The 72,089-nt window shown below is 36.7% G+C and overlaps 2 protein-coding genes, 3 long non-coding RNA genes and 1 pseudogene across 5 annotated transcripts in view; 1 reads left to right on the top strand and 5 right to left on the bottom strand.

The window, feature by feature from the left end:
* Nucleotides 1-37,110: 37,110 nt before the first annotated feature.
* On the bottom strand, nucleotides 37,111-39,602 carry LOC146905544 (uncharacterized; annotated as a pseudogene).
* A 78-nt stretch (nucleotides 39,603-39,680) lies between these two features.
* LOC146905543 (uncharacterized) lies at nucleotides 39,681-41,965 on the bottom strand. The gene is made up of 3 exons (XM_085728569.1): nucleotides 40,873-41,965; nucleotides 40,296-40,821; nucleotides 39,681-40,203 (listed from the first exon to the last, which is right to left on the bottom strand). Exons 1-3 carry the CDS (start codon nucleotides 41,963-41,965, stop codon nucleotides 39,681-39,683), a joined length of 2,142 nt encoding a protein of 713 aa, XP_085584695.1.
* A 4,295-nt stretch (nucleotides 41,966-46,260) lies between these two features.
* LOC146905542 (YTH domain-containing protein ECT1-like) lies at nucleotides 46,261-49,387 on the bottom strand. The gene is made up of 5 exons (XM_085729556.1): nucleotides 48,341-49,387; nucleotides 47,443-47,967; nucleotides 46,983-47,195; nucleotides 46,689-46,877; nucleotides 46,261-46,613 (listed from the first exon to the last, which is right to left on the bottom strand). The coding sequence occupies exons 2-5, from the start codon at nucleotides 47,743-47,745 to the stop codon at nucleotides 46,488-46,490; spliced, it is 831 nt and encodes a 276-aa protein (XP_085585682.1). The 5' UTR covers nucleotides 47,746-47,967; nucleotides 48,341-49,387; the 3' UTR covers nucleotides 46,261-46,487.
* Nucleotides 49,388-61,987: 12,600 nt separating this feature from the next.
* LOC146905541 (uncharacterized) lies at nucleotides 61,988-62,776 on the bottom strand. The gene is made up of 2 exons (XR_015020280.1): nucleotides 62,511-62,776; nucleotides 61,988-62,352 (listed from the first exon to the last, which is right to left on the bottom strand). It is a non-coding gene; the product is annotated as an uncharacterized LOC146905541 (long non-coding RNA).
* A 40-nt stretch (nucleotides 62,777-62,816) lies between these two features.
* LOC146905540 (uncharacterized) lies at nucleotides 62,817-66,788 on the top strand. Its single transcript, XR_015020281.1, has 2 exons — nucleotides 62,817-62,955; nucleotides 65,300-66,788. It is a non-coding gene; the product is annotated as an uncharacterized LOC146905540 (long non-coding RNA).
* A 4,538-nt stretch (nucleotides 66,789-71,326) lies between these two features.
* Nucleotides 71,327-72,089, bottom strand: part of LOC146905539 (uncharacterized) — an 810-nt gene continuing 47 nt past the window's right edge. Inside the window, exons 1-2 of the long non-coding RNA XR_015020279.1 lie at nucleotides 71,951-72,089; nucleotides 71,327-71,790 (exon numbers count right to left, since the gene is read on the bottom strand). The exon at nucleotides 71,951-72,089 is cut by the window's right edge and continues 47 nt beyond it. This is a non-coding gene — a long non-coding RNA (uncharacterized LOC146905539). The remainder of the gene's footprint in view (nucleotides 71,791-71,950) is intronic.

Raw genomic sequence — 72,089 nt, 5'->3', positions numbered from 1 at the left:
TCAAACCATATTCTTAGTTTGTTTAAGGCCATATACCTTTTTTTTTTTTATCGAGTAGCTCAATGATCAGAATTTCACCTTAAAAGGTGAATAAATGGAGAATCACGCATGGGTTCAAACCCCTGAGCTATGCATATCGCAATAACCCTATCAACTGAGGCATGCTCACGAAAAAGAAACTATATGCATTTAATACATCTATTAGAGTTTAATGTTTAGCTTCAAATCTACTAATTTATTGAGGACATGGTAATAATGAGATTGCACATCTCATTCTAGTTATCTCATGGTAACGTGGTTTCTTTAGATGGACACAAACAATAAAGAAAATGTTACGGTGAAAGAATTCATATTCTCCAATATATTTAGATTTATAATCCTGGTTTTACTCTAAAAAACATGTTTCAAAATAAGTTATTGAAAAGGCTAATTTTAAAACCATTTTTAACACAATTCACTAATTATCGATTTTGAAAAATTTGGTTTAAATAAACACTGGTTTTAGAACCGGTTCAAGCAAAACCCAATTTTAGAACTGATTCAATAAATAAATAAGTTTATATTGTAAACTGATTCTAAACTGGATTGAAATGATTTGACAAAATAAATGATTTTTACTGAAACATCTTAACTGAACCATAAAGTTGGTTCAGTTTGGTATAGTGATCCATGCACACCCATCAAAGACTATCATGGACTTATTCCTTGTTAATATTTTAAGGGTCTTCTTAACGAGTATTCTCAGACATTTTTTAGAGATTCTAAAAGAAGAAATTATTATATAAAAAAGTTAAATATTTCAATTTCCGATGCATTGGCTGCATAAATTTTCAAAATTTCCCATATTTTAATACTCACTTTAGTGATAACAAATACTATCCGATGCATTGGCTACATAAATTTTCAAAATTTCCCATATTTTAATACTCATTTAGTGATAACAAATACTACTCCCTCCGTTTCAAAATGAGTGTCGCTTTAGCCAAAAAAATTTGTTTCAAAATGAGTGTCGCTTTCAGTTTCCAATGCAATAATAATTTTTTCTTTTCAATTGTACCCTCCAATTAATACTCTGCACACTACTTCCAAAGTATTACTTTTAAAACTAACCAATAGTTAATAAGGATAATTTGGTAAAATAACCATTCTCTTTCTCTTAATCATTGCATTTCTTAATATGTGTGTAAACACCTAAAACGACACTCATTTTGAAACGGAGGGAGTATATAAGTTCTTTGATAGCAGATAAAATAGTACGTGAAACTTAAAATGTTTAATAAGATGACATGAAAATAAATTTAGTTAATTTAAAACTTTTCAACAAAAAATAAATAAATAAACTTTTCGAATTTAAAATAACGAGGATAAAAATGAAAAAGAACATATATGGTATAATGATGTAAGCTCAAACAACACTATTAATAGTATATAAAAAAATATGTATAGTTATAGAAGAAAAGGCTATTATAAATTTGTCAAATTCTATGAGTTTATAGATTACAAGTTATATATCCGCTAGAAATTAACGGTTTAAGCATTGCAAACAAAACTATTGTTATGAAGTTATTAACCGCATTTTGTCCCTTATATTTATTTTAGGTTTTAAGTTGGTCCCTTATATTTTAAAAATTTTAAGTTGGTCTTTTATGTTTTAAAAGTTTCAAGTTGGTTCAAAATGTTACTTATATTAAAATTAAGTTAGTCTCTTCCGTCACTTAACGTTTAAAAATCCGGGTTGACAATATGAGTGATGAAATTTAACTTATTTAGAAAATCAGTTTTAAAACATTTTTTAATTTTGTTTTGTTTTATTAAACTCAATATCATGTCGCCGACGAGACTAACTTATTTCAACGTGAATAACGTTTTGAATCAACTTAAAACTTTTAAAACGTAAGGGACTAATTTAAAACATAAGAGACCAACATAAAAACTAAAATAAACATAATGAATTAACATGCAATTAAGCATTTAATTTAATATTACACTTTTGCATAGAAAACATAGATGATCTTCACAGTCAGGAGCAACAAATTCAAACTTTAACTTCGATCGAATATAAAGTGCCACACCACATTATGTGCATTGAAAATGGTACCAAGCCATCTTCAGTCACAAACGCTAATTTTTTTAGAAAATTGTTCTTTAAGCACCTTCAATTGCTCGCTCATATGTACCTCAATGCCCCAAATGCCTCCATCAGGAGTTGCGAACCGTTCACTGTGATAAAAAGTTATGAACTGATCTCAAGATCGTGAGTTAAGAACCGATCCTAGGATCAGGAATTAGGATGAAGTAGCAGATTGATAAATCATAATTTGTCGTGTTTTTAGCATTCAAATTCAATCAAGTATTGTTAGATTTAATCTTAGTTTAGAGCTATTTTACTACAAATACTTGAATTTTATTTTCAGGACAAGTAACAAAGAAATGAGAGCATTTGGCTTAGGTAGGAGCAAAGAAGTTGAAGAAAAGCAAGAAAAATGAATAACTGAAAACACACGGTCCGTGCTGTCTGTGTTGACCCATGTGTAGTATTTTGATCATAGCTTAAGTTGTAGATGTCAGAATGGAGTCTGTTGGAACAAAATGTGTTTAACAATGAACCTTAGAAAGTTTTGATGATAACAAGGTATTAAAAATTGTAAATTGGACTAGCTAATATTTGTTCAAGTGTACAGGACCACAGTTAAAAAAAAATTACATCATTGATTGGTTCTGAATGAGCAAATAAAGAGCAAAAGAAAATGAAGCTTAGATGATTCTGAAGGCAAAGCGCTCCTGAAGTCAAGCTGCTCCTGAAGAAATAACGCTCCTGAAGTAAAGCCGCTCCTGAAGAATAGTGCTTCTGAAGACAAGAGGTCCAGAAGCCACATCATCAGAAGCTGAAGAAGCTGCACCATCAGAAGCTGCAGAAGTTGCTTCATCAGAAGCTGCATCATCAGAAGCTGCCTCATCAGAAGCTATTTCACCAGAAGCTGAATATCAACTGGATTTGCAAAGATTCAAGAATTGAAGAATTATCACTGCAAAAGCTGTCTATTGGATTCGAAAATGCTACAAAGGATTAGTGGAATTTTGCAACGGTCATTTCAAAGGTGTTTGAAGGCATGTGCTTGCAATTTGGACGAAAGCGTTGACATTTGTACGAATTGTACAACCACGTTCTCCACTACTCTGTTTTGTGTCCACGCTACAAGACAAGAAAACAGCTCCAGAATACGGCTTCGCCTGCATAGATGTTCCTTTGGATAAGGAATGGATTTCAAATTAGTTCTTCATAGGACAACAACCAAATCAGGCAAAAGATCAAAGGTGAAAGATCAAGCTTCAACAACGACTCTTTGGGTGCTGGCAATTTCACAACGTCTCTTTCACACCTCTATATAAAGGAGTGAAGACCTAGAGATTTGGTAATGCAAGAACGCTGAACGAAAGACTCATAACATTTTTACAAGTGCCAAACCTCTGCTGAAATTGTTCTGCATTCACTTAGAATTTCTGTGTCTCAAAGTCATATCTTAGAAATTCTTAAGTCCATTGAGTCTGTATCTGATTTGTATTGTGAGCACCTCTGATTGTATATCAAGTGTTCAACCTTAAACAATTTTCTGTGTAATTTTGTTTAGTTAGGAAGTCTCTTGCAGTTGTGCTTGAGCAGGAAGTCTCTTGATTGTGTTCTTGAGCAAAGGAAGTCTCTAGCTTGTGTGCTTGAGCAAAGGAAGTCTCTTGCTTGTGTGCTTGAGCAATTGTAATCAGATATTACTCTTAGTGAAATCTCCTTGGAAGTGCAAGGGGGACTGGACTACTTCCGGTTTGTGGAAGGAACCAGTATAATTGCTTTGTGTCGTTCTTCTTCTCTCTCTCTGTTTTATTCCGCTGCATTTAGATTCTGATTATCACTTCAGAAGCTGTCTCACTTAGCTTCTGATCAGTGTGTTCAGTTTTTAGGAGAAACGAAGAATTTTTCAAAACACAATTCAACCCCCCCTTCTTGTGTTTTTCTCACCTTCAATTGGTATCTAGAGCCTTGGTCTGTTGTGTAACACTTAACCGTGCAACAGTCAAAGATCTGAGAAAAACATGTCTACTCCTCCTCCTACTGGTTCTGGTGATACTAGCTATAAACATGTCTCACATGATTATAGTGATAGTAAGAAATCCATTGTTGGAAAGATTCCAAAATTCAATGGAGATGCAGAAGAGTTCTCTTGGTGGAAGACCAACTTTTACAGTTACATCATGAGCCTAGATGAAGAATTATGGGATATTCTGGAAGATGGTGTTGGTGATTTAGTCCTTGATGAAGAAGGAGCTGCTGTGGATAGAAAGAAACATACTCCAGAACTGAGGAAACTCTACAAGAAGCATCATATTATCAGAGGAGCCCTTGTCACTGCCATACCCAAAGCAGAATACATGAAGATGAGTGACAAATCCACTGCTAAAGCTATGTTTGCTTCTCTCTGTTCAAACTATGAAGGGAGCAAGAAGGTCAAAGAAGCACAGGCTCTCCTGCTTGTACATCAGTACGAGTTATTCAAGATGAAGGATGATGAAACTATTGAGGAGATGTACTCAAGGTTTCAAACCTTAGTTTCTGGGCTACAGATTCTTAAGAAGAGCTATGTTGCTTCTGATCATGTAAGCAAGATACTCAGAAGCTTACCTGCCAGATGGAGACCGAAGGTGACTGCCATTGAGGAAGCTAAAGATTTAAACACTTTAAGTGTCGAAGATCTTGTTAGTTCTCTCAAAGTTCATGAGTTAAGTCTTAATGAACATGAGTCTACTAAGAAGAGTAAATCAATAGCTCTTCCATCCAAAGGCAAGTCATCAAAAGCTCTCAAAGTGGTTGAATCTGAAGAGGAAGAACAGTCAAGTTCAGATTCTGAACCAGATGCTGCTGAAATGGCCATGCTCTCAAACAGACTTCAATATCTGGCCAAGAAGAATAGAAAGTTTCTCTCCAGAAGGGGTAACTCCAGAAGCTCAAAGAAAGAAGATCAGAAGGGATGCTTCAACTGTAAGAAGCCGGGACACTTCATTGCTGAATGCCCTGATCTTCAAAGAGAAAAGTCAAAGGACAAGTCAAAGAGGTCTACATTCAAACCAAGCAAATTCAAGAAGCAGATTAAGCAGAGTTTAATGGCAACCTGGGATGATTTGGGTAGTGAATCTGGATCTGATAAAGAGGAAGCTGATGAAGATGCAAAGGTAGCTGTTGGGTTGGTAGCAACAGTAACTTCAGAAGCTGGATCAGATTCAGACTCAGAAGATGAAAACGAGGTATATTCCAAAATTCCCAGAGATGAACTTGTTGAGTCACTTAAAGAACTTCTTACACATTTTGAAGTAAGAACCAATGAGTTGAAGGATTTAAAAGAAAAATATGCTGAGTTGGTACAACAGCAAAAATCAACTCTATTGGATCTGAAAGCTTCTGAACAAGGACTTAGGGGCTTTGACTTCATGTGTAAAACATATGAAGATCAGCACAGGTTCTTATGTCAGAAGCTACAAGAAAAGTGTAATGAAAAATCTTTAAGTAACCATGAAATTGCTCTTGAAGATTTTATTATATCTGGCATTGACAGAAGCAGAGTAGCTTCTATGATTTATAGCATTTACAAGAACAATGGCAGAGGAATTGGTTTTCCAGAAGTGAAACTTGAGAAAACCAATCTAAAATCTTGTTGTGAATGCATCAAGGAAGGACTGAAAACCTTCTTTGTACCAGAAGGGGCTGAGTTGGAAACTGTTGTTCAATCAGAACCTGAAGCTTCTAGTTCTAAGGCTAAGATTACTTCAAAGCCAAAGAACTCTAAGTCAAAGGCTATGATCAAATCTGATTCCAAGACTTCAAAGGTTAGGATCCTGAAAAGATCAGAACCTATTCCTCAGAGTCTGGTGAAACCAAAATCTGGGGTTCTGAAGTCTAAGTTTCAGAAGAAGACAGTTACTGCTTCTGAAGTACCAAAACCTAAGGTGATGGTTAATCAGAAGCAACCCAACTCACAGCACAAGGTACAAGAAGTGAAGAGTAAAGCCTTAAGTACTAACCTTCCAGGACCCATAGAACAATGGGTACCTAAATCTAAAAATGTCAATGATGCAGGTATGTCTAAGAGCAGTGCCAAAGCAAAGATCATGGTACCTAGACAGCGGTTGCTCAAGACACATGACAGGAGACAAGTCCATGTTCCTCAGCCTAACAATGAAAGAGGGAGGAAATGTGAAATTTGGAGGCAACCAGTCAGGCAAGATCATAGGTACAGGAACTATTGGTAATTCCTCTACCTCAATTAATAATGTATGGTTGGTAGATGGTCTTGAACATAACCTTTTGAGCATTAGTCAATTCTGTGATAATGGTTATGATGTGCTTCTTGAAAAACCCAACTGTACAGTAATCAACAAGGAAGACAAATCCATTGTGTTCAAAGGAAAGAGAGTTGACAATGTCTATAAAATCAATTTTTCTGAACTGGCTGATCAGAAGGTGTTTTGCCTACTATCAGTGAATGATAAGAAATGGATGTGGCACAGAAGGTTGGGACATGCTAACTGGAGGTTAATCTCTAAGCTTAGTAAGTTACAACTTGTGAAAGGGCTACCAGACATTGACTATCATTCAGATGCACTCTGTGGTGCATGTCAGAGAGGGAAAATTGTGAAATCATCTTTTAAAACCAAAGACATTGTTTCAACCTCAAGACCTTTAGAATTACTCCATATTGATTTATTTGGACCAGTGAGTACTGCATCCTTATATGGAAGTAAATATGGATTTGTCATTGTTGATGATTACAACAGATGGACTTGGGTGAAATTCATAAAGAGTAAAGATGTTGCGTGTGATGTATTCAGTAGCTTCTGCACTCAAATTCAATCTGAAAAAGAATCAAAAATTTTGAAAGTCAGAAGTGATCATGGTGGAGAATTTGAAAATGAGCCATTTGAAGCTTTTTGTGAAAAACATGGAATTTTCCATGAATTCTCTTCTCCTAGAACACCACAACAAAATGGGGTTGTAGAGAGAAAGAATAGAACTTTACAAGAAATGGCCAGAACCATGATTCATGAAAACAATTTACCAAAACATTTTTGGGCAGAAGCAGTGAATACAGCATGCTATGTTCAAAACAGAATCTATATCAGACCTATTTTGGAGAAAACAGCATATGAACTCTTTAAAGGAAGAAAACCCAATATCTCTTACTTTCATCAATTTGGATGTACATGTTACATTCTGAACAACAAGCTCTACCTAAAGAAATTTGATGCCAAGGCCCAAAGAGGAATCTTTTTAGGTTACTCTGAAAGGTCAAAGGCATACAGAGTGTATAATTCAGAAACACTCTGTGTTGAAGAATCTATGCACGTTAAATTTGATGACAAGGAGCTTGAAGATAAAACTTCAAAGCAAGATGAAAGTTTTGCAGAGATACAGGTTCCTGAAGTTACTCCAGAACCTGATCAGATAGCTGAATCTGAAGATAGTCCAGAAGCTGAACCCACATCAGAAGCGCAGGATGAAGCTGCTTCTGATGAAGCACAAGATGGCTCACATCAAGAAGATCCTCCCAGAAACACATTCAAACACAAGTCTTCACATCCTGAGGAGCTAATCATTGGAAACAAAGATAGTCCAAGAAGAACTAGATCACATTTCAGACAAGTAGAGTCAATGATTGGACTAATCTCAATGATTGAACCTACAACAGTTGATGAAGCACTTTCAGATGATGGATGGATCCTAGCTATGCAAGAAGAGTTGAATCAATTTCAAAGAAATGATGTGTGGGATCTGGTACCCAAACCTCAGCACAAGAACATTATTGGAACAAAATGGGTATTCAGAAACAAGCTGAATGAGCAAGGTGAAGTAACAAGAAACAAAGCCAGGCTTGTTGCACAAGGGTATAGTCAACAAGAAGGCATTGATTACACTGAAACGTTTGCTCCAGTTGCTAGATTGGAAGCAATCAGGTTACTTATTTCCTATGCAGTTAATCATGGCATAATATTATATCAAATGGATGTCAAGAGTGCATTTCTAAATGGTGTCATAGAAGAAGAAGTGTATGTCAAGCAACCTCCTGGATTTGAGGATATTAAATATCCTGACCATGTTTTTAAACTGAAGAAATCACTATATGGCTTGAAACAAGCTCCCAGAGCTTGGTATGATAGACTAAGTAATTTCTTAATCAAGAATGATTTTAAAAGAGGACAGGTTGATACTACACTCTTCAGAAGGACCCTTGGGAAAGATATTCTTGTTGTGCAAATATATGTTGATGATATAATATTTGGTTCTACTAATGCATCTCTTCGCAAGGAATTCTCTGAGTTAATGCAGGATGAATTTGAAATGAGCATGATGGGAGAGCTGAAGTTCTTCCTTGGCATTCAAATCAATCAATGCAAAGATGGAGTCTATGTTCATCAATCAAAGTACACAAAGGAGCTTCTGAAGAAGTTCAAACTTGAAGATTGTAAAGTGATGAACACTCCAATGCACCCTACGTGCACCTTGAGCAAAGAAGATGAAGGAGCTAAAGTAGATCAGAAGCTGTATAGAGGTATGATTGGTTCTTTGTTATACCTTACTGCATCTAGGCCAGATATTTTATTCAGTGTATGCTTGTGTGCAAGATTCCAATCAGATCCTAGAGAATCTCATATGACTGCTGTCAAGAGAATCTTCAGGTATTTGAAAGGAACAACTAATCTTGGACTCCTTTATATGAAATCCTTAGATTATAAGCTAATTGGATTCTGTGATGCTGATTATGCTGGTGATAGGATTGAAAGAAAGTCAACCAGTGGCAATTGTCAATTTCTGGGTGATAATCTTATATCCTGGGCTAGCAAAAGACAAACAACTATTGCTATGTCTACAGCAGAAGCAGAATACATTTCGGCTGCAAGTTGTTGTACACAACTACTTTGGATGAAACATCAGTTGGAAGATTATCAGATAACTGCTAACAGTATTCCCATTTATTGTGATAATACTGTTGCTATTTGTTTGTCTAAAAATCCAATTTTGCATTCAAGAGCTAAGCACATTGAAATCAAACACCATTTTATCAGAGATTATGTTCAAAAAGGAATTTTAGATATACAATTCATTGATACTGAAAATCAATGGGCTGATATATTTACTAAGCCTTTAACTGTTGAAAGATTTGATTTTATAAAGAAAAATTTGAACATGCACTACGTGTCTGATTAGATGTTTGCTTGCTCCTGAATAGGTTTTTAGGTTCTGAAGTTAGTTCAGAAGCAGTAGTCCATCAGAAGCTCTTTATTGAGGTTCTGAGGAAAACTTGCTTCTGATGATGACGTCAGCATCTGAAGTCCAGAAGCTGGATTTGTTGCTTCTGAATAGTTGAATTAGTGGAAACGTTGGGAGTTACCTTTTAAAAAGCAACTTCTGGCCCACTAACTTGGTAGTTACTCTGTGAACTTCTTACGTGGCCTGTATGTATTGGTGTATAACTAAAAAGGGCAATGATGATTTTAGCTTTGAAAGTACTTTTCACGCGCCCCCAATTTTGTCATTAATGATATGTTTGTTTGTCTCTTTTGAATTGCAATCGTTTTACTTTTAACACTTTGTCAATTCACACACTACTCACTCACAACAAACACATTTGCTCTCAAACTTCTTGCGAAGTAAGCGCATTCTCTCAACCTTAGAACCCTAAAATCTTCATCTTCTTCAAATCTTCGTCAATCATCAAATGGCATCATCAAGTTCGCAACGAGAAGATTCAGTATCTACTTTACGAATGGTCCCTGAATATGACTACAGAGGAAGAAGCATGAAATTGGAAGAATGGGATTTACAAGTTCAGATAGAGAATCCAGTGGATTTTGATTCTCTGGGTTTTCATAAGTGTTGGATCAGAAGCTATTTTGAAGAGCAAGGACTCATGCATTACTTCAAAATGTTGAATGGACCAACATACGAAGCTCTGGTAAGACACTTCTGGGTAAGAGCAAAATTTTACAACAGAGCGGCATCCCTTGCTGAGGAAAGTCAGATGGTGTTAATGTATCCTGAATTAGAAGGGAAAACAAGAAAAGAAATGGGTCTTGCGCCGTTTGTTGAGGATGAAATCAGATCAAGTATCTGCGGTATTCCAGTAAGAATTACTCAATGGCAGATAGAAGCTGTTCTTAAGGTTGAAGCGTCTGGATATTACTCTGGAATTGATCTTTCAAGTGCTGCTGAACAACGCATTTGGAAGGAAAGAGCTAACTTGGTTATATACAATTCTGAAAAGGAGAAGAAATATGCTGAATTAAACATGGAAACCAAGATGCTTCTGAAGATTCAGAATGAGGATTTGTTTCCGTGTGGTGATAATGAGAAACCAAATTTGGCTCAGAAGGTCTTTCTCCAGCACCTCATCAAGAAGGAAAAGGTGAATGTGCCCAAATACATGTTCAAGTACTTGGTAGAGTGTCTGAAACAGAGTCAGCTGCAAGATAAACCAAGGCCCTGGGTTCCTTATGGAAGACTCTTATCAGAGATATTCTATCAAGGAGGTGTCTTGGACAGTTTAAGCAGAGCTCAAGGCTACACCGATCAGATGCTGGATACAAAAACTGGAGCATTCATAAATGCTCAAACTCTCAAGAACATGAAGCTGATCAGCAAGGTCACCAAACTTAGAACTGATCTAAGTGAATCTCATGTTGTGTCTGATCTTATGAGGGATTTTCCACCCATCTGCAAGCAGGATCCTATTGAAGTACAAATGAGGTACATCAAGGAACACTATGTGGCAACCAAAGAGGTCATCAGGTTGGATGAGGTACCTGAGGAAATGTATGGTGGTACTGTGCCTCTGGCAAAAAGCAGAAGTGTTAAGAGGAAAGTGACCAAAGAAGAGTATCTGAAGGTTGAAGAATCTGCTAAGAAGGCAAGACCTGCGTCTGTCAAGCTTAAGATTGGTGGTTCTGCAATGCCATCAATTGAAGAGGTAGCTGAAGACAACAACTCTTGTGTAGTCCTAAGTTCTGGTATTGCTCCTGTACAACCAGCTATACCAAAGAGGAAGAGGAAGCCAGCCTTGAGGAGGACCAAGGATTTTCCTCATATCACCATGACGGCTCAAGCTGCTTCTGATTTGGAGTTAAAGGACTTACAAGGGAAGAAGGCAGCAGCTGAAAAAGTCTTGGAAATTGCTGCTGAGCTACAAGAGTCTGTAGTTTCAGAAGCCAAGCAACTGATGCTGATGACCAGTGAGTCTGCTAAAGAGGATTCTGATCCTGAACCAGAGAAGGTAATTAATATATCATCAGATTCCGCATCCTCATCATTATCAGATTCTGATGATTCTGATGATGATATACCCTTAGCTCAACTTTTTCAAAAACCAGTAAAAAGCCAGTCAACATCAACCAAAACCAACAAAAAGCCCTCTCAGTCAACTACTTATGAACCAGTTGGTCACATAATTAATGAGAAGTTGGCTGAAATGGCTGAGCAGAGAGAAAGAGTCATTGATACTATCTTTCGCCTTAACCCTCAACCCCTTAACATTCAACCTCTCAACATGATTCCTCCAGAAAATGTTGAGTCCACCTCAGATAAAGCCTCTGAAAGAACTCCAGAAGCAGCTGCTTCTGAAAATGTTGTTTCAGAAAACCCCCATCAACACACACCTGAACCACATAAACCCTCAACACCCCCACAATCACCAACAGCTACCATTGACCCCCAACTCAACACTCAAACATCAACTTCACCACAACAACCACCAACTGAAACTGAAACCCAACCAGAGCACATTGAACCCCAACCAACTCCCATGGATATTGACAACTCTCAAGTCAATGTCCAAGACCTAACCTCTACCGCACACATTGCTTCTGACCAGCCATCAACCTCAACCCCAACTCAACACATCACCATTCCAATTTCTAGCCCTGTTCAAGACCTTGAACTTAGTGATTCTGATCCTGAAATTCTTGAACAACCACCCACAAACATCCTGGAATCTGGATATTTTGATGCTTAGCTACTCTCTATTCTCTCTCAAATGCATAATCTGGTGGATCAAAGGAGGACAATTGATCTCACCAACGCATATGAAGACTCCTGGACATCACTTCAGAACCGGGCAACTGAGCTCATTGAAAACATAAAGGTTAAGTGCATCAGAGTCAAGCAAGCTTCAGTCAGAAGGCTTATGGAAAATCTGAATCAGAGTCTCAGAGTTAGAAATCCTACACTGCTCCTGGCAAACCAGCCTTTCTTCTTAGAAATGGACTACTTGACCAGAGAAGCAAGGTTGTGTAAGCTTCTGAAGAAACAGATGGCACAGCAGCAGCAAGAGGCTAGAGAAAGGGAACAAGCTCTTCTCCAAAGGCAACAATTTCTTGAAGAACAGTTGCAGAAGAAAATTGAAGAAATGGAGAAGATGAAGAAACAACAACAAACCAACCCTTAGATGCACACCTTAGTGTTATCTTTTGTTTGTTGTTTGTTTTAAATTCTTAGTCCTTGCTTCTGAAACCATCTTTTTTTTTTTCTTTCTGAATGCTTAATGGTTCTGACTGCTTAGCTACTTCTGATTTATGTATAATGCCTGAATATTCTTGTTCATTTACATTGTTCTGATTGACTTAGTTATTTTCCTATTTATACTCTCTTCATGTTTGAAGTTTTTTTTTTCTCAAATCTTTTTGTCTGTTATGCTTATTTTTTTTCTTTTTGATAATGACAAAAGGGGGAGTATATGTGTGACAAGTATTTAAAGGCTCTGAGCCCCATTAAGGGAATTTGAATTTTTTGAAAAACTTCTATCATTTTTTTTTACCTTATTGGTATAAGCTATGAACGAAAGAAGGAGTATCAAAATTCAAGTAAAATTAATTGAACCATTCTTCTTATCTCCTAATTAATTCTTTCAATGATTCATTCTTTAAAGCTCTGATAATTTTATTGTGCGAAAAATGAATTTAATTAACCTGGATAGAACTTAGGGGGAGCTTACAAACCTCACCTTAAAGACTATCAGACTCAGGGGGAGTTTGAGCTTACAAACCTCAGAACCCCAAAGTCAACTTGTTAATTAGATTAACAACAATTGATCAATTTTTAAATACTTTTGTTTGTCATCATCAAAAAGGGGGAGATTGTTGGAACAAAATGTGTTTAACAATGAACCTTAGAAAGTTTTGATGATAACAAGGTATTAAAAATTGTAAATTGGACTAGCTAATATTTGTTCAAGTGTACAGGACCACAGTTAAAAAAAAATTACATCATTGATTGGTTCTGAATGAGCAAATAAAGAGCAAAAGAAAATGAAGCTTAGATGATTCTGAAGGCAAAGCGCTCCTGAAGTCAAGCTGCTCCTGAAGAAATAACGCTCCTGAAGTAAAGCCGCTCCTGAAGAATAGTGCTTCTGAAGACAAGAGGTCCAGAAGCCACATCATCAGAAGCTGAAGAAGCTGCACCATCAGAAGCTGCAGAAGTTGCTTCATCAGAAGCTGCATCATCAGAAGCTGCCTCATCAGAAGCTATTTCACCAGAAGCTGAATATCAACTGGATTTGCAAAGATTCAAGAATTGAAGAATTATCACTGCAAAAGCTGTCTATTGGATTCGAAAATGCTACAAAGGATTAGTGGAATTTTGCAACGGTCATTTCAAAGGTGTTTGAAGGCATGTGCTTGCAATTTGGACGAAAGCGTTGACATTTGTACGAATTGTACAACCACGTTCTTCACTACTCTGTTTTGTGTCCACGCTACAAGACAAGAAAACAACTCCAGAATACGGCTTCGCCTGCATAGATGTTCCTTTGGATAAGGAATGGATTTCAAATTAGTTCTTCATAGGACAACAACCAAATCAGGCAAAAGATCAAAGGTGAAAGATCAAGCTTCAACAACGACTCTTTGGGTGCTGGCAATTTCACAACGTCTCTTTCACACCTCTATATAAAGGAGTGAAGACCTAGAGATTTGGTAATGCAAGAACGCTGAACGAAAGACTCATAACATTTTTACAAGTGCCAAACCTCTGCTGAAATTGTTCTGCATTCACTTAGAATTTCTGTGTCTCAAAGTCATATCTTAGAAATTCTTAAGTCCATTGAGTCTGTATCTGATTTGTATTGTGAGCACCTCTGATTGTATATCAAGTGTTCAACCTTAAACAATTTTCTGTGTAATTTTGTTTAGTTAGGAAGTCTCTTGCAGTTATGCTTGAGCAGGAAGTCTCTTGATTGTGTTCTTGAGCAAAGGAAGTCTCTAGCTTGTGTGCTTGAGCAAAGGAAGTCTCTTGCTTGTGTGCTTGAGCAATTGTAATCAGATATTACTCTTAGTGAAATCTCCTTGGAAGTGCAAGGGGGACTGGACTACTTCCGGTTTGTGGAAGGAACCAGTATAATTGCTTTGTGTCGTTCTTCTTCTCTCTCTCTGTTTTATTCCGCTGCATTTAGATTCTGATTATCACTTCAGAAGCTGTCTCACTTAGCTTCTGATCAGTGTGTTCAGTTTTTAGGAGAAACGAAGAATTTTTCAAAACACAATTCAACCCCCCCTTCTTGTGTTTTTCTCACCTTCAGAGTCAACCCAAAGGCCAATGAAAGCTAACATCCATACCTAAGCTCAATTCAGAACAGAAATGGGTGGAAAAGATGAAAACAAAGCGCACGAACTGGCTTTGAAAGTGCATGGACTGTGTGTTTCTCCCTGGAACCAGAAAGTGCAGACCGTGTGTAACACCCATGACGTGGCTTTCGATATCCCGCCAGTTGGATACGAAAGGTTCCCGCCAGTTGGAATGGGCACTATCCGTAAGGATGACCCCACGTTAATAAGAGGAACCGAATCACATCGGAATGAGAGTGATCCAGAGGCCGTGTAGGTATGGGACTACATGGTTGAAGGAAGGCTTATAAGAATTGTTAGGTACTACCCATATCAACAAGATGCATCTTCTTTTCGGTAGCTCATTCCATAAGAACGCCACAGTTAAGCGTGCTTGACTTGGAGCAATTTTGGGATGGGTGACCTACCGGGAAGTTTCCCGGTAAGCGTGCGAGTGAGGACAAAATACGCTGAAAAGACTCGTGTTGGTTTGTGGGGTTAGTCGGCAATCCTAAAAGCAGTCTGGGATGTTACAATTTGGTATCAGAGCATACCTCTCCTAGTGCCCATTCCAACTGGCGGGAACCTTTCGTATCCAACTGGCGGGATATCGAAAGCCACGTCATGGGTGTTACATGCCCACCAGCTTCCGCCTAGTTCGTCCCCGAACCACACCGTACTAGGAGAGGTATGCTCTGATACCAAATTGTAACATCCCAGACTGCTTTTAGGATTGCCGACTAACCCCACAAACCAACACGAGTCTTTTCAGCGTATTTTGTCCTCACTCGCACGCTTAACTGTGGAGTTCTTATGGAATGAGCTACCGAAAAGAAGATGCATCTTGTTGATATGGGTAGTACATAACAATTCTTATAAGCCTTCCTTCAACCATGTAGTCCCATACCTACACGGCCTCTGGATCCCTCTCATTCCGATGTGATTCGGTTCCTCTTATTAACGTGGGGTCATCCTTACGGATAGTGCCCATTCCAACTGGCGGGAACCTTTCGTATCCAACTGGCGGGATATCGAAAGCCACGTCATGGGTGTTACATGCCCACCAGCTTCCGCCTGGTTCGTCCCCGAACCACACCGTATCCGTAAGGATGACCCCACGTTAATAAGAGGAACAGAATCACATCGGAATGAGAGGGATCCAGAGGCCATGTAGGTATGGGACTACATGGTTGAAGGAAGGCTTATAAGAATTGTTAGGTACTACCCATATCAACAAGATGCATCTTCTTTTCGGTAGCTCATTCCATAAGAACTCCACAGTGTGCTTGACTTGGAGCAATTTTGGGATGGGTGACCTACCGGGAAGTTTCCCGGTAAGCGTGCGAGTGAGGACAAAATACGCTGAAAAGACTCGTGTTGGTTTGTGGGGTTAGTCGGCAATCCTAAAAGCAGTCTGGCGTTTCTAAACTTGGAACTTGAAAAGTGCACGATCTCAAGCCCATACCATGAGTTTTTGCTGTCAGTTGGAGCTGTTACAAAACCCTTTGATTTTCTGTCATAAAGCTTGTAAAAACGAGTTTGATGTCTTGTCTTGAGGTTCTAGACTATAAATAGGCCCTCCATCATACCTTGTAATCATCTTGGAATGCTTGTAAACTTCATATAGTGAGATCAAAGTTCTACATTTTGTTCTAAGTTCATTTTCTTTACTTTTTATTCACTTTTACATTCTTGTTGTTTACTTTTCCTGTTCTTTACAATTACAACAATTTACATTCAGTCATTTACAAGTTATTTTCTACTTAAATCTTATGTCTACTATGATATGAGTGAGTAGACCTTTTAGTCTTCGGATTGTTGGAATAGTCAAATGACTTAATCCTATTCAAACCAAGTCTAAATATTTTTCTTGTTTAAATTCTATTTACTAATCTAATCTCATAGCTTTCAAACTCAGTAACAAGCGTTAAACGAAGGACCGAAAGGTGAAGTTTAATGGTTGTTATTTCATCATTTTAAATATCAAACGAAGGACCGAAATGTGAAGTTTGATATTGGAACAAATGAGATTGGACAAGACTACATAAAACTTGATGGGAACACCCCATATGAATAGTTTTATGAAGTATTGAGGCAATAAGAGTCGCACTTAAAGGATCTCAATAATAATCAACCATGACAATAAGTTTGGTTGTTATTGAGATACATTTATGTATTCCGAAAGGAAACATGAAATACCTAAGAGATTCTTGCTTTTAGAAAAGAATTTAACTTAAAGATGGAGAAATAGATTTGGAATGTTTATGATTATGCATTAACATGAAACCAATGATGCATGATGCCTTTTAATCTAAATCTTAAGAAAGCAATTATAAAACCAACCAACTTCATCTTTTCAGCTAATCAAAACTAAAAACAAAATCGGTAATTACATTAACTCTCTGTGGATCGATAATCTTTTACAACACGATAGAACCGTGCACTTGCGAATTCGTATCAAGTTTCTGATCGAAGTGCACGACATCGGCACTAAAAACTTGATACGAATCCGCAAGTATACGGCTCTATCGAGTAGTAAAAGATTATCAATCCACAGAGAGCTATATGTAATTACCAATCTTGTTTTTTGTTTTGATTAGCTGAAAAGATCAAGTTGGTTGACTTCATAATTGCTTTGTCAAAATTCAGATTAAAAAGCGTCATGAGATCGTTGGTTTCATCAAAATGTCAAATCATAAACATTTCAAATCCATTTCTCTATCTTATGTTAAATTCTTTTCTAAAAGCAAAATTCTCTTAGCTAATTTATGTTTCTCTCTCGAAATACATAAATGTATCTCAATAACAACTAAATCTGGTCGCACAAATCTTATTGCCTCAAGACATCACAAGAACTTTGGTAAAAAAAAAAAAAAAAGACTTCATAAAACCAAGCATTTGGGTTAAACCTTCACCTTTCTGTCCTTCATTTAATACTTGTTACCGAGTTTAAAAACAATGAGATTAGATTAGGAAATAGAATTTAAACAAAATAGATATATAGTCTTGGTTTGAATAGGATTAAATCATTAGACTATTCCAACAATCCCAAGACTAGAAGGTCTACTCACTCTTGATCATAGTAAACAAAAGATTAAAGTAGAAAGGCATAGAAATAAATTGCATAATTGTAAATGACTGGATGTAAATTGCTGAAATTGTAAAGAAGATAAAAGTAAATAGCAAGAATGTAAAAGTGTAGAAAAAGTAAAGAAAATGAACTTAGAACAAAATGTAGAACTTTGATTTCACTATATGAAGTTTACAAGCATTCCAAGATGATTATAAGTCCGATGGAGGACCTATTTATAGCCTAGAACCTCAAGACAAGACATTAAACTCGATTTTATAGGCTTTAAAACAAAGAAAATCAAAGGGTTTTGTAAGAGCTCTAGCTGATAGAAAAAACACATGGTATGGGCTATAAATGCCAAAAATTGTGCGTAATTCTTTCGAAAGTGAAAATATTCAAGCGGACATAATTGTTGAGGTATTAAAATACCAACAAAATCCATGAGAAAAAAAATGAAAATGCATATAAATTCATCGAACTCTCTCCTCCTACGTGAGACTTGATATTGAGTGACCGACTCTGTTTCATCAACATTATATCCTTTGTAAATTTGGTCTAACACAATACGAATACAGAGCAAACGGCAGAGAAATATAAGAGTCTAACTAAGCTAGGAAGAGGAGGGATGAAGAGGATGTGGTAGTGTCAATTTTGAACAGGTCAAAATTGACACTTGCAAAATGGAGTAAAGTTAGAGATGTGGAAGTGTCGCAACTAGTCAAATGTTAGGGATCAAAAGTGCGTTTAAACCTTTTTTTTTTTTTTTACGAGAAAAGGGATCATATTTCCAAAATCACAAAACATACGCTTTAAGACCTAAAGCATAAATACATGTGTAGCAACTAACAAGTACTAATATATTTAGAAACAACACATGCAAAAGTAATTTTAGAAGCAGTAGTAGCAGCATCAAATAATATCAACTTCCTTGATCATAATGGTTAAGCACTTCAGTATAAATGGTAAGACAATTTTACTTTCCGCTCTTCTATTTTCAACTGTCGTTTATTGTTGTTCTCAACTTCATCCTTCTAATTTCTTCCAATGTTTTTCATTTGTTTCGATTTTCTTCTAAGCAATTTCAATCACATTGATTTGGCTATATGTATAGAGTTTTCAATTTAATTTCTTTCCTGAAAATTTTGATAGCAATTTCTCCTACAAATCTAAATATTTACTCGCCAAATATTCGTTCGTTAGAAAGAAAAAAAGGAAAAATTAGGATTCAACAACACTACTGTTAGATTCAGAGAGATGAAAAAATAGAGAACTTAAAGACTAAGAAGGAAATCGCTGAAGTCAACTGTTCGTGACTTATAGCATGTCTGTTTGTTAAGTAGTATATCATTAACGTGTAGATGCAAAATGAAAAGATACACAATTATAAACACTTTTTCTTCTCTTGATAATGGCGCGTCATCGAGGTCAAAGTTGAAACCTCAGAGCGCTTTTTAAAAACAGAAGGGGAAAGGAGAAGAGGTGTTTATAAGTGCAGATCTATTCCTTTTGCAGTCCAAGTGAAGTATACGACTCAACAAACAAACATGGGACAAGTCATGAACGACTGACTTTAGCGATTTCCTTCTTTGTCTTTTTAGTATAAGCACTCTTTTTTTCATCCCTGAATTTAACACTAATATTATTCATCCTAATTTTTCATTTTCTTTCTATTGAATGAATGAATAAATGGGGGGTGAATGTGGTATCAAAATTTTTCGGGAATGAATTGAATTAAGTTGAGTATTCTATATAAACGAAATAAGTGAGATATTATTGCATACATATAAACGAAACAATCTGAAGAAACATTGGAAGATAATAAAGTTGAGAACAACAATAATGATTGAATTTCGAAAAGAGAAGAAGAGTAGAGAGTAAAATAGACTTACATGAGAAAAAATAAAATTTAAAAGAACATATAAAAGAGGTTGTTTGTTTCTCCAAGAGAGGAATGAGAATGTCTATATGGCAGTGGTGAAGTTTTCATCCCTTTTTAGATTACTACCTTATTTCAAAATGCCATAGAGCTTAAACCCATAAATCAAACAAGATTTATATATGAAAGAGAAAGGGAAGAGGCTTAAGAATTAATAAAACAGCCGAAAACAATTGGGAATTATGTCAATTCGACAACATATCTTGAGTAACAGAGAAACTGTTTTCATTTGCAATATAATTGAAATGCAAGGATTGTAACCTGTTCAGTGTGACAGATGAAGATAGGGAGTTTGCACATCACCTAAACAAATACTTTCAATTTAATTTCATTCCTGAAATTTTTTATCGGAATATCTCTCTACGAATCTGAATATACACACGCCATTTATTCATTCATTAGAAAGAAAAAAAGAAAAATTAGGATTCAACAACACTGCTGTTAGATTCAGTGAGATGAAAAAATAGAGAACTTAAAGACTAAGAAGGAAATCGCTGAAGTCAACTGTTCGTGACTTATAGCATGTCTGTTTGTTAAGTAGTATACCATTCACTTGGAGATGCAAAATGAAGAGATACAAAACTCTAAACACTTCTTCTTCCCTTTGTAATGGCGCGTCACGGTGGCCTTTTTCAAAACAGAAGAAGGGGTCCAAACTTTTAAGGGCAACGGCATCATTTATACTTAAAGGGAAAGGAGAAGAGATGTTTATAAGTGCATATCTATTCCTTTTTCCAATCCAAGTGAATGGTATAGTACTCAACAAGCAAACATGGACAAGTCATGAATAGCCAACTTTAGGGATTTCTTCTTAGTCTTTGTAGTATTCTATTTTTTTCATCCCTGAATTTAACACCAATGTTATTGATCCTAATTTTTCATTTTCTTTCTATTGACTATTGAATGAATGAATAAATGGCGCGTGAATGAGAAATTGGTATCAAAATGTTCGGGAATGAATGGAATTAAGTTGAGTATTGTACATATAAAGGAAACAATGAGATTGAAATTGCAGAAAAGAAAATGGAAAGAAACAAAAACATTGGAAGAGAATGAAGTTGAGAACAACAATAATGATTGAATGGAAAAGAGAATAAGAGCCTATGAAGCACGGATACGGACACGGACACGGGACACGACACGGACACTGACACTGACACGCCGACACAGCTAATAATTTGAAAAAATCACATAATTCAGTGTAATTACAAGTGTCGGTGTCGGACACGACACGTGTCCGACACTGGGACACGCCTAATCCGAGGAGTGTCCGTGCTTCATAGATAAGAGCAGAGAGTTAAATGGACTTACCTGAGAAAAAATAAAATTTAAAATACTTCTATTCTATTCAACCTAAAAGATGTTTGTTTGGTTCTCCAAGAGAGTAATAAGTGAGTGTCTTGAACTTTTGTTACTTCTATTCTATTCATCATGTGAACTTTTCATACTTCTACTCTCTGACCATCCCTTTATAGATTTTTCATAAATTCTAAATTGGTAATATCAGACGGTTAATTTTAATTAAAGCTAGACTAAGAAGGGAGACAAGGAATTAGCAACTACAAAAAAAAAGCAGTAACTGCTTCATTATTTCATGATTTATTTCACTTCTTTGAAATCATGATTTATTTACAACAAGAAATATTTCATGTTCCCTCGTCAACACATAAGATTGACATATTTCATGTTCCCTCGTCAACACAACAAGAAATATTTCTTTGAAATCATGATTGACATAAGATTACTGCCTTATTTCAGAAAAAGGTCGTTTACGACATAAGATTGACATCAACACCTTCCAAAAATTATATGATACGTAAAAGCCATAAATACAATAAAACAGCAACAAACAATAAAAATGCATGTGAGGTGTGTTACCTGTTAAGAGCGTTGCGGCAGTGGCAAGGGCATCGGTAGGTTCGGCTGTTAGGTTAAGATAGCTATCACAAGGTGATCATTGAATCAGATTCAGAAACGATCATCAAAGCGATATGGAGAATAACTATCAAAAGGTTATTGAATCGGATTAGGGTTCATGATCGTTTCTTATTGGAACCCTGTCGGCTGGTTCTTTTTGCGTTTGTTAAAAGAACATAAATAACCTAACAATTTGAATTTCTTATTTTACTCCGTTTGACTTATATAATCCCAACAATTTTATAGTGCAATTCTGTACAAAAATTTAGAACAATTATAAGTTTTCCTAGTCACTCCAATTTTTGTTTTTGGATTTCCAAACAGTTGTATTTTGGTTTTCCAAATTCTATTTTGATACTAGGCCGAGTTACGACTAGGTCGCTATTTTTAAGACGTGCTACAACAACCGTACGTCAACTGCAACCGTTCGAGTATTTCTAAGACCACTCTTTTTATACATAAACCAATATGGTACTGTCATCATTCTATTATGGTGCTGAGACTGCTCAAACAAGGTGTTACCTGTAATACCCATACTAGACGTATCTAGAAAGTCTAACATGTGCATTAGTTTAGTACTGGATACATTAAAAATTTACAACAATAAAACTTTGAGTGAATATAATACACAACAATGGGCGTTCGTACAATGATAATACAACTCAACTTTTCTAAAGTATAATAAATGCATCCTTAAAAATCCACATCATCCAGCAGCGGGTACGAACGAACACTTGTCGCATCATCCATTCGGCTACTAGCTTGCTAATCCATCTTGATATCTGAAACAAATAAGGATTGGGATGAGACATAATGTCTCAGTGAGTTCCACCTAACCCTAGGCTATAGGTAACCTCGGGGAAAACCTACGGTCACCACGTGTCTACAATACAACCTGCCGGTTGATTATACGTGTGTGGGCACTTGGTTTCCTAGACGGTCGTGCATACTAGGCCGTCACAGGCTCTTCTTAACTTGTTATAGGCTTCACTTCTATATGTGTCATGGCGGTCAAGGGGAATCTAAAACCGCAATGCCAAGATACTCTCTACGTATCGAGGCCTACGCATAACATAATCATGACACGACTCTAAACTGGACGATTAGGGGAAACCTAAGATTGTCACCGGCATAACTTTCTCTGTTTGTTTCTACTTACTTGAATACGTTGTATCTAACAACATATCATATCTTATCACAAAGGTGATTCTTACTATCTTACTAGTTCTTGACGATCTACGTCAAGGCTCTATGAAATAACGTACACATGCTCAATAATATGCATAGCTAAATTCATTGATTATGTTAGCATTTAACAAACAAACATTATCTGAGTTCATTTTACGGATTAGTCCCGGGTGGAGTAACCCCAGGAGTTAATCCCTTACTACCGGTGAAATGCCTAGCTATGGCATACCGGACTCCCTCAGTGGCGTGCGGGTCCCTTACGGCTTGCCCGTTCCCCTCGGAGAACCCCTTGAATGCATCCTACGAAGGATTACAAGAGACACGACACCTACTCTTACTTAATGGTCTTGACCATATATGATTCTTGTCTTATAACTTGCTTAAACTTTCTTGTGAATATGATATTAATCGCATCACATCTTTAACAAAATCTTGGTCTTATGCATGTATGAAGGTTAAACCTAATCATACTATCTCTTTTACCTCGGATCCTTAAACGATCCCACTAGATATAACTATATGCTTACTTAACTTACTTCGTGAATAGATATCTAATCGATTCACGTCTTGCCATACACGTATGACACTTAACTCCTATACGAAGATAATATTCTAAATCACTTCGCGTCTTATCAAGCATATCACTAATACACATCATTATATTTCTTGACAAACTATGTTAAGGCTTTACTTTCATTCCCTTACTTAATGATTAACTTGCTACCCGATTCTTGTCGTACTATTCTCTCACTTCCCATGCTATATTAACTTGTCAAATAATTGATTCTTTCTCAAGAAAACTTTGCCAAATATTATCAAATAGGACCTTGGTTTGAGGGGTTTACTTCTATTAAAAGATTACTCAAAGAAAACCGTTCGGAAAAATGCCAAAGCTGTCGGAAGCGAGCGAAACGTGTGTGACCACACAGTCTGCTCGCCATGGCGAGCAACTTTACTGGGAAGCTGAGTACCTACTTGCCATGGCGATTAGGAGGCGAGCAGATCATGTGTTCTGTTGCTTCTGCTGCAGTGGCGAGTAATAGCTCGCCACGGCGAGTTATGACAGTCCAGAACACCTAAAAATGATGTTTTTGACCCCAAAACCTCAAAACCAAGTGTCTCTATGCATTTTATGACTCTAGTGGTCATAGAAAACCTATAAAACATCTTTATAGCAAGTATTCACATGGTTAGCAAGCATGGCATGAAAAGGGGTAACTAAACTCTTATGTAAAAACCCTAGAAATCATAGTTATCTTACGCAAGTAAAACACATAATCCCAAAGGTGGAGAACTAACTAAGGAACTCACCTAATCAAGATTTCGTAGCAGCTCCAAGTCCCAAGCTTAAGCAACCAAAACCCTAGTTCATGATCAAATCAACTTCAAATCATCTTTCTCTTCAACTCTTGGCCATAAAGAAACCATAACAAGCACAAGCTCAAACTTCAAACATCACCTTCACTCAAACCCTAACTTCTTGAATCCATTCTTGAGAGGAGAAAGAAAGAGAAGTCAAACTTAAAACAAGCTTCCATATGCTTACGATGTCTTGAACAACATAGGTTAAAGCCTTACCATTAGAGGAAGAAGATTTGATGAACCTTTGGGGTGGGGAGAGAAGAGAGAAGGGAGAGAAAAATTCTTTCTCTAACCCTAGAGAGAGAAAGCAAACCAAAAATGAATAATTTTGGGAACAAAACCAAATAAATATCCTTTGGCGTGCAATTACCAATATGCCCCTGCCTCAAGCGTGTTTAAAACGACACTGATACTTAACCCGTATTAAGCTGTCATTATGTAATAATATTTCCATCTTACTTACATTCTACCCCCTTAAAAAATTTTCGTCCTCGAAATTTAGAAACCATCTACCAATCTCTGAGACTAAACTTGTCTTCTTCAATTTCAGTTAAATAATATCTGATCATTTTCCACTTCAAAGAGTTCGAAGGATACTTCCTTATCAAAGATATAACTCATTCTATTTCTTTATCCACATACAACGAATCTAGCCTCTTCAATCTTTATGCCTTACTCAAAATCACAGACTATCTTAGAACATTGGGATCAAAACTTACCTTTGTCACAAGTGGATTGGCTGTCTCGGATCCATTCCTTCTCTACTTAGCATGAACCAATCATATAAGTAACCATACACTAACTGAAACACTCAGGATTCGCCTTTAAACTGGGGTCCTAATGGAATCCAGGTTTGCCCTGCAGTGCTTACTTGCATCTAAAACATCTTATCATGCATACATAATCTTTCTTACCGCACCTTGCAACTTATGCTCCTTACTTATGTTACTTATCTTGATGATTCTACAAATCTCTTGTCTCTTTTCATAGTCTTGAGAAACCTTTCTATCTTTTCACAAACTCTTTGCACCCGAATCCATGGGTAACTCGTCTAACTTGGCTTGGGGAGGCGAATCAATTACCCCGATTCATCTGAAAATCTATTAACCAATCTTGCGGATCACATGCTCTTAAAACTTTCTTCTAAGTCCTTTTGCACTTGCATTGAACACTCTTAGCACAAATCTTTGCATCCCGATGACTCTAGTCTTCCTTGTCTTACTAAAGTGGAGATACGTCCTCTTTATTTTTACCTTAATCAATATTGACTGTATAAGCATCAATACTTACTTATCATAACAAGTACTCCTTGCTTGTCTCATAATACTTCTCATGAAAACTGCATTACTATCTCGAACATTCCTCATGGAGATTCTTACTACCAAACTCCATGTTCCATGGTTACTACTCACGACTTTACTGATTAACTTCCGTTGCGCTACTCTGATTCCCACCGGTTAGCTTTAACCAATATTCTAATCTGTTAGGACAAGTGAACTTCACACTCCTTCTATCAATACTTAATATCTTCTTAAACTCTCCTCAAGACTTTCCTTGTTGTAAACACGTCGCGACTTTTCACTTACCACTGCCAGTAAGGTTAAAACTCACGATAAACTAATCGCATACTCATAATACTTTACTTGGGGATAGACCTTACGTTCTTGCTAGTTGAGTTCACTTTCTGATATATACATATCATACTTGAACTTGTTTCCGAGCAAATCTCAAATTCCCATAGTAGTCTCATCTTGCACTTGGACACACATTCCTCAAACATCTAACCTTGTATCTTAGCATTCCCGCATACTATATTTTGCTTAATTATACCAATGCTTGCTCGTTGATTTTTCTTTCAAAGAAAACTTCAGAATTTAGCACACAGGTCATTGACGTTGATGATTTTCCACTTTATATATATATATATATATATATATATATATATAAATATACAGAACCTAGGCCCCAGTCGTTACTCTAAAATCACAGAACGAGTCGATAACACATATGTGTCATCAAATCTTAGTTCTAGTGAATTTAGCTCACTCTATGCGAGTCGTAACGGACCGGTACCTACAAAATTTCATTTTGATTTCAAAAATGTCAACTTCAACCACCCATACGCGTATATCTTTCTAAAAACATGTAAACTTCATGATTCAACATCATAACAAGCCTTAGCAAATCACTCAGGCAAAACATAGGTTCGAGGGGTACTCAAAACTCCGCAAAATCCAAGAACCTTGTGATTTCACATAAGTCTTCACCACTTTATCTTCTTACTTCATGTCTTCACATCCACGACGTCCATTCCAATTACCGGAACATCTAAACTCTTGACACATTAACTTCCAAAGTTACCTTAAACCGAATCGATTTCGTTAATGATTGTCCATGCCTTTTCCTTTGAAAACTTTAGGATGTGATATGCATTTGTCACTTGATGTTATATAGGTTTTTGTCTCATAAAAGATTGTTAAGAGAACTCCCCAATAGTCACTGCAGACCCTAGAAAGGAACTGACAGTTTTTTGGAAAAACAGAAAATTCCGCCCCAGGTTCGCTATTGGCGAGTTCCTTCAGCTCAATTTTCCTAAAAAAAAAAGCATTCTTTGCATGAGAATTCTTATTTCTCAAGTAATCCAATGCATATCATTTATTCCCAACATCATAAAATATTCTATAAAATATACATGACAACATCAACTTAATTCGATACAATTCTTGATACGTCGATAATTAATGCCTTAGTCCTGATAACATAAAACTTTCACTTAAATCCTTCACTTCCTCCACTACGAGTAACTTACCTCATAACATTACCGCGTAATGCAACTTTCCGAACACTAGAATCCTGTCCACTCTGAACATACAAGTCCATAACTTCAATCGCAGATGCTATTCCTGAGAGTCTACTAATTCCGTCAACATATGTCGACTTCTTCCTATCTTGTAGCCTTGCAGTTACGTTCCAGAATACAGTTCATTTCTATACATCAAACCCGTTCCAACACGACTCTTACCGAAGCTTCAAGTCATACTTAGATATTTCTTAATTCTTCACTTACTCGTATACGAAGTATTACTAACATGTTACCCAACGCTGTCGGAACGTCCCTTCTTAACATTGCCTTACATTCCCGGAGGATCCATACTTCTACTTGCTTAGTTCACCGGCCACCTACTGGCACGATCAAATTCTTACTAATACTCATTTCGAGTTCTTTCTTCTGAATTCACACTTTCTAGTGCATCTTCATCCCATACTTCGTTCCTCCAGGGTCCTATTCAGCTCTCAGGCATCCGTTCTAATCGTCGAATGCTAAATTGAGTTGATCAGGCTCAACAAACAACAACAACTAGAACATTTACCCGGAACCCAATGGTCCTGCAACCTTTGTTGTAACTTAATGACCTAAGGCACAGTCTGAATCGACCTGCTCTGATACCAAATGTAATACCCATACTAGACGTATCTTGAAAGTCTAGCATGTGCATTAGTTTAGTACTGGATACATTAAAAATTTACAACAATAAAACTTCGAGTGAATATAATACACAACAATGGGCGTTCATACAATAATAATACAACTCAACTTTTCTAAAGTATAATAAATGCATCCTTAAAAATCCACATCATCCAGCAGCGGGTACGAACGAACACTTGTCGCATCATCCATTCGGCTACTAGCTTGCTAATCCATCCTGATATCTGAAACAAATAAGGATTGGGATGAGACATAATGTCTCAGTGAGTTCCACCTAACACTAGGCTATAGGTAACCTTGGGTAAAACCTACGGTCACCACGTGTCTACAATACAACCTGCCGGTTGATTATACGTGTGTGGGGACTTGCTTTCCTAGACGGTCGTGCATACTAGGCCGTCACAGGCTCTTCTTAACTTGTTATAGGCTTCACTTCTATACGTGTCATGGCGGTCAAAGGGAATCTAAAACCGCAATGCCAAGATACTCTCTACGTATCGAGGCCTACGCATAACAAAATCATGACACGACTCTAAACTGGACGATTAGGGGAAACCTAAGATCGTCACCGGCATAACTTTCTCTATTTGCTTCTACTTACTTGAATACGTTGTATCTAACAACATATCATATCTTATCACAAAGGTGATTCTTGCTATCTTACTAGTTCTTGACGATCTACGTCAAGGCTCTATGAAATAACGTACACATGCTCAATAATATGCATAGCTAAATTCATTGATTATGTTAGCGTTTAAGAAACAAACATTATCTGAGTTCATTTTACGGATTAGTCCCGGGTGGAGTAAACCCAGGAGTTAATCCCTTATTACCGGTGAAATGCCTAGCTATCGCGTACCGGACTCCCTCAGTGGCGTGCGGGTCCCTTACGGCTTGCCCGTTCCCCTCGGAGAACCCCTTGAATCCATCCTAGGAAGGATTACAAGAGACACGACACCTACTCTTACTTAATGGTCTTGACCATATATGATTCTTGTCTTAAAACTTGCTTAAAATTTCTTGTGAATATGATATTAATCGCATCACATCTTTAACAAAATCTTGGTCTTATGCATGTATGAAGGTTAAACCTAATCATACTATCTCTTTTACCTCGGATCCTTAAACGATCCCACTAGAGGTAACTATATGCTTACTTAACTTACTTCGTGAATAGATATCTAATCGATTCACGTCTTGCCATACACGTATGACACTTAACTCCTATACGAAGATAATATTCTAAATCACTTCGCGTCTTATCAAGCATATCACTAATACATAGCATTCTATTTCTTGACAAACTATGTCAAGGCCCTACTTTCATTCCCTTAATTAATGATTAACTTGTTACCCGATTCTTGTCGTACTATTCTCTCATTTGCCATGCTATATTAACTTGTCAAATACTTACTTCTTTCTCAAGAAAACTTTGCCAAATATTATCAAATAGGACCTTGGTTGGAGGGGTTTACTTCTATTAAAAGATTGCTCAAAGAAAATCGTTCGAAAAAATGCCAAAGTTGCCAGAAGCGAGCGAACCGTGTGTGACCACACAGTCTGCTCGCCATGGCGAGCAACTTTACCGGGGAGGCGAGTACCTACTCGCCATGGCGAGTAGGAGGCAAGCAGATAATGTGTTCTGTTGCTTCTGCTCGCTGTGGCGTGTAATAGCTCACCACGGCGAGTTATGACAGTCCAGAACACCTAAAAATGATGTTTTTGACCCCAAAACCTCAAAACCAAGTGTCTCTATGCATTTTATGACTCTAGTGTTCATAGAAAACCTGTAAAACATCTTTATAACAAGTATTCACATGGTTAGCAAGCATGGCATGAAAAGGGGTAACTAAACTCTTATGTAAAAACCATAGAAATCATAGTTATCTTACACAAGTAAAACACATAATCCCAAAGGTGGAGAACCAACTAAGGAACTCACCTAATCAAGATTTCATAGCAGCTCCAAGTCCCAAGCTTAAGCAACCAAAACCATAGCTCTTGATCAAATCAACTTCAAATCCTCTTTCTCTTCAACTCTTGGCCATGAAGAAACCATAACAAGCACAAGCTCAAACTTCAAACATCACCTTCACTCAAACCCTAACTTCTTGAATCCATTCTTGAGAGGAGAAAGAAAGAGAAATCAAACTTAAAACAAGCTTCCATATGCTTATGATGTCTTGAACAACATAGGTTAAAGCCTTACCATTAGAGGAAGAAGATTTGATGAACCTTTGGGGTGGGGAGAGAAGAGAGAAGGGAGAGAAAAATTCTTTCTCTAACCCTAGAGAGAGAAAGCAAACCAAAAATGAATAATTTTGGGACCAAAACCAAATAAATATCCTTTGGCGTGCAATTACCAATATGCCCCTGCCTCAAGCGTGTTTAAAACGACACTGATACTTAACCCGTATTAAGCTGTCATTATGTAATAATATTTCCATCTTACTTACATTCTACCCCCTTAAAAAAATTTCGTCCTCGAAATTTCGAAACCATCTACCAATCTCTGAGACTAAACTTGTCTTCTTCAATTTCAGTTAAATAATATCTGATCATTTTCCACTTCAAAGAGTTCGAAGGATACTTCCTTATCAAAGATATAACTCATTCTCTTTCTTTATCCACATACAACGAATCTAGCCTCTTCAATGTTTATGCCTTACTCAAAATCACAGACTATCTTAGAACATTGGGATCAAAACTTACCTTTGTCACAAGTGGATTGGCTGTCTCGGATCCATTCCTTCTCTACTTAGCATGAACCAATCATATAAGTAACCTTACACTAACTGAAACACTCAGGATTCGCCTTTAAACTGGGGTCCTAATGGAATCCAGGTTTGCCCTGCAGTGCTTACTTGCATCTAAAACATCTTATCATGCATACATAATCTTTCTTACCGCACCTTGCAACTTATGCTCCTTACTTATGTTACTTATCTTGATGATTCTACAAATCTCTTGTCTCTTTTAATAGTCTTGAGAAACCTTTCTATCTCTTCACAAACTCTTTGCACCCGAATCCATGGGTAACTCGTCTAACTTGGCTTGGGGAGGCGAATCAATTACCCCGATTCATCTGAAAATCTATTAACCAATCTTGCGGATCACATGCTCTTAAAACTTTCTTCTAAGTCCTTTTGCACTTGCATTGAACACTCTTAGCACAAATCTGTGCATCCCGATGACTCTAGTCTTCCTTGTCTTACTAAAGTGGAGATACGCCCTCTTTATTTTTACCTTAATCAATATTGACTGTATAAGCATCAATACTTACTTATCATAACAAGTACTCCTTGCTTGTCTCATAATACTTCTCATGAAAACTGCATTACTATCTCGAACATTCCTCATGGAGATTCTTACTACCAAACTCCATGTTCCATGGTTACTACTCACAACTTTACTGATTAACTTCCGTTGCGCTACTCTGATTCCCACCGGTTAGCTTTAACCAATATTCTAATCTGTTAGGACAAGTGAACTTCACACTCCTTCTATCAATACTTAATATCTTCTTAAACTCTCCTCAAGACTTTCCTTGTTGTAAACACGTCGTGACTTTTCACTTACCACTGCCAGTATGGTTAAAACTCACGATAAACTTATCGCATACTCATAATACTCTACTTGGGGATAGACCTTACGTTCTAGCTAGTTGAGTTCACTTTCTGATATATACATATCATACTTGAACTTGTTTCTGAGCAAATCTCAAATTCCCATAGTAGTCTCATCTTGCACTTGGACACACATTCCTCAAACATCTAACCTTGCACCATAGCATTCCCGCATACTATATTTTGCTTAATTATACCAATGCTTGCTCGTTGATTTTTCTTTCAAAGAAAACTTCATAATTTAGCACACGGGTCATTGACGTTGATGATTTTCCACTTTATATATATATATATATATATATATATATATATATATATATAAATATACAGAACCTAGGCCCCAGTCGTTACTCTAAAATCACAGAACAAGTCGATAACACATATGTGTCATCAAATCTTAGTTCTAGTGAATTTAGCTCACTCTATGCGAGTCGTAACGGACCGGTAGCTACAAAATTTCATTTTGATTTCAAAAATGTCAACTTCAACCACCCATATGCGTATATCTTTCTAAAATCATGTAAACTTCATGATTCAACATCATAACGAGCCTTAGCAAATCACTCAAGCAAAACATAGGTTCGAGGGGTACTCAAAACTCCGCAAAATCCAAGAACCTTGTGATTTCACATAAGTCTTCACAACTTTATCTTCTTACTTCATGTCTTCACATCCACGACGTCCATTCCAATTACCAGAACATCTAAACTCTTGACACATTAACTTCCAAATTTACCTTAAACCGAATCGATTTCGTTACTGATTGTCCATGCCATTTCCATTGAAAACTTTAGGATGTGAAATGCATTTGTCACTTGATGTTATATTGGTTTTTGTCTCATAAAAGATTGTGAAGACAACTCCCCAATAGTCACTGCAGACCCTAGAAACGAACTGACAGTTTTTTGGAAAAACAGAAAATTCCGCCCCAGGTTCGCTATTGGCGAGTTCCTTCAGCTCAATTTTCCTAAAAAAATGCATTCTTTGCATGAGAATTCTTATTTTTCAAGTAATCCAATGCATATCATTTATTCCCAACATCATAAAATATTCTATAAAATATACATGACAACATCAACTTAATTCGATACAATTCTTGATACGTCGGAAATTAATGCCTTAGTCCTGATAACATAAAACTTTCACTTAACTCCTTCACTTCCTCCACTACGAGTAACTTACCTCATAACATTACCGCGTAACGCAACTTTCCGAACACTAGAATCCTGTCCACTCTGAACATACAAGTCCATAACTTCAATCGCAGATGCTATTCCTGAGAGTCTACTAATTCCGTCAACATATGTCGACTTCTTCCTATCTTGTAGCCTTGCAGTTACGTTCCAGAATACAGTTCATTTCTATACATCAAACCCGTTCCAACACGACTCTTACCGAAGCTTCAGGTTATACTTAAATATTTCTTAATTCTTCACTTACGCGTATACGAAGTATTACTAACATCTTACCCAACGCTGTCGGAACGTCCCTTCTTAACATTGCCTTACATTCCCGGAGGATCCATACTTCTACTTGCTTAGTTAACCGGCCACCTACTGGCACGATCAACTTCTTACTAATACTTATTCCGAGTTCTTTCTTCTGTGTTCATACTTTCTAGTGCATCTTCATCCCATACTTCGTTCCTCCAGGGTCCTATTCAGCTCTCAGGCATCCGTTCTAATCGTCGACTGCTAAATTGAGTTGATCAGGCTCAACTAACAACAACAACTAGAACATTTACCCGGAACCCAATGGTCCCGCAACCTTTGTTGTAACTTAATGACCCAAGGCACAGTCTGAATCGACCTGCTCTGATACCAAATGTAATACCCATACTAGACGTATCTAGAAAGTCTAGCATGTGCATTAGTTTAGTACTTGATACATTAAAAATTTACAACAATAAAACTTCGAGTGAATATAATACACAACAATGGGCGTTTGTACAATGATAATACAACTCAACTTTTCTAAAGTATAATAAATGCATCCTTAAAAATCCACATCATCCAGCAGTGGGTACGAACGAACACTTGTCGCATCATCCATTCGGCTACTAGCTTGCTAATCCATCCTGATATCTGAAACAAATAAGGATTGGGATGAGACATAATGTCTTAGTGAGTTCCACCTAACCCTAGGCTATAGGTAACCTCGGGGAAAACCTACGGTCACCACGTGTTTACAATTCAACCTGCCGGTTGATTAGACGTGTGTGCGGACTTGCTTTCCTAGACTGTCGTGCATACTAGGCCGTCACAGGCTCTTCTTAACTTGTTATAGGCTTCACTTCTATACGTGTCATGGCGGTCAAGGGGAATCTAAAACCGCAATGCCAAGATACTCTCTACGTATCGAGGCCTACGCATAACATAATCATGACACGACTCTAAACCGGACGATTAGGGGAAACCTAAGATCGTCACCGGCATAACTTTCTCTATTTGCTTCTACTTACTTGAATACGTTGTATCTAACAACATATCATATCTTATCACAAAGGTGATTCTTGCTATCTTACTAGTTCTTGACGATCTACGTCAAGGCTCTATGAAATAACATACACATGCTCAATAATATGCATAGCTAAATTCATTGATTATGTTAGCGTTTAACAAACAAACATTATCTGAGTTCATTTTACGGATTAGTCCCGGGTGGAGTAACCCCGGGAGTTAATCCCTTACTACCGGTGAAATGCCTAGCTATGGCGTACCGGACTCCCTCAGTGGCGTGCGGGTCCCTTACGGCTTGCCCGTTCCCCTCGGAGAACCCCTTGAATCCATCCTAGAAAGGATTACAAGAGACACGACACCTACTCTTACTTAATGGTCTTGACTATATATGATTCTTGTCTTAAAACTTGCTTAAACTTTCTTGTGAATATGATATTAATCGCATCACATCTTTAACAAAATCTTGGTCTTATACATGTATGAAGGTTAAACCTAATCATACTATCTCTTTTACCTCAGATCCTTAAACGATCCCACTAGAGGTAACTATATGCTTACTTAACTTACTTCGTGAATAGATATCTAATCGATTCACGTCTTGCCATACACGTATGACACTTAACTCCTATACGAAGATAATATTCTAAATCACTTCGCATCTTATCAAGCATATCACTAATACAGAGCATTCTATTTCTTGACAAACTATGTCAAGGCTCTACTTTCATTCCCTTACTTAATGATTAACTTGCTACCCGATTCTTGTCGTACTATTCTCTCATTTGCCATGCTATATTAACTTATCAAATACTTGCTTCTTTCTCAAAAAAACTTTGCCAAATATTATCAAATAGGACCTTGGTTTGAGGGGTTTACTTCTATTAAAAGATTGCTCAAAGAATACTGTTCGGAAAAATGCAAAAGCTGCCGGAAGCGAGCGAACCGTGTATGACCACACAGTCTGCTCGCCATGGCGAGCAACTTTACTGGGGAGGCGAGTACCTACTCGCCATGGCGAGTAGGAGGCGAGCAGATCATGTGTTATGTTGCTTCTGCTTACTGTGGCGAGTAATAGCTCGCCCTGGCGAGTTATGACAGTCCAGAACACCTAAAAATGATGTTTTTGACCCCAAAACCTCAAAACCAAGTGTCTCGATGCATTTTATGACTCTAGTGGTCATAGAAAACCTGTAAAACATCTTTATAGCAAGTATTCACATGGTTAGCAAGCATGGCATGAAAAGGGGTAACTAAACTCTTATGTAAAAACCCTAGAAATCATAGTTATCTTACGCAAGTAAAACATATAATCCCAAAGGTGGAGAACTAACTATGGAACTCACCTAATCAAGATTTCATAGCAGCTCCAAGTCCCAAGCTTAAGCAACCAAAACCCTAGCTCTTGATCAAATCAACTTCTAATCATCTTTCTCGTCAACTCTTGGCCATGAAGAAACCATATCAAGCACAAGCTCAAACTTCAAACATCACCTTCACTCAAACCCTAACTTTTTGAATCCATTCTTGAGAGGAGAAAGAAAGAGAAGTCAAACTTAAAACAAGCTTCCATATGCTTATGATGTCTTGAACAACATAGGTTAAAGCCTTACCATTAGAGGAAGAAGATTTGATGAACCTTTGGGGTGGGGAGAGAAGAGAGAGAGACCGATGGAGAAGAGAGAAGGGAGAGAAAAATTCTTTCTCTAACCCTAGAGAGAGAAAGCAAACCAAAAATGAATAATTTTGGGACCAAAACCAAATAAATATCCTTTGGCGTGCAATTACCAATATGCCCCTGCTTCAAGCGTGTTTAAAACGACACTGATACTTAACTCGTATTAAGCTGTCATTATGTAATATTATTTCCATCTTACTTACTTTCCTTAAATACTTGTCATCTGACCCGATTGACTGGTAATATTCTGATACCGACAGGCGGGATATTACATTACCACGATTTTAAGATAATTCTTATTATACCGAAAAGGGACTATGATCTTAAAATATTATTTATTCCAAAGGGATATAAATTATCGAAGGGACTATATGCTCTCAAGACAATTCTTAATTCCGAAGGGACATTACCAAATATGGACTAAGGTCTTAAGAACACTCTTAATTCTGAAGGGACAGAAAAAGGATATGAGGAGAAGAATAGCTTGTTAACACAAGCTGAAGGGAGAAAAGAGAAAGAGTTCTCGACAACTCAATAAAACTCTTTGGTGTGTGGAATGCACTATGTGAGGTCTGTATTTATAGAGAAAATTCACAACTAATAAGTAATTCACATATTAGATATAGTACAAAAACATCTCAATTGAATACCAAAATATATTATATTGAGTACAAAAATATATTATATTATGTACCAAAATATATTTCAGATGAAGCACTAAAATATATTAGATTGCATACCTAGATATTTCAGATTGTGTTCCAAATTATACTAGATTGCGTTCAAAAATATTTTAGCAAAACATAGGGACTAAGAAAAAAATTTCTGAAATTTTTTTCTAATAATGATTAAATTAATTATTTAATTTTAATTTATCATTTTCAAATAATAATAAAATAAATATATGAATATATATTTTTCTTTAGTTTTTACTTCATTCACATAATTATGCACCCCCTTAGAGGTACACCCCCACTATATATAAACACTACTAATGTGTGTGTTCCATCCGATGTGGGACTTCCACTTTTTTCAATTCACACAACACTAGGTCTACCCAACATGTGAATTTGTGTTTAGTCTTTTAACTCAATTTCCACACATGTTACAACATACTCTAATCAAATTACAAGTAGAAATATAATGGAAGTATATGAAACAATACAAATGCGGTCTTACCTTATGTTTAGTGTTTAAAAAGGCTTGAAATGGGATCATTTAGACCATATAAACTTCAAGAATCACACAATATATGGTGGTTAGGAGTTTGGGTGGTGCTGCGATTGTAGTTTAGGGAAAATTCACAAATTGTTGGAATGGGGAAGAGTTTCTGGTTTTGCTTATATATAGGTAGATGTGGTTTGGATTATATAATCTGGTTTTGCTTATATATAGGTAGATGTGGTTTGGATTATATAATTTAGACCGTGTTTTCTTGGTTCAGATTATATAATCTGAATAGGGTAAAATGGGAAATACAGACGACGCATGAGAAGTCCAGAGGATGAAAAAATAAAATCTCATTTTTATTTGTTAAATATTCCAACAACGAAAATCTAACTCATATAAAAGGCTATCGCAAATCCATTTTAGTAGAACAAAAAATTTAAGGTTTAAAAGGATATGTATCGTCAGTGTAAAATAGTTATACACTGTCATTCAATTAAAATATATTGTTTGATCATATCACTGGGTAGTAAGAAGTTATTACTTTTTTTTTTGGTACAAAAGAGGGCCAAAGACCAAAGAGAAAGAAAACTTAAGAAATTAAACGGACGTTCCTAGGCATGCAAGCCCCGGAATTATCATCAAACAAAAGACTCTGAAGCTCACTAGGGGGATTTTCCAGGATATGAAAATCTAGAGAATCCATCGAAATGCTGAAATTAGCAGGCCAATCCGCACTTCTGTTGCCTTCACACCAAGTATAGGTAATTTTGACAGTCCAACTCAAACTCAAAAGTTATCGAATACGCTTGATAAAGGTAGGAGTCGTTCCACCAAAATTACAATTTTCAGTAATCATATCGACCAAAATCTTTGAGTCACTCTCCACTATAAGATGAGTGATATTCTCCCTCCACGCCAAGTCCAAACCTAGGTACATGCCCCACATTTCAGCATGAAAAGCATCACACATTCCAATCTTCTTGAAGTAGCCTTTGATCCATCTGCCATCAGAGTCTCGAAGAAGCCCTCCACACCCTGGAAGAGTACTAGATCCCTTCCAAGCACCATCACAATTAAGCTTAACCCAACCAATCTGAGGTCGCACCCAACCGATATATATAGTTTCCTTTTGATGCGGACTTTTATGCACCAGCTTCGTACTGCCTTCTATTTCTCTAGTAAACTTTTGAATTACCAGTGTTGGATTGCTTGGTCTTTGAAATCCTATTTCAAAAATAGATTCGTTTCGCCAATTCCATAAATACCAACATGCTGTCATGAAAGTAGTCTGCCAAGTAGTAGGATTATCTCCAATCCCTTTTTTGTTAAGGTTGTTAAAGATCCACTCCCTGCAATCAAAAGAGAAGAAATTAGTTATGTAATTAGACGGAACAAGTCTGAGCCATACCTGAGTGGCGTGTACACAATCACGAAGGACATGAATGACTGTTTCATCCTCTCTCGCACAACAAGGACAAGTAGGGGAGATACCAACCCCCCACTTGCTACGACGATAATTGGTAAGGATTCTTCCATGAGCGGCAAACCAAATAAAAGTTTGGATACGATGGGGACCCTTCCAGTTCCATAAGGTCTTCCAATCACCTCCCCACACAAAACCTCTTTGAATTTTTTCAATCTCATCACATATGGATTTAGGGATCTTAGCATACTGCATGTGATAGTAAGGAATGGAGCTGATGATAGATTTTGAAAGAGTGATTCTACCTGCCAAGCTTAAACATTGTTGCTTGCAACCACTTAACTTGTTTTAAATTTTGTTGATAATATGATTGAAATGACCTCTTGAAGTTCTACCTGGTTCTATGTTCGCCCAAAGATATTTACCCAAACTGTTAACCTGGTTAAACCCTGTATGTTGAATAATATCTTCCCGAAGTTGGTTGTCAACATTCTTGGAAAAATACACCTGAGTTTTTTGTCTATTAATTTTTTGCCCCGAAGATTGACAAAACATATCAATGCAATGTAAAACATAATGAGCCTGCTCAATGGATGCTTCTGCAAAAAGAAGAAGATCATCAGCAAAAAGTAAATGAGAAATCGGGGGACCATACCTGCCAGCAGGCATAGGTTTCCAGTAATCAGCTTCCACCTGATCAACTATAATATGGAAGAGCCTTTCCATGCAAATGACAAATAAATAAGGGGAAAGAGGATCCCCTTGTCTAATACCTCTAGATGGGTAAAAAGATTCAGTTTTGTCACCATTCCACATTATTTTATAAGATGGAGTAGATATACAGTGATGTATGATCTTGATAAGCTTAGGGGGAAACTTATAGAAGAGATGAGAGAAGGATTTATCCAAACCTGACTAACAAAATTGTATAATGAGCCTGCAATGGTATCCCAACATTTTTGAAAAAACAAAGCAGGGTATCCATCTTCTCCAGGTGCTTTGAGCGGACCCATATCAAATAAAGCTCTTTTGCACTCCATAAAATTAATATTAGCACTCAGATGGTCATGATGGGTCTCAACGGTGTTAGGATACGTATTCCAAGACACTATTGAATCACGAATAATGATATCTTCTTTGAATAAATTCTCATAAAAATTTCTCACTAATGCTTTCAGATTCGCAAGATCATCAATCCAAATTCCATCGTTATCGCGAAGAGTTAATATTTTATTCCTCCTCCTTCTAACAATGGTTTTTGAATGATAGTATTTAGTGTTACGGTCCCCATCTGATATCCATTGGCTGCGAGACTTCTGGAACCAAAGACACTCCTCTTGATACAATGTCATGGCAAGTTGTTCTTGGAGTTGTTTCTCTAAATTCTCTAGGAAATTACTATAACCATAGTTAGGGTTGTACTGGATCCCATTAAGCCTGGCAAGTAGCTCCCTTTTTCTCTTGAAAATATTCCCAAAAGTCTCATGATTCCATTCCTTTAAAGAAGGTGTGAGCTCATTGAGAGTGTGAATCAAGTCAGAGCCTCTACCCCACTTGTCTTTTAGTAATCTATGAAAATCATCATGAGTAATCCAAGTAGCTTCAAACCTGAAAGGACGATTACCTCCATAATAAGGCTCACCATTAAGCATAACCATAATAGGATGATGATCCGACTGCACCCTAGGGAGGACTTTGGCAAACCCCTCATGGTATCGTAGCCTCCAATCCACATTTCAAAGAACACGATCTAGCTTTTTAAAGACTCTCTCATAACCATTCCACTTAGGACCCCTCCAAGTAAACTTAGTTCCAACTGTGTTAACATCCATAAGATTACACTCATTAATCCAATTTGCAATTTCATTAAAATCTCCCATCATTAACCAAGGTTCGTGAATACTCCTAGCTAAGTCCCGTAAATTATTCCAAGTATCACCCCGTTCATGATCCCTCGGGCTTGCATAAACTACAGTAAGCAACCAAGGATCATTATCTTTATCTTTAACTTGAACATGGAGAAAATGAGAATCATTACGAATGAGCTGAATTTGTAGATCTGTCCTATTCCATAATAACCAAATTCCTCCAGAAAAACCACGAGCTTCAGATAAAAGAAATTTCTTAAAACCTAAGCTTTTGATAGTCCTTAAGGCCACATTACCACTACATCGAGGTTCTTGCAAAGCCACAATATCTACTTTATGTTTCCTGCAAAAAAGTTTAAGTGCTCTACGAAAATTCTTTCCTTGAGCACCTCTACAATTCCAAGTAATCACAATCATTAAAATAATAAGAAATAAAAAAGGATACACAGTGGTTAAAGATGGCCACCACATTAACTCATATGCATATCTGTGTCATGGGTAGCCCCCATGTTCACTTCATCCACTTGAGTCTTGTTGCTATAATTCAAGTCCTCACCATCCCCGTAGTTATTATTGTTCTCTTGAGACCCATTCAAATTCAAACTAGTAGGGTCGGGAGGCTTTGGATTCTTCACCTCTAATTTTCCTGTCATGATGTCTTTGATAATATGTCCCTGATTATTTTTTGTTTGTAGTCCATCATGCAGACTGCTTAAAGGTTGCGTCGGTGAATGCATGTGACTCGAACTAACATCTTTCCCTGCTACTTTGAGTTGATGTGGCGGACCGGACCCGTTAACTTGGGTAACAGTATACCCGCCCTTATAAACTCCTACTGCAATAGGATAATCTTTCTTTGGTTCCATAGAAAGCCTTGATTTGCTTGGTACACTTAATTCATTGCGTTGCTTTTTAGTGCTATTTCTAGTCCAACTTTTGGTTTGCTTGTTGGAAGAATGATGGGCCCCACTTTTGTTATTTTGCATGTTAGCATGCACGTTGTCATCACCTGCATAATTAGTGGAAACACACTTAAATTTATGAGAATTAAATGACATACCTTTAACGGTTCCACCGAATCCTTGCGTATTCATTTTATTATTAATTTTTTTCTTTCTTTCAACTTTGATCCAATCCCCGTGGAGAGATTCAGGTGCGCCATTAATGCTTGATTGATCACTCTCCATAATTTCCTCAACGGTCTTTTGCACAGTTTCTTCCGGTTGCGTAACCGTTCTGATCTGTTCGCCGCTGTCTGCCACCGTGGTGCCCATCGCTTCAGTTGCTGGTTTGTTCTGTTTAGAGATATAGTCTTTGAGTACATGGCCGTAACACCCACACTGAGTGCATATTATGTGGAGTCCCTCGTATTGTACCTGATACCATTCGTCGTTGATTCCAACTCTCCCTACCACCGGTTGTGTGAGATCTATTTCTACGCACATTCTAGCAAATTTACCACGAGCCACCCTCAACGTATGCATATCTACCTTCACCAGTGTACCCACCATTGACGCAAGAGTCCAAAGCAAACTCTCGTCATAGTATACAAGATTTAGACTCGGTATACGGATCCAAACCATAGTTTTATCAATGATGGCGGTAGCGGCATTAAAAGTCGGTGACCATTGACGAACGGCCAAGTAATGGTCGTAAATCATCCAAGGACCTCCATTAATGACTTTGGCTTTGTCTTCTTCGCCGTCAAATTTAACCATGTAAAAAGAATTTCCCACATCCATTAAATCTATTCCTCCTGTGAATGCCCATATTGTTTCTAGTTTTGTTTTCATGATATTGAAACCCAAGCTCTTACCAAGAAGTTTGACAACTAATGCATCCTTCCATGGTATGCTCAATTCTTCCATTACTGAACTTTTCACGTGCAGCATAGGCAGCAGCCTATTCCCTTTGATGAGTTCTATTTGCGCCAGATTGTTTGCGACAAGATCAATTCGTTCTCTCACCTTGACAGATTGAGTACCCAATACCTTATCTATGAATGAAATTGAATTTGTCTTCGACATCGTTTCACTGTTTTGGACGTTTTGTGTATTATTGAGAGAGCCACCAACGCCGCCTAAATCAGGTGGTTCTGGTGGTATGATCATTTGTGCCGGCGGAGGCTGTATAGCCTTGAACGTGAACGACATAGCATAAACCCTAGTAAGAAGTTATTACTAACATTGTTAGACTGTAATTTCAACAGGCTTAATTAATGCGGTCAACATTTGTTGACTTTTGTCTTTTCAGGAATCAAAGTCTTTTCCTTCAACATGAGGATTTCGACGGAATCTAGACTTAGCGTGTGAAAGAGTCTAAAAGTTATGGAGTTCAACAATACAGAAGTCAAGAATGTAAATTCGTCGAAGTCAAGCAGTTACTGTCAAGGCGGGAAGAATTTGAATCCAAAGAGCAGCGGTTTCCTTAGGGGAAACGTCGGGGACCATCGGTTCCTTGATGGAAGAAGTGTTGATCATGGCAGTTAGCCTTTTTCAGTTATTTTACTTTTTATGAATAGTAGTTTTCCATATGGAAAATAAGTTGCAAATCATTTATAGAAATTCTAAGCACTCGAAGTACTGGCGTCTAGAGAAAAGAGTCATACAAAATATATGTAATCTGATTTGTCGAACCACCTTTATTTTAATGCAATGCAATTAACCTTTTCCTCAAGTTTCTGCATTTTAAACTTTTAGCATTTATTTTCATTTACTGCGTTTTCGTTTCTTTTATCCTTTTTTGTGTCCAAAGGCACCATATGGATTCGTCTTGTTTGTAACAACCGGTTTTTCGCTAGAATTATTTTAATTATTTATTGTGGATATTTATATGTGCTCGTATGTGATTAATTTCCTCTGTGTGTATTTTGTTTGGGATTAGTGAATTTTGGCTTAAGAAGGGTATTTTAGTCATTTTTGAACTCAGGAGTATCTTGGTCATTTGTTGGGCAAGAGTAAATTAGTCATTTTATTCAGAGGGTTATTTTTTGTGTTTTAAGTGGGAGTGATTATTTTTACCTAGTTACTGGTGAGTTGGGGTAATTAATTAGAGACGATAATTATTCATTATTTGAGGGTTTAAGTGAGTAGTAACTTTGAGGAAATAGTTGGTAAGAATATTGAGCCAATTAAGACAATTAAAGACTAAGCCCAATTATGTGGTGACTATATAAACACAACACGTGTGAGGAAATTAGGTCGTTACATTCATTCACTCATTTCACAAAAACATTTTAAGAGAGATGTAGAGAGAGAAAGTGGATCAAGAGGAGAAAAGAGGAGCAAGAGAGCTTATGGCTTGGAGAGCTAGGAGAAAAAGTGAAGCTCAAGCTAGAGGAATCAAGGGCTATAGGTAAGGGGGATGGTTTCTCTTCATCAATTAAGTCATAATCTTCAATTTTCAATTATGGGTTTAAGTGCTTTTATATTAATTGTGATTTTTTGTGATTTTGACGATGAATTTCGTGTTCGTAATTCAAGTGAATTTGTGGGTATGATAAACTTCATGAAATTGTTGTGTTATGTGCTTAAACTTCATAGTTGTTGTTGTTAAGTCGTTTTGAAGATTTTTGATTAATTAGGTGTAAATCATGAATTGGTGAGTGATTGTTGTTGGATTGTGTTTAAAATCACTTCATGAATGTTTGTTTAAGTTTGTGTGTTGATGAGGTTTGAATTGATGTGGTTGTTTATGAAGTTTGAATGAAAGTTGAGAACATTGTGGGTTTCGGTGGAAAATGAACTTGATGATGAATTTGAGGTGAATTGGTGTTATGATTCGATGTTTGTTGTTGTTTTGAATGCCTTTTGATGTTTACAAACCTATGTACAAGTTTTGGGGTCGAATTTGGGGTCAAGGGGATCAAAATTGGGGATTTTGGGTGAAATTGGAGTGAGTTCATGAGAGGAACCCAAAATATGGGTTCCCCTGTCTTGGGAAACTCGCTATAGTGAGTTGCTCAGTGCAACAACTCATCGTTTTGGAGTTCCAAGTACTCCAGGGTCGATCTGGACCGTCCTAACTGATTCTTTTGATGTGTTTAAATTCCTTCATGCTTTCTAAACCTTTGAAAACATCAATTGATTTGGTTTGAACTTGGTTTTTGGAATCGAATTGAATTTATTTGAAAATGGTTCAAGAACGTGATTTTTTGAAAACTCGTTTTCTCAAAGAAAAAGGGTAGGATTAGGATTGTCAGCCGTAGTTATGATTTATAAAAATGTTTTAGATAGTAATCATGAGCTTTAACATGGTTTTACTTTGAAAAATGAAATTCTTTTGAAAAGTGATAACATGAGACGAACTTAGGCGAATTTTGGAAATAATCTGAATTGGCCTATGAAAGGTATATGTATATGCTACTGCACTCATATGTGAATTGTGTGTATACTTGGTTGAGGCATTTGTACTTACTTACTTTGATTTTGGTGGAACAATCGAAAAATGTCAGTTTTTATAAACATAGATGAACATAGTGAAATTTTGGAATCAATTGGAGTTGGCCTATGATGCCTACATGCATGAGCTATTGTGATCACATGTGAATAGTGTGTATGTTTGATGGAGGTGTTAGATCATGTTTTCCTTGTTTGGTGGAATAATCGGAATTTTTGTTGTGTGAAAGAAAGAAAATGGTGGAAAATAAGTAAATTAAAAGATGTTGAAAAATTGAGTGCGCCATGTGAATATTTTGTGGAGCTTTTTCTCTCTTAACCTATAGTAATAGTAGTTTGGAATATCAGATGCTATATTTTATCTATAGCAACACTTTTTTCTGTGGTTACTAAAAGTGTTTGTTGATATATGGTAAACTTTTTGTAGTGAACGTCACACTCATGTTGAAATCACGAAGAAAAAAAGTCTAGATCTTTGTGAAAATAACTTATTTAGGTTGAAATAGAGAGAAGAAGAAGATGAATTTCGGGTCAAAAATTGACCCAAAACCACCCCGTCAATGAAAAAAATGAGAGGGAAAAACTAAAGAGATAACTAGGCCCGACTTGTTAGAGAAGAAGGATCTAGAGATGTTATTTTGCAAAGGATTTTCTCTTCCATTTTATTACTCTAATTCCGAAGGCGGACACAACATGACATATTGGATATTTTTGGCTTATTTCTTTCTTGGGTCTTTGTATAAACTCGTGGCTAAAGTTCTGGTCGAGAGATTAGTGACTGTTATAGACAAGATTGTTTCTCCAAATTAGTTGGCTTTCACTAAGGGTACACGGTTCTTGGATAATGTGGTGGTTGTGAATGATATTATTGATCTTACAAAATGTCTAGGAAGAATTGTCTTATTTTCTTAGTGGATTTCAAAAAGGCTTACGAATCTGTAAGTTGGAATTTCCTTGATTACATGACGAGGAGGTTCAATTTTCGTAGCTAGTGGCATAGTTGGATTAAGGCTTATGTCTTCACAGTTAGTCTCTTCATGTTGGTTAATGGATGTCCAACATGAGAGATTATCAAAGAGGGCTCAATCAAGGTGATCCTCTAACATCTTTTTGGTTTCTCCTGATGGTTGAGGTGTTTGAGTGGGGTGTATAGGAGTGCGGAGGAGCGCAATTTGTACTCCAACTTTATGGTTGGAAATTTTGGGATGTCGGTCTCCCATCTTCAGTATGTTGATTATACACTGTTCGACAGAACTGTCAAACAGTGTTCTACTTGTTTATTTTTTTTACGTTTTTATTTACTTTTTTTTATTTACTCTTTAAATACTTTTGTTTACTTATTTGTCATGTAATTCAGTCATGGTTAAATTGATTGATCAAATTAGATTGTAAACCAAATATCTCATTGGTTCGATCTCTGACTAAGTTTTTATAGTATCGAGAAAAATTGGGTTAATTATGTTTCTAGTCCCTATAAAATAGCGACCTTGTGAGTTTAGTCCTTACTTAATTTTAATAGCATTTTTAGTCCCTAATTTTGTTTTTCTGCACTGAGTATTAGTCCATACTCAATTCAAATTTGTTTAATTTATGCTTAAACTCTTAAATTTTTGAACAATTTTTTGCAGACATGTTTAGAACATTACTAAAAGTTCCTCCGCAAAAAATTATAATTTGATTTCTACATCCAGATTTTATTACTTTTTATCTTTAACTTTTGTCGTTTTAAAAAATTCATATTTAATTCATTTCATGTCAGAAAATTCTAAATTTTAGTAAACGAACCTTTCATAGTGTTCTAATCTTGTCTTAAAAAAATCGTTCAAAAATTTAAGAGTTTAATGATAATTAATCAAACTTTGTTTTAGCAGGGACTAAAATTATAAGTAAATTTTTTTTTATAGGGACTAAAAATGCTATTAAAATTAAGTAAGGACTAAATTTACAAGGTCGCTATTTTATAGGGACTAGAAACATAATTAACCCAAATATATATGATCTTATCAATACATTAGTAAAAATGTGATAAAATATAGCGACTCTAGTAAAAATGATGTAAAAATCTCATCAACACATTGTTGAAATTCAAATGCCTCGTGATCTTAAGGATAAATTATCAGAATCAGATAACAGCCAAACATGTGGGAGCTCTATAAATAGCCAAACTACAAAGTCTGCTTCTCTAAAATGGCTACATATATAGATAAAGTAAATTAAATTATCAAAAAATTTGGTCAACCTTTTTTTGGTATTTTCTTGATCTTTGTGGTTAATCTGATTATCTAAAGCCATGTCTTCCAGAGGGAGTGAGAGAGAGATTCTTTGTTAGTTTGATCAGTGTCTCATGATTGGTGGTACTACTTGATTGCATATCTGTTTTCGTCTCTCTTGCCTTCACAGTGTTCTGCAGAAAATCAATATAAGAACACATAAAAGAAGAACAAAGTTACAGCATGCAAGAAATCAAAATAGAACTTACATGGTAACTATCACGGTAACTATCATTATTGTACACTTCATGCGTCGGGCCTGTATGCTGCTCGGTAATCCTCTGGGAACGAAATAACTTCTCTCGATTCTCATAGAAATCAAAATCATCCAATAGAGATGTCTTGGCCTGATAACTTTTGAATATTTTCAGCATTTCCAGACCCTCTTTTAGTCCAATCTGCAAACAAGAGTGTCGAACATAAATTTAGTTACGCGACAACTATATCCCTCGGACTCTATAAAAGATGAAATATGTTAACAGCATATCAAAAGTAAGAATTACCTCTTGTGTGTCCCTACTGAAAGTTACACACCTGTTGTCATTGTTTTTAAGGATGATATGTCGAAACAGGCAGTTGGGAACATCTTTTATTATATGCCACTTAATTGGGAAGAATCCGTTGTATTTGTCAAGTTTCCAAAACTTCATGTCTTTTTTGAAGTCCACCGGCCCTAGCATCTCTGCTACTCCAACAAATTGCCCACTTGCATTTACCTGATTAATGACAACAAATATTTTTGACGACATGAACCACTAGTTCTTAAATGTAGGAAGGAACTTGATTTTCGCCAATCATCGACACTATATTATAAAGAATGTTCATCTTCTTCAAATTAGATTTTGAAGAAGAAAAAAAAACGGAAGATACCTCCAACAATATATCAATATTTTAAGTTTCTATAATGCCATCTTGTTTTAAAGATATGGCAAGCGAAAACTTGGAGAAACGATTTGAACTCACCGAGAAGAAGAGGAAGATTGGGCACTGTGTGCCTATCTCACTTGATTTAGCTTCTGCGTTTTGGAATGCAGCGTTCAACTTCTTATTTCCATGTGGAGTGCTTGTCCAAACATCATATTTTATTCCCTTTTGAATGTCATCTTCATTGAAAGATTTAATCATATAAAATTTAGCAGTTTCATATTTAGTTTGGAAATCTGGAAGGTTATATCGATCTCTGCATACTGTGAATGCAAACTCATCCTTAACAACTGATGATTCCGGGTTGGAATTGTTTTGATGAAACCGAGGACCCCGAGTCATTTCTTTTGACACTTCAGATTCTCCACTTCTAAATTTTTCACTAAACAAAACTTTATCATTAGATACTATACCATTTGGTCTGTAGTTAGTAGAGGCACTTGGCCTGTAATTAGTATTGTGAAAGACACGGCTTCTTGGGTTGGCAAATGCTGAAGCATTTCGTGTTTGGTTGTAGGTTCTTCGAGGGTCGGCTGCTGTAAAATTAGAATGGAAACGAGGAGCCTGCAAAATAACACATTCACTTGAGCAAAACATTATAGTTCTATAGAAAAGCCATCACACCTAAACAATGCAGTTTGAAAAATGATATGTATCAATAAACAACTATAAGGTCTAAAAATGACTTGTATGAGTTCACCATGATGTAACAAAATCAGTTTCATCTTGATAACTACAAACAGAAGATCCACCAAACCTAAACAATGCATTTTGTAATCTGGAACAACAATGATATTTCAATCGGAAATATTCGAAATACTTATATCCTTAAGAGATGAAGGGATCTAAGATAAAATTTTGAGAGAGAAATAGAAAGAGACATCCAAATTCATAGAGAAAGAGTCAAGAAAGTTTCCAGTAGGCAGTCATCGCATACCACATCTGCCTTGTTCTGCTGCTGACTATGATTTGTAGTTGCTGTTTGAATAGATTGAGCTATATCACATGGTTAAGACAATAATTAGACCATAAGAAAAACATAAAAATAAGTCCAATAAAAGAGAAACTAATTAAAACCACATTGAAGGGTCTACTCTATATGATTGCATTCATTCAACCATTTCAGACAAATGAAAGATTTACCCTTCTTCTTCCACTCCTAAATGAGCGTTCAAATAAAAAAAATGTTGTGTAATTAATAGAAGTTATTTATGTTATTTGTGTATAACAATGTTGTACAAATCAAGAGTCTAAATAAGACTGGAAGGGCATGAAAGATAGTAACTTGAGGATGGTAGCAAGGATTGCAAGGATTGCAAGAGAATTCCATCCTTTCAGGCTTCATGCTTGAAAGTCATATGGGGTCTATGGAGTCGGCCCATATCCTCCTCATAATCGCCTAAGCCTAATGGCCGAACTTAAGAACACATCATCCGAGACCTATACACTCCTAAATTGGGGAACAAGGTAAAGTCGCCTAAAATCCTCCTATATATAGGGATTACTAGCCAACCCTATTCTCATACACAACACACAATGACTAGTGAACGACTCATCGTTGGCTAGGTCTCATATTTTTACCAAGAACAATATGCATACAAATAATCTCTCCGTTTCAAAATCAATGTCGTTTAAGATTTTTCTACTATCATAAATACTAAGTAATGTTTTTGGCGTAGTCAATATAATATTTAAGACATGGTAACATGAAAAAAAATAACAAAACTGAACATAACATAAACATACATCTAAAACAAGACTTGATAAAGTGACACTAACTGTGTAGCAGAGGGAGAATCATATATGATGAAAATGACATTTACATGAGAACTTTAAACTAAGCTGATAACATAAATTCATAAATTACTCAAAATTTGAAAGAAACAAAAAAAAAAAAAACAACTAAGAATCAAATTTATAACAACAATTCTAGGAACTTTGATACATTTACAGAACCTTGGGAAGACCTAGACGGAACTTGTTTAGGACGAGATGCACTGCTTGAAGCCATCTAGACAAGAATAGAACAAAGGGTTTTGTTAACTGAACAAATGTGGCACGCGAGGAAGAAAGAAAGAAACAAGGTTCCGTTTTCTATTATCTTTTACGTTTAGAACATGGGTATTTTCCAAACCAGGCCCGAACAGGTTTAATTGAAATAATTGAAAAAAAGTAGGGTTTCTAAAAAAGAAAAAAAAACCCGATTAAACGGGGATCACAATCCCCGTTATTTTATACGATCTCGTGGTGATCCTACATGGACCGAGATTGCCGACTTTCATACAGTTTTGCCATTGTTTTGCATCTTTTCTCTTAATTATTGTTCGAACGGTTTAGATTAACTAGGTTACAAAATCATTCTAAACAATCTCAACTTTACATTTCTGATCAGACTGTCCTGATCTGACACCATATACTATAGTTCTTTTTGAGCAAGCCTCCATATACTATAACGCTGCATGAATGTAGGTTCTTAGATTGTAGGACCGTGCGATCCCATAATTATACTTGTGATAGTCAAAATGAGTCCCGCTAGGGTGCTTAGATATATGGACGGATGAAGTACTTAGTGTAAAAATTTGCAAGTCTTTTTCAAAACTCAAAAGAATGAAGAGAACACAACACTTGTATTATACCGAATCAACTATATAAGTTCTCACATCGACTCCCTTCATAAGATGAGTCATCACAAAAAGTAATACATCCCAATATATTCTTTTAAACTTAATCCTAATACCTTGCCAAATGACAAGTTTCGATTGATAAAGGAGCATGATCAAGCTCAAAACAACATCTTAGACATCCATTCCCTTTTGTAACACTCATACTATATGAAGGAATTCGATGTGAAAACCTATATAGTTGATTCGGCATAATACAAATTGTGTTCTCTTCATTCTTGTAAGTTTTAATAGAGACTTGCAAACCTTTACGCTAACTATAACACACTTGAATGCCAACATCTTCAGAAAATTAACAAGAATTAAACTAAAATCCAACAAAATAATGACACAACATAATAATACTACCTAAACATCTTCGTCTGTCCGAATAAAACTCTTGAGAATATCTTCAGGCGATCTCAGCAACGAAGCATCCATCTCGTTCGTCGGGAATATGTTGCGCTGACCAAATATCGAGAACATGCTCTTCACGTCTTCGTCGTCGTTCGTTAACTCCAGTCGACTGAACGTTATTCTCCCCTCTTTGAACGATGGACATCGGATAATCTTCTAACTGATGTTTCATCCAGAGTAGTTGTGTGCAACAACTTACAACTGAGATGTATTCTGCTTTTGCTATTGACAAAGCAATAGTTGCTTGTCTTTTGCTAGCCCGGGATATCAGATTCTCACTAAGAAACTGATAGTTTCCACTGGTTGATTTTCTTTCAATCCTATCACCAGCATAATCAGCATCACAGAATCCAACTAACTTATAATTTAAGGATTTCTTATAAAGGAGTCCAAGATTAGTTGTTCCTTTCAAATATCTAAAGATTCTCTTAACAACAGTTAAATGAGATTCTCTAGGATCTGATTGAAACCTTGCACACAAGCATACACTCAATACAATATCATGTCTTGATGTAGTCAGGTATACTAAAGAACCTATCATACCTCTGAATAGCTTCTGATCTACCTTAGTTCCAGTATCTTCTTTGCTTAAGGTTCGTGTTGGATGCATTAAAGTGTTCATCTCTTTACATAAACATAAACTCCATCTTTGCATTGGTTTATTTGAATTCCAAGAAAGAACGTCAATTCTCCCATCATGCTCATTTCAAACTCATCATGCATTAACTTAGAAAATTATTTGCAAAGAGATGCATTAGTAGAACCAAATATTATATCATCAAAATAGATTTGCACAACTAAGATGTCTTTCTCAAGTGTCCTTCTGAAAAGTGTTGTATTAACCTGACCTCTTTTGAATTCATTTTCAAGTTAGAAATTACTTAGTTTATCATACCAAGCTCTGGGAGCTTGTTTCAGACCACATAGTGATTTCTTAAGTTTATAAACATAATTAGGATGTTTTAAATCCTCAAAACCTGGAGGTTGTTTGACATACACTTCCTCAGAGATCACACCATTGAGAAATGCACTCTTAACATCCATCTGATATAATATAATGCCATGATTAACTGCACATGATAGAAGTAACCTGATTGCTTCCAATCTTGCAACTGGAGCAAATGTTTCAGTATAATATATGCCCTCTTGTTGACTACATCCTTGTTCAACAAGTCTAGCTTTGTTTCTGACAACTTCACCTTGTTCATTAAGCTTGTGTCTGAACACCCATTTTGTTCCAATAATGTTCTTATGATCAGGTTTAGCTACCAGATCCCACATATCATTCCTTTGAAATTGATTGAGTTGTTCTTGCATAGCTACTATCCATCCATCATCTGAAAGTGCTTCATCAACAATAGCAGGTTCTATCATTGATAATAATCCCAACATAGAATGTTCTTGTCTGAAGAATGATCTTGTCCTCGTAGGGCTATCTTTGTTTCCAATGATTAGATCCTCTAGATGTGAAGACTTGTACTTGTAAGTATTTATGGATTGAGTAGCTTGTTGTGAACCATCTTGAGCTTCATTAGAAGCTTCTTCAACTTGAGCGTCTGGAATGGGTTCGGCTTCTGGACTTTCATCAGATTATGGAGTCTGATCAGGTTCTGAAGGTTCTTCAGACACCTGTATATCTGCAAAACTTTCAACTAGCTCTGGAATTTCACTTTCAGACTCCTTGTCATCAAATTTGATGTGCATTGATTCTTCAACACATTGTGTTTCTGAATTATACACTCTGAATGACTTGGATCTTTCAAAGTAACCAAAAAAGATTCCTCTTTGAGCCTTGACATCAAATTTCTTTAGATAGATGATGACATGCTGTCATTACGTAATTTTTAGGACTTATTTTGGTAAATTTGATAGAGTTTTGATGCAACTAGAAGGATCCAGAAGTGTTAAAGAGCAAGAAAATCCAAAGAGCTTAAAACCACAAAATGCGGCACGATTGGCTACATCGTGACGCGATTATATGAGCAGGGAGGAATTGTTTTCAGTTGCTTAAAATCGTGGCGCGATTGCTGGAAGCGTGTCACGATTGTGAAGAAGGATCTAGAAGGACTTGAGGTTTTACTAGAATCGTGACGCGATTTGATACAGGCGTGGCGCGATTGCTCACTCAGGAAAATATTTCCTATTTAAACAGAAGTCAGTTTAAGAAACAAGGGTTACGTTTTTGGAGAGCTAAAGTGCGATTTTGACACCCAGAAGACTGCAGAGTAGGCGATTTCATCATCTCTAATCCAGTTTATGTATGTTTTAATTCTTCCATTGATTATGCTATTTGTAAACTCAATTATGAGTAGCTAAATCTCTCAGAGATTAGGTCCGAGATGAATCTATGTAACCCTAATTGATCCATGTTGTTGTGAAACTCTATTTATTATGAATGACAATCTAGTTTTTATTTAATTCAATTGTTATTAATGCTTTTTATATCTTGATCACATATAAACCTAGTGAGATTGAATGACTACTGACCATAGCTTTCAACTTAGACCTAATTGAATTGTTCTAATAAACAGGGTTAGTCTAGGAATGGATAATCGTTTGTTAGTGATATTAGGTTAACGTGCTTAAACCTTCGAAGATTATTAGACCACCTAAGAAATTAGGGGCTTTAGTTTAAGAAGAGGGTCCTAACTCAAGGGATTGATTAGGACTAATTTGTTAATTATTGATAGAGGTTTGGCAAGTGCACCAAATACTATCGAAGTAGTAAAAATATCGATCCCACGAGGACTGTTTTTAACTTCAACAATTCAACTTTGTTATATAATTAGGATGTATAAAATTTATTTTGTTTTGCCACTAGGCAGTAGATTTGGTTTGATTTTAATTAAATCAAGAAACAGAAATAAAGTTGATTAAGAAAATATGGAGAGAGAGATGAGATCAGGTCTGTCGAATCCTCTATGTTTCCCCTAATTGGTTACTGCACCTATTATTACTAATGATTCTCTAGTTTCATGATAGTTAACAAATTAGCCCTAATCAATCCCTTGAGTTAGGACCCTCTTTTTAAACTACAGCCCCTAATTCCTTAGGTGGTCTAATAATCATCAAAGGTTTAAGCACGTTAACCTAATATCACTAACAAACGATTATCCATTCCTAGACTAACCATGTTTATTAGAACAATTCAATTAGGTCTAAGTCGAAAGCTATGGTCAGTAGTCATTCGTTCTCACAAAATCATGTTTATATTTGATCAGGATATAAAAAGCATTAAGAACAATTGAATTGAATGAAAACTAGAATATCATTAATAAGTAATAGAGTTTCACAGCAACATGTATCAATTAGGGTTACATAGATTCATCTCTGACCTAATCTCTGAGAGATTTAGCTACTCATAATCGAGTTTACAAATAGCATAATCAATGAAATAATTAAAACATACATGAATTGGTAAAAGGATGAAGAAATCGCCCTTCTAGCCGTCTCTGATGTCTCAAAATCGCACTTTGCTCTCCAAAATCGTAACCCTTGTTCTTCAGATTGAGTGCAATATTTATAGAAGTCATGGGCCTGACCCATCAAAATCGCGCCGCGCCATGTATATAGGCGTGCCGCGATTTCCTCTTTACAGGAAGTGTGTAATTTTGCTTCAAAAATCGCAGCACGGCTTGAAATTGGTGTGGCGCGATTTCCTTCGAACAGACTTCAAATTTTAAGCTTTTTGCACTCCAGAACAGTATAAATTGCATGAGAACTCTATCAAAATGTCACAATAAGTCCCTAATATTACGTAATGACAGGATGTCATCACAACCCCAAACTTAAACCATTCCTTGTCCTCAAGGAATTTGCTTGCAACAGTGACAAACGACAGTAAAATAACAGTTACCTGACAAAACGATAGTACCCAAAAGTTCATTCTCCTTCTAGCTAAAGATGAGCTAGTTTGACTTGTTTGCATCCACCAATTCACAACTCCTCGCATCAAATTGAAACAGGGTTCTACCAGTCGACATGCAGGTCTACATATTACCATACGCTTGAAAAGTTTCTAAACATCAATCAAAGTCAATATCATTACACACTTTTGAGGTCTTTAGGGTTATAACGGGGCTTAGGTGAAAGGTGGGATATATTTGGATAAGTAGGCTACACAAAATTTGAGTTAGGCATTCCTACGGAAGTTAAAGCACAAAATTCAATCCTTCATTCATTCACCTTGTGGAAATACAATCAATGCAAAGGTACTAGAGAATATTTTTAACATTTAGGGACTCTCGAGTTTGAAGTTACTCGGATTTTCAATGTTTTGTCCCTTTTTCATCATTCAATTTCTCTTTTTTTTTTTTGATACACCATTTTTGTGTATATTTTGCATGACAATTTCATAATTCTTTTCATTTTTGTTCTCTTATTCTCTAGTACCCCCACCCCAAACTTATTTGGTTGCAAATTCCAATAGCAACCCCAAACTTAATCTTTAGCAACATTCTACAATGCCTTAACTCAGAAAATACATTAAGGGACAAGTCCTAAAAGTCTCTAGGCTTGTAATGTAGTTTGTCACCGAACAAAAAGTTCTAATCCTACCGGCTCACAATTGGTTAAGAAAGGATAAATTTAACAAATTAAAACAGGGTAGGCTTCAAAAAGGCTCACAGGACCAAGCACTTTTGCCTCAGTGTGTAATTGACAAAGACCAATCAATAATAGAGAAACAATGCAAGTTCTAGAAATGTAGTTGCATGGAAAACTAATCTAAATATAAGTAAATTTTAAAACAAATTTGGCAATGAACCTTATGGCTGAGATTTCTGGGAGTATGTGACTACCTAGCAACGCCGTACACTTCGCCTTTGAATCAAGTCACCCCTCCTTTAGAACTTTTGGAATACCGTTTCATCGAACAACTGTTACTAAACTGGAATAGGTCACATGAAACAAAACAAATTCATTAATAATAAACAAGTGCAGGAGCAATTACAATAGGGAAATAAGTTCAATGGACTTCGACATAAAAAAGAAAATAAAGAAAATACATCAAAAGAAAAATGACTGAAAATAAAATACAAAGCAGAAAATGCTAATCCATCAGTAGATCAGCCCATGTTCACATCATCATGGTAACATCTCAGCATAGGTAAGCATCCGGGACTTTTTCCAAGTCGACCCAGGCCTACACATCGTGGTAATGATGTCATCAAATGTATCCTCTGTCATACCAAATCTCTCCCTCCTCAGTTTCTCAACCCAACACTCCTCCGGCGGTTGAACATTCAGCCATTCATTAAGCGCTTCAGGGCTGAAATCAATGGTCTTGCCCCAAACAAAAGATTGAAAGGGTGTATCAGAAACCCGTGCATTTGCAAAGAATTCAACGATCACGGTTTTGTTGTTCGCTTCTTCGATCACCTCATTCAACTTCGTCCACCCTCTCCTTCGTAATTCAGCCTCAAAGAACGGATACTTAACAAGCCTTGTGAAGTCAAACTTTCTCTCCCCCACAACTTCAAAACTTTTCATGGATTGGTGGAACTCTTGGGCTAGGTCATTGATGAAATGGATGGCGTTTTCGGGTGGTTCGGATGCGGCACGAGGGCGTTTGGATTTGCTTGTGGATGGTTTTGGGTTGGTGGTTTTCTTTGAGCGGGTGTTTCTTTGGTTTGAGGCCATTTGTGGTTTAGGAAGATGGTGAAAGGGAAGTTTTGTGAAGTTTGGGAAAGTTGGGAATGATAGTGGTTTGATGGTGGTTTGGATTGATGAATTGATGATAGGATTATGGGTAGATGATGTTTAGGAAGTGAAAAAGATGATGATAATGAAGGAATTTCGTGGTTAGGTTTCTAGGGAAATTTTGACAGAGTAACGGTAGGAAAATGGGAATGGGAAGAATGGTGGAAAAGGCTGGTTTTATAGGTCTGTTTGGTGAAAATCGCGGCACGCCAAAATGCAAGGCGCGGCGCGATTTTGTTAAAACAGGGAAAATGCTTTTCTGTTCCTCAAAATCGCGGCACGCCAAAATACACAGAGCGGCGCGATTTTGATGAAACAGGGAGTGTGTTTTGCTTCCTCAGGCCAAAATTTTTTGTTTTCTTGAAAAATGCCTGAGTTCATTGAATTTTTGAAAAACTTTTGAGGAGAGAATTATGCAAGACATCAGTGCCTTGCATGATTTTCTTGGCAAGAGGTATATTTTGAACAAATTTTTAAACTTTCCTACCTTGTATTAAAAGAAAAGAAAAATATTTTTGTGTTTTTGTTTTTGTTTTTGTTTTTTTTTTTTTTTTTTTTGAAAGCAATAAAATCATACCTGAAAATTAAACAGTGGGTTGCCTCCCACCCAGCGCTTTCTTTTACGTCATTGAGCTTGACATTTCAACCACTGTTAGGGTGGCAAATATGTCAAAAAGAACACATCATCCTTCTTCTTCCTCTTGTTTGGTAGGAATTCCATGAATTTGTAACAAAGAAGTAGATGCTCCCATGCACTCACAGTTAAACCTTTGGAATTTAAGCTCTCCCACCTTAGAGAAGGACATGCATCCATTTGCACACGAGTGATTTCCTTAACCCCTGTTTGTTCAGACTTCGGAAAAATGTCAGCACTCCTCACTTTTGGATTTTCTTCCACCACAACCTTGTGACACTCAATCTCCATCTGAACCAGCTTCCTCTAAGACTCATGTGCTTTCTCAACAAGATCACCACACTGAACATCAAACTTTTCAAATAAAACTTGATTTGACACCAAGAAATCATCTAAAATATTCTGAAGTTGAGTATTGTAATCGATGTTGATCACCTCTTTCTTCCCTTCACCATCACTACCTGGTTGATTCGCCTCATAATGACCACAACTCGAGATTTTGTTGTCCAAAATTTTGATCTTAAAAATAGCATATATTTTTCATACTGCAACTTAGCAATCTCTTCGGTGTCATAGAGGAGTAACCTGTCTATCATAGCTGCAAAACTTGGATAAACTTTTCAGTAGCACAGACAATGAGAAGAAAACAAAGAACATAATATTTTTTTTTAATAATATATATATATACAAAAATATAAATGACTGAAATCCTAAATAAAAACAAAATTACCAAATTGAAATGACTTAACAGTCCCCGGCAACGGCGCCAAAAACTTGATAGAGGTTTGGCAAGTGCACCAAATACTATCGAAGTAGTAAAAATATCGATCCCACGAGGACTGTTTTTAACTTCAACAATTCAACTTTGTTATATAATTAGGATGTATAAAATTTATTTTGTTTTGCCACTAGGCAGTAGATTTGGTTTGATTTTAATTAAATCAAGAAACAGAAATAAAGTTGATTAAGAAAATATGGAGAGAGAGATGAGATCAGGTCTGTCGAATCCTCTATGTTTCCCCTAATTGGTTACTGCACCTATTATTACTAATGATTCTCTAGTTTCACGATAGTTAACAAATTAGCCCTAATCAATCCCTTGAGTTAGGACCCTATTTTTAAACTACAGCCCCTAATTCCTTAGGTGGTCTAATAATCATCAAAGGTTTAAGCACGTTAACCTAATATCACTAACAAACGATTATCCATTCCTAGACTAACCATGTTTATTAGAACAATTCAATTAGGTCTAAGTCGAAAGCTATGGTCAGTAGTCATTCGTTCTCACAAAATCATGTTTATATTTGATCAGGATATAAAAAGCATTAAGAACAATTGAATTGAATGAAAACTAGAATATCATTAATAAGTAATAGAGTTTCACAGCAACATGTATCAATTAGGGTTACATAGATTCATCTCTGACCTAATCTCTGAGAGATTTAGCTACTCATAATCGAGTTTACAAATAGCATAATCAATGAAATAATTAAACATACATGAATTGGTAAAAGGATGAAGAAATCGCCCTTCTAGCCGTCTCTGATGTCTCAAAATCGCACTTTGCTCTCCAAAATCGTAACCCTTGTTCTTCAGATTGAGTGCAGTATTTATAGAAGTCATGGGCCTGACCCATCAAAATCGCGCCGCGCCATGTATATAGGCGTGCCGCGATTTCCTCTTTACAGGAAGTGTGTAATTTTGCTTCAAAAATCGCAGCACGGCTTGAAATTGGCGTGGCGCGATTTCCTTCGAACAGACTTCAAATTTTAAGCTTTTTGCACTCCAGAACAGTATAAATTGCATGAGAACTCTATCAAAATGTCACAATAAGTCCCTAATATTACGTAATGAATTATCGTGAAACTAGAGTATCATTCATAAGAATAGGTGCAGTATACCAGTTAGGGAAACATTAGAGGATTCGACATACCTGATCTCATCTCTCTCCATATTTTCTTAATCAATCTTTATTTTCTGTTACTTGTTTTCATAAAATCAAACCAAATCTACTGCCTAGTGGCAAAACAAAATAACTTTATACATCCTAAGTTCCGACGTGATTGAATTATTGAGATTATAAACAGTCCTCGTGGGATCGATATTTTTACTACTTCGATAGTATTTGGTGCACTTGCCAAAGATCTATCAATAGACCTTATTATTTAGAATGTAACAAGTACATCCAAATTGATGAAAGTAAGAGATATTAGGTTTTCTTCCTTTAAAGAGTTCATATGTTGTTTTGTCCAATATAAGTCTGATATAGATTCTATTTTGAACATAACATGTTGTTTTTACTACTTCTGCCTAGAAATGTTTAGCCAAATTGTTTTTATGAATCATGGTTCTAGCCATTTCTTGTAAGGATCTATTCTTTCTTTCTACTACCCCATTTTGTTGTGGAATACTAGGAGAAGAGAATTCATGCACAATTCCATGTTTTTCACAAAAGATTCAAATGGCTCATTTTCAAATGTACTTTTAAAATTTTCAATTCCTTTTCAGACTCTATTTAAGTGCAGAAGTTACTAAGCACATTATATGCATCATCTTTAGTTCTAAGAAACTTAACCCGAGTCCATCTACTGTAATCATCAACAATGACTAATACATATTTACTTCCATAAATGGATGCAGTGCTAACTGATACAAATAAATAAATATGAAGAAGTTCTAAGGGTCTAGAAGTAGAAACAATGTCTTTAGATTTAAAAGATGATTTAACAAATTTTCCCTTCTGACATGCACGACAAAGTGCATCTGAATGTTAGTCAATGTCTGGTAAGCCTTTAACTAGTTGTAACTTACTAAGCTTAGAGATTAATCTCCAGTTAACATGTCCCAACCTTCTGTTCCACAACCATTTCTTATCATTCACTGATAGAAGACTAACTACCTTCTGATCAGCCAGTTTTGAAAAATTAATTTTATAGACATTATTTTTACTTTTTCCCTTGAACACTATGGATTTATCATTTTGATTGATTACTGTGCAGTTGCTCTTATCAAACATCACATCATAATCACTATCACAAAACTGACTAATGCTAAGTAGGTTATGTCTAAGTCCATCAACAAACAACACATTATTAATAGAGGTAGAAGAGTTACCAATAGTTCCTATACCAAAGATTTTGCCATTCTGGTTTCCTCCAAATCCCACAGTTCCTCCCTCTTTCATTGTTAGGGTTAGGAACATAGACCTTTCTCCTGTCATGTGTCGTGAGCAGCCATTGTCCATGTACTATGACCTCTAATTTTCCTTTCCTCTTAAGCATATCTGCAACATCACAAAATCAAGACTTAGGTACACATATCTTTATGGGTCCTTTAGGGTTAGTCCTGAAAGATTTACTCTTCTTTTGTGCCTTGTGCTTGAAGTTAAGTATCTTATGTTCATTCAAGACTTTAGGTTTAGCACCATCTGGTCTTGAATCCCATGAAGCTACAATTTTTTTACTCCTCTGAAGCTTAGGCTTTAAGACTCCAGACTCTAAGTTCTTCAGAACATGAATTTTAGCTTCTGGTCTCTTCAGAATCTGAAACTTTGGAGTCTTAGATCAGAGTTAGTCACAACCTTAGACTCAAGATTCTTTGACATTGAAATGTTCACTGTCTTAAAATCAGAAGCTTCAGGTTGTACCTGGATCACAACTTCAGATTCAATAGCTTCAGGCACAAAATAAGTTTCCAAAAATTCCTAAATGCTTTCAAAACATGAATTAAGACCGATTCCATTAGGTATCCCTTATGAAAAACCAAGTCCCCTACCATTGTTCTGATATATGATATAAATCATAGAAGCTACTTTTCTTCTATCTATTCCTGACATGATAAAATCCTCAAGAACAATTTCTTGTTTACTTAAACGTCTCTCATTACACTTATCATTGAGTTTGATAATAAGAGATTTGAGTTTAGCTTCATAGTTTCTGACAATGAAGTTAGAAGTCTCATTCTCTTTTTCTGACTCTTCTAGATCCAAAAGAGTTTGTACATGTTGTTTCTCTAAATCAACATATTTTTCTTTTAAATCTTTCAACTCATTGGATCTGTTTTCAAAGTGTGTGAGAAGCTCTTTAAGAGACTCAATAAGTTCAGCTCTGGGAATCTTATAGTATACCTCATTTTCATCTTCAGAGTCTATTTTAAGTTTTGCATCTAAAGCCTCTGTAGCTACTAACCCCACATCCACATTTCCTTCATCTTCAGCTTCATCCTTATCAGACCCTGAATCATTGTCTAAATCTTCCCAAGTACCCATCAGACTCTGCTTGATATGTCTTCTAAACTTGTTGGATTTGAAGGTTGGTTTCTTTAATTTTTCCTTTGATTTCTCTTTCTGCAAATCAGGACAATCAGCAATGAAGTGTCCAGGTTTCTTGCAGTTGACTTGTTTTTCTCAGATCTTTTTCTGTTACACTGTTATGTGGTAAGACAATAGAACCAGAGCTCTGGTACCAACTGAAGGTGAGAAAACACAAGAAGGGGGGTTGAATTGTGTTAGCTTTTTCTTCTTTTTAAATTAAGTCCAAAGTCCAGAGTCTGATAGAGTTCAGATTCTAGAGCAATGTTCAGAGTCTAATGCATCGGATATATATATATATATATATATATATATATATATATATATATATATATATATATATATATATAGAGAGAGAGAGAGAGAGAGAGAGAGAGAGAGTGAGAGAGAAGAGAAAAACACAAGCAATTATAAAGGTTCCTTCCACAATCCGGAAGTAGTCCTGTCCCCCTTGCACTTCCAATAGGAGTTCACTAAAATCAATATCTGATTACAAATGCTCAAGCACACAAGCAAGAGACTTTAAATACTCAAGCACACATGCAAGAGATTTCCTATGCTCAAGCACAAAAGCAATAGACTTCTAAACAAACACAATTACACAGAAAAATGTTTGGGTTGAACAATTGATATACAACTAGTGGTGTTCAAAATACAAATCAGATAAGACTCTTATGTCATACCCCAATTTTTGACCTAAGGATCCCACATTCAAAATACAAATTAAGTCTTTGACTTCTCGGTGAAAAATTCGGCAGAGAGGTATTTTAAAATACCTCATTTTTCGTTCGAGTCGGACCCTCTTCCCTTTTTAATTTTATTTTTTTAATTTTTAATTTTTAATTTTTAATTTCAATTTTCATCTTTATTTTTTTTTAATCAATTAATTTTAATTAGTCAATTTTTGTTCAATTAATTTTAATTAGTCTACTTTTATTTTAATTAGTCATTCATTTCTTTTTTAAATTAATTACTACTTCTTTTTTCAAGATAAGTCAAAAATCCAAAAAATATGCATAGTTATCTCTTCTTTATTGTTGTTATTTAATTTTTATTATGTGATAAGTCCCAAAGGAGAATTCCAAAGCCTATCTGAAAGCAACAACTCACGCCAATTTGCAAGTCTTTCTTCAGGAGCAAGAACACGCTCCCATCATCCCAATCCGAGCCAATTTTTCTGCATTCCTTAACAAACCCTAACCCTGATCCTTGTCACTATAAAACCAAAGCTGCAAATGAACAGAAGGAGGCCAATTTCAACGCACAAATTTGGGAGCCGAAATTCACAATCAAAAAACCTACAACTCATAAACCTGCACACACACACGGATACAACCCAAAATTCACAAAAAGCCAAAAATGCACAAGCAAAGTTCATCATAATCACCATCGATCTTCAACAGCAATTTTTCATCAATTAAAAAACCTGCACAATTCCAATCCACAACAGTCATAACACACACCAGTAATCACCATCGAAACCTAACACCAGACCAATCTCCAAAACCACTGTCGAATCTATCACAACCGTTCCACAACAATATAAAATCACCAACACAACCGTTTGTTTCCTCAATAACACCACATACACCAGAGGCAACTTTCGATCCCAACCATAAGCAATTTTCGATCCAAACATTCACAAATCCGTCGAGTTCGAGTCACGCAGCCGACAAGGGGTCCTGCACAACGAACCAGAACCTACAAGGACGAACCTGTCGTGAATCAACGAAGCAGTAAAGCTGAAGCCGCTTTTGAACCGCAAACCAAAGCCGTTCCAGAACCCGACGTCAACATCCCAATCGGACTCAAATCAAAGATCCAGCGAAAAGGTAGTATTGCTTTTCTATTTTGTTTGGATCGTAGATATTGTTTGTGAATCTTGAATCAAAAAATAAGAAACTGAAGAAACTGAAGGGAGTAGGAGAATAAGTATAACTGGATAGTGTATAAAGGTAGGCATAGAAATTGAAAATTAAAAAAAAAAAAGGGAAGAACACGTTGGTGTTCTTATGGCCATAGGAAGAGAATTAGAGAGGGAAGAGAGAACCGTAAAAGAAAAAGAGAAGAAGAGAGAGGGTTACGTGAAGATGAAGTGAAATGGGTGTTAAACCCTCTTTTATACCCATGACCCGACCCAACGTCCAAACCGGTTCAAACCGACCCATAAACCAACCCAAACTCATTCCCTAAAGCCCAACGCCCTTTGCAGCATTCTGGGCCCAGTTTCCTTTTTTTATTTTTCACACCCCTAACCTTATGTTTGGACCCCCTGCTGTATTTTTATATTTCTTGCACACATCTTTATTTTTTTTTCCTTAAGCACTTTATTTTTTCTTTCTCATACATATTTTAGAATTAGGTTCATTATTCTGCATTTCGTTTCCATATTTGCTTTTACATCATTTATTTTTAGTGCACATGACTTAGAATGTACATATAGGTTTAATGTAAATAATTCATGCATTTTAGTTTAGTTTAGCATTGCACATTTTAATTTAGTTTTTTGTATATAACTTAGAATGTGATTAGGCTTTAATGTAATTTAATTTATTTTGTGCGTGGAACTTAGAATGTAAATATAGGCTTAATGTAATTTATTTATTTTCTTGCAGACCATAGAATGTATTAATAGGTTTTTTGTAATAGCTTAGGTGCATGTGTGCGTGAGTGGGTGTATGTTTACTTTTATGCTTGGTAGTTTAGGTAAAGAGTCCTTGTGGTGGTCCAACGCCACCATGGGTCCCTACGCTTTTATTTCTTTATGCTCCGTTAGTTTAATTTCATTCCATTTATTCAAAAAAACAACAAAAACATGCAAATAACAAAATCACAAAAATATTTTCTTAAATAAACCTTGATCCTAAATCAAGTGACGTCTTTTTTTATTTTCTTTTCTTAATCAAATATCAATCAATTTAAATTTTATTTTAAGTCCTTTTTTTTAATATTAAAAAATACAAACCAATTTCATTTTGCCACTTGGCTTTTATTTTAAAACCTTTTTCAAAAAAAACATCAAAAAAACTCAACCAATCAAACGTCAAATTTCTACCCCGAACTACGTGATTTTGATCCTTCACGGGTACGTAGGCAAAGGACTCGTCCTCTCAAATCAAATTAAAATCAACTCTTTTTTTCTTTTCTTCATTTTATTCACCATTTATGTACATCTCATTATTTTCTTTCAAAGCAAGTTTATAGCACATTAATTAAATGAAACCAAGAGGTTCCCGTAGAGTACTACGGACATAAAGGGTGCTAACACCTTCCCTTTATGTAAATAACCCCCGAACCCTAAATCTTTTCAAAATGGGGTGTTTGAACTTTTTTCCCCTTTTTCTTAAAAATTAAATGTTCAGTCGTGAAATAATTTAGTGAGTCAAAAGCTAATCAAATAGCCTTGATCTCCGAAAAATGACGCGATAGAAATGGCGACTTCACTGGGGACCCCCCCTAAGAAGGTTGAGCCTAACTTGGCTTTATTTTACTTTTGTGCTATAACTTGCTTAAAAAAAATCAAAAATAAAAGATGGAAATACGTGTATATATGCTCCCTCTTCTTTCTTCTTTCTAACGAGAGTGGTGAGATAAGTCCATTACCCAGACTTGAGAGAAACATTAAGATAGGATGGTGGTATAATCATAGTGCCTTGCCAAGAGTGAATTTTGGTTCGTGACACATGTGATAACCCCACTCAACTGAGGGATCTTGGAAGTATACTATGTTGGCATGAGTATTCGTGTTTGGCATGTTATTTTCAAGTGACTGTTGAAAGTTGAGGACCTTTAGTTACCCTTAACCCCTCTTGGCCTTTTAGGACGTGGTGCGGTGGCTAATCATGAGTAATCTTGGTTTAGTTGACACGCGATACCACACTCAGACGAGACTTTCTTACGAACATTGTTGGATCGGAAGTATTTTCATAACCCGATAGTGTTCGGGAGTGGTTGATAACTCTGGGAACTTGGTAGAACCCGTGATACAGGTACATTTGAAAACCATAGTCCTTACCAAATGGCGTTGTTACCCTTAACTCCAACATTGTGGACCTAACCTCACTATGTTTTCTCCGTATTTTAGCATAATCATGCATTCATTCATAAAACTTTTCTTTTTCATCATCAAAATGTCGAAGGACTTATATGAAATTTTTTCTTTTGTAAACATCGTAGATGGAAATTCCTACAAGAAACACTAGGAAGTATACTTTCCAGAAGCCAGATGTGGCTAAATTAAGGGAGCTAGGGAGGAAGGTAGCTAGTCAAGATGATTTTCGCGAACTTTATGGGAAACTGCTGGATATCCTCAAGGTAGATGTTGCAAAAGGCGTCTTGGAGACTTTGGTTCAATTTTATGACCGTCATTGTCACTGTTTTACTTTCCCAGACTATCTGCTTGTCCCTACACTAGAAGAGTACTCTCATTTGATCGGTATAACCGTGCTTAACAAAGTACCTTTCAGCGGCCTTGAACCCAATCCTAAAGCCTCAACCATTGCTAAATCCCACCATCTTGAAGCCTCCATTGTAAGAGATAATCTTATTGTCCAAACCAAAGGGGGTCCCTCAGGTTTCTCCACCGATTTCCTTTACGATCAAGCCTCCATTTTTGAGAAGTCTGGCGCCAACCATGCCTTTTACTCGGTCTTAGCCCTACTTATCTATGGTCTTGTGCTTTTCCCGAACATTCCTAATTTTGTCGACATCCGTGCCATCCATGTTTTTCTTACCAAAAACCCCGTCCCTACTCTTCTAGCAAACACCTACCATTCCATCCATGATCGAACTCTTGCAACTCGTGGAGCTATCCTTTGTTGTGCACCTTTACTCTACAAATGGTTCGTCTCTCATCTACCGGGATGACGGGACAGTCATTATCAGGTGTGGTGACTATCCCAATGTACCTCTCATTGGTATGGAAGGAGGAATTAGCTACAATCCCGTCCTTGCCCGACATCAATTGGGATACCCAATGAAAACACAACCAAGTAACCTTGCTTTAACCAATGAGTTCTACTACAATGACAGTAATCACCTAGGTAAAAGGGAGGAATTTGTGCAAGCTTGGCGGAGTATTCACAGACTTAACAGGAACCAACTGGGAAAAAGGGACAATTTTCTACATGGATCTTACATTCAGTGGGTCATCAGTAAAGCTATCCATAATCAGATGCCTTACACGGTACCGAGGCTCGTATCCGCAACAATTCCATCTTCATCTTTACCTTTACCCTCTAAGACTCTGGGAGAGCACCAGGAACAATTGGATGATAGAGTCTGAGAAATTGCCACTTGGAAAAGAAGATATGATGAGGCTATGCTCATGGTAGAAGAAAGAGATGAAGAAATTAGAAGACAGAGAAGTAAGCTCCTCAAGAAAGAACGTCAATTGATTGAGAAAGACGCTCAGATCCAAGCTCAAAGTACGAAGCTTGCACAATTTATTAGTAAGAAGGAGTGTATGGATTTTTTCGCAGGAGCGCACCCAGACTTCGAGGAGTAGTCTACAACAGGAGCTCAAGAGTTCCCCAGTTGTTTCACCACTTTATGTTATTTCCTAGCTTTTTGTGATGTACTTTGGAGTCTATCCCGTGGCTCAGTTTTGTTAAAAGGGAATTATCTCGTACTTTAATTATTCAATGAAATTTTTCATTATAATGTTTACAAATTTTCTTTTTATAAGTCCTCCGATAAATGAAAATGTGTCTATTTTTGCATAACATCATGCATCATTTTGCATTTCATAGTCTTAAATCTAGAGTCTCACACCAAATTTCTTTTCCATAAAAGGTCAATCTGTTTCAAAAGTGGTTCGACTGTCCTCGTCTAAAGTCGACTCGCACCAACAACACTCGTGCAAACAAAAGAGAGGTGTGGACAAGAGATCACAACGCTCTAGGCCGAGTCAAAGCACCCGCAGTTCCAGCAGGGGCCCGAACGCCAACATCAACAACAGCCTCGATAACAGGCTTCAAAGATGCAGTTTGACCCAATCCCAATGACGTATGTGGAGCTGCTTCCCATCTTGCTCATGAAGAACCTTGTCAAAACTAGAAAGCCTCCTCGAGTGCCTAACGAGTTGCCGGTTGGGTATCAACCTGACCTCTCATGTGCCTTTCATCAAGGGGCACCCGGCCATGACATCGAGCACTGTTTATCTTTGAAGATTGAAGTCCAGAAGCTGATTGAAGCCAATATGTTGCTCTTTGAAGGTTGAATTCGGATGTGCAAATTAATCCACTGCCAAATTATATTGCCTAATATTGTGACACATGGAGTGGACAGCTGCAATTGGGTCATTTTGATGTTCCTCCTACTGCTTATTTGTTCAAATAATGTTTGCTTGTTTCTTTTCGCTTTTCAAAAATCCTTTCGTCCCGCCCGAGACGAAAGTGAACTTGTGTAGGGCTTTTTGCTTCATGTATTTTCCATCATTAATAAAAAGGTCGTTTTGATCCCGACCTTGTTTTAGTTTGTGCTTTTTTCTGTAAAAATGGTAATACAAAAAAACCAAAAAATAAAATAAATTTCATTCTCTAAATATCAGCATAATCATAACTTTTACTTACTTGTCAAAATCAATAATCAAATCATGCATTAATAAACCCGTTGAACACATTAACCATGTACTCTCTTCCGACTTTGAGTTCCCTGTGTCCGAAGCTGAAGAAGAGAATGAGGAGACTCTCGCATATTGGGGCATCTTAGCCGTCGAAGCTTCAATCAAAAATCAAGAGATTGTCCAGAAGATGGCAGTCATTTACAAAGACAGGCATGAGATGTTACCGTTACCTTACGTGGGTATCATGCTTCAACAGGGGCAACCCCCCCCCCTTCCCCAATATGCAACATGGAGGTCGTGCTTTCCGTGGAGGTCGAAGTCCCTTCGATAGGAGTTCTGCTAAAGTCCAAGCTTGATCGAATATAAATGCATGACGATCTTGTACAAATATATCAAAAGAGGTTTGAAACATGCTTCTAACAAAAAGGTTCGTCCCCGCGAATTTCAAGAAGGAGACTTCATGCCTAAAAAGGCACTATTTTTCAACCAGACTCCAGGGGCAAGTGGATGCTTAACTATGAAGGCCCATGCACAATGACTTTCGCAACTACGGATGGTGACAAACTCACGCGATCTATAAACGCTGATGCAGTCAAGAAATACTCTGTAAAAAAAAAGCTCAATAAGTCGCAAACCTAAAAAGGCGACTTAGGCAAAAATGAGCGTCTCGGTGGACTGAAAACCCGAAAGGGCGGTCCAGGCAAAAGTTAGAGACATGAACAAAAATGATTATCCTGATAGATTGAAACCCAAAAGGGCGATCTATGCAAAAATTAAGGATCATGACAAGTAACTGCATCAGCCAGCACAGTCCTCTTGGGGCATTCAGTCGTCAAAAGAACCTCCAATTCGAAGCATCTGCAGATCAAAGACTCAGAACTGGGGCATTCAAAGTTGTCAGGGAGTATAACGGTTAGTGTGTTCAATGTACCCTTCCCATTATATTTACCATTTTCCAAAATTTTCAAAGATCCGTGGAACCATGCCATTGGCAAGTCACCACTGAATTCATCAAATTTGAGCCTGTGCCCATTTATTTGGAACTCTCGCTTATTCTACTTGCAAAATGTCTTCTATTTTTGATGGCAATACTTGAAGGAAAAAAATTTCAAAATACAAAACATTTTTTTTTACATCTTTTGAAAAGTGTGAACAACAAACACACTCTCTTTGAACTCGTGAGTAGTTGAAGCGAACATCAACATTCGCCTCGAGAACGGTTACACTCCAAAAGAGAAACATGACTAAGCACCATGAAGAGGACCTCTGCTTCGAGCAAGATGCCTTCACAATCAAAAATATATATACAAAAAAAGAAATACAAAAATAAATGCTCGCTAAGTTGAAAACCTGAAAAGGCGGCTTAGGCAATAGAGAGCGTCCAGGTGGACTGAAAACCCGAAAGCGCGGTCCGGGCAAAAATTAGGGGCACAAAAAAAAAAGAAATGTATTCCCGGTGGACTGAAAACCCGAAAGGGCGGTCCAGGGCAAAAGTTAGGGATTTTCAAAACAAAAAAAACATAAAAAAAAAAACATGACTGTTGAAGCATGCCAGGGGAAAAGCACACTGCGTCGGTTCACAAATGGCGACTTCTTCTAGACTTTTGGTTAAACAATGGGCTCTCTCCCCAAGAGGCATCAGTTGCTACCTTGTGCCAGGTTTTACACCACCAACGGCTCAATTTGTTCACAATAATATCATCTCCAATAAAGTTTGCCGAGTGTTTGTACTGCGATGTCAGCCCGCCTCCCATCTTACCCGTCATGTCTCGTTTCATCGAGTTACCCGTCGTATGCCGTTTATACAGTCGTACAAGTTACATCCATACATTCATACATCCATTTACACAATCGTACATTCATACATTAATACTTTCACATATGCATACACAACATATACACAATACCAATTCGTATATGGTTGCATCAGTCACCCAGAGTCATGCTCGATCGTGTCATTTCAGTTTGGTTTCTACTTATCATTGTGTCAAGCCGCAAATTTCTACAAATGAACATCTTGCATTTACCTTCTTATCATCAAAAGTGTCATCCCAAGTGTATCTGGTCCAGAGATGTCACTCATTATAAGCCCGGTGGATTCCGGCGAACTCTTACCAAGCCCGGTGGATTTCGGCAAACTTTTTATGAAGCCGAGTGGATTCTCGCAAACCTTATCAAAAGCCGAGTGGATTCTCTCAAAAGCCGAGTGGATTCTCGCAAATGGTCATCCTGTTTCAAGCTGCCAGTCCTAAACAACGGACCGCTTGAGTCTAGTTTTTATCTTGTTTCAAGCTGCCAGTCCCAAACAACAGACCGCTTGAGTTTATCTTGTTTCAAGCTTCCAGTCCCAAACAACGGACCACTTAAGTTTATCTTGTTTCAAGCTGCCAGTCCTAAACAACGGACCGCTTGAGTCTACTTTTTATCTTGTTTCAAGCTGCCAGTCCAAAACAACGGACCGCTCGAGTCTACTTCTTGTTTCAAGCTGCCAGTTCTAAACAACGGACCGCTTGAGTTTACCTTTCAATTGTTTCAAGCTACCAGCTACTAGTCCCAAACAACGGACCGCTAGGGTTTTCCTTTTTATCTTGTTTAAAGCTGTCAGTACACAACGGACCGCTTGGGTTTACCTTTTCATCTTATTTCAAGCTGCCAGTCCTAAACAACGGACCGCTTGAGTTTATCTTATTTCAAGCTGCTAGTCCTAGACAACGGACCGCTTGAGTTTACCTTTTGTCTTGTTTCAAGATGCTAGTCCTAAACAACAGACCGCTTGAGTTTATCTTGTTTCAAGCTGCCAGTCCCAAACAACGGACCGCTTGACTTTACCTTTTATGTTGTTTCAAGCTGCCAGTCCTAAACAACGAACCGCTTGAGTTTACCTTTCATCATGTTTCAAACGATCAATTCCAACCAATGATCAGTTTGAGGTCACATTTTCACAAAAGTGTCATCCCCTGCTTTGTCAGAAAACGAGATGTCACTCAATGTTTATCTTCTCAAATATCTCATTCCCCGCCTGGTCGGATTACGGAATATCAAATGTTTCAATTCCCCGGTTTACCGGATTACGGAATCTCAATGGTGTCTTCCCCAGTTTATCTGTTCAAGTGATGTCACTAATCAAATCAATCAATGTGTCATCCCTAGCGTAGTTGTTCTAGTGATGTCACTAATCAGTTCCAATTTCAATTTCAATGGTGTCGTCCCCAGTTTATCTGTTCTAGAGATGTCGCTAAAATGTCTTGTCTTCTTTAAAGCTATCATGTCAAATCACTATGGTAGTGTACAATCTTTTCCCCAGTGAAACTGCATTCCCCTCGCGGAGTCGGATCCATTTCTTCAAGGAATTTGGGTATCCCGTTGTTGTTTCCCATCTCAGTCAATGTCATCCTACATTCATGCAAGCATTTCACGAGCATTCATAGCATCTTAGGTCCAAAAATTGGTGTACTTTGTATTTAAGTCTCTTCGATCCAATCGAATCAAAGATTTCATCTTCAAATCTCCGGACGAAGAAACTTAAATAGGGGCATCTGTCATACCCCAATTTTTGACCTAAGGATCCCACATTCATACACCGACACGCGCCCTTTGACCCTGATTAAGTCTTTGACTTCTCGGTGAAAAATTCGGCAGAGAGGTATTTTAAAATACCTCATTTTTGGTTCGAGTCGGACCCTCTTCCCTTTTTAATTTTCTTTTTTTAATTTTTAATTTTTAATTTCAATTTCCATCTTTATTTTTTTTAATCAATTAATTTTAATTAGTCCATTTTTGTTCAATTAATTTTAATTAGTCTACTTTTATTTTAATTAGTCATTCATTTCTTTTTTTAATTAATTACTACTTCTTTTTTCAAGATAAGTAAAAAATCCAAAAAATATGCATAGTTATCTCTTCTTTATTGTTGTTATTTAATTTTTATTATGTGATAAGTCCCAAAGGAGAATTCCAACGCCTATCTGAAAGCAACAGCTCATGCCAATCTGCAAGTCTTTCTTCAGGAGCAAGAACACGCTCCCATCATCCCAATCCGAGCCAATTTTTCTGCATTCCTTAACAAACCCTAACCCTGATCCTTGTCACTATAAAACCAAAGCTGCAAATGAACAAAAGGAGGACAATTTCAATGCACAAATTCGGGAGCCGTAATTCACAATCAAAAAACCTACAACTCATAAACCTGCACACACACACACGGATACAACCCAGAATTCACAAAAAGCCAAAAATGCACAAGCAAAGTTCATCATAATCACCATCGATCTTCAACAGCAATTTTTCATCAATTAAAAAACCTGCATAATTCCAATCCACAACAGTCATAACACACACCAGTAATCACCATCGAAACCTAACACCAGACCAATCTCCAAAACCACTGTCGAATCTATCACA

This window comes from Medicago sativa, chromosome 7 (assembly GCF_051527215.1).
Source record: "Medicago sativa cultivar Bolivia chromosome 7, Bolivia_mono, whole genome shotgun sequence".
Lineage (NCBI taxonomy): Eukaryota > Viridiplantae > Streptophyta > Magnoliopsida > Fabales > Fabaceae > Medicago > Medicago sativa.
This window is presented reverse-complemented; position numbering and strand designations above follow the sequence as displayed.

Coding starts and splice junctions, on each gene's coding strand:
- LOC146905543 (XM_085728569.1), bottom strand. CDS start 41,965: ATGTCGTTCACGTTCAAGGCTATACAGCCTCCGCCGGCACAAATGATC. Junction 40,822..40,872: donor ATTCGGTGGAACCGTTAAAG/GTATGTCATTTA, acceptor CTAATTATGCAG/GTGATGACAACGTGCATGCT. Junction 40,204..40,295: donor GCTACCCATGACACAGATAT/GCATATGAGTTA, acceptor TTGGAATTGTAG/AGGTGCTCAAGGAAAGAATT.
- LOC146905542 (XM_085729556.1), bottom strand. CDS start 47,745: ATGACTCGGGGTCCTCGGTTTCATCAAAACAATTCCAACCCGGAATCA. Junction 46,878..46,982: donor TCAGTAGGGACACACAAGAG/GTAATTCTTACT, acceptor TCTTGTTTGCAG/ATTGGACTAAAAGAGGGTCT. Junction 46,614..46,688: donor GTTACCGTGATAGTTACCAT/GTAAGTTCTATT, acceptor GATTTTCTGCAG/AACACTGTGAAGGCAAGAGA.